The following is a 72,089-nucleotide window of genomic DNA, read 5'->3' as shown; positions in this document are numbered from 1 at the left end:
TAAAACCAGTTTGAAATGCATTAATTTGACTTGAAATAAAATGGAATAATTAATTTTAAAGAGTTAGAAATTATAAAGTGATATTTGTAAACCAAAAGGAAAAATAAAAACATGGGATAATATGCGTGTATGAAATACTATGACGGATGAATGAAGATAATATAATTCATTTAATCAACTAACAAAATAAACAACTAAATCCAACCAATCTAAGAAAAGTATTATCAATTTCCTAAGCATGAATGAAGAATAATCAATATAATAATAATACAAAACGAAAATAATATACAACAATAATATACATGGCCTAATGCAACACAATCAAATGCAAAATATGCAAAACAAAATGAAAAATTAAAAATAACAATAATGTGTATAAGACAAATTTAAAAGGATGAACACATAATATATTATAAATGAATTATTGAATTTGAAACCATTTGTAAAAACAAACTAAAGATATATGTGCATTCATTAAAATATGCGTTATAGAATGAAAGCTTTTAAATCAAATAATATATAAATGTTAAAAATATTTATTAAAATACACTCAATAAAGAAAAATTTGAATAATAAGAATGGCAAGAAGGCATAATAAAATATAATCTTAGGAAATACACACAATAGGTTTAAAAAAACATATACATATATATATATATATAAATGAATTTAGACGCAATCATATAATAACTTCGAATAATAATACATATAAGATTAATTAATTTTATTATAAATTATATATATAATAGATTTAAGAGCATACTTATATATACAAAGAAAATTATATGTATAAAATACATGGATTTAGTAATGTATATAGATTAAATATATGTATACCAATGTTTGTGTATAGCTATAATAATAATTTAAATAATGTATAAAACATGTGGTTTCGTTTTAAACAACAAACATAAATATTAAAATATGTAAATGAATTCAAAAATAATTACATGTATGAAATGATATAACGTTAATAATATACATAGAATAAAGTTAACTTTATTATAAAGTATATATATATATGATAATGTATAAAAACATTTATGTAACATATTATACGAAAGGTCACAATGATATGCTACAAAAATTTACAATAATAAAGAAACAATTACCAAGGTGGTTTAAAATGTACAAATAAGTAATCAAGAATAAAAAGGCTATAAAATAGAAAGACTTAATTGGAATTAAACTAAAACAAAATGGATAATGTAAAAATAAAATAGTAATAATAAAAAGGGGACCAATATGCAACGCGCGCAAATGCATAGGGACTAGAATTGGAAATAATCCAAGTCCTAAAACATAGTGTTGAGGCAGGATCCATTTGCAAACATGCACAAATTACAGACATAGATTTAAAAATAAAGAAAATACGAATAAGGCCCAAATGAATGACAACGCAAAAGGAAGGGATCAACTGCGCAAATATCCCCCCAAAGACCAAAAGCGTGAATCCCAGCCGAGCACAGGTCGGGTCATCGGGTTATGGCTCCTAAATGATGCCGTTTTGAAGCCATTGAATTTGACTTAAAACGACGCTGTTTCTTACACTTAAAAAAAACAAAACCCTAAAATGAAAACCCATAATCATTTCTTCTTCCCCTTTTTTAAAAATCAGAGTAAAAAGGAAACCAAGTATATCATCCTACTATTCTGCCGAACCAGAAGACACCCCTCAACTTCCTTCGTTGGCCGATCATGGGTTTCATCGGAGTCCACGCCTCCACCTCCTCCATGGTTCATAGCTCAAGTCACGGAAAGATGAGATGAGGCCCATTCATCTCTTTTGGTCCGATGCCCAAGCCGGAGAACGGCCTCCGACAATCGAAACTGTAGGTAAGGGCCTCCAAAATCTCTTCTTTTTCTTATAGTAGTAAAAAAGAAAAATGAAAGCTTGAAAGCAAAACCAGTAGTCAAATATTGAAACGAAAAATCACCTCTTTCGATTTCTTTTCCCTTTTTTTGTGTTATGTGCGCGTAAAAAATACATTGTTTTGGTTTCGGTTTTTTTATAGTCAAAATAGTATACATTGTTTATTACTAGCCTGCTATTCTATCTGCTATTGTTGTTTCTGTTTTGTCTTCGTTTTTGCTTTTTTGATGGCTTTCTTTCTTCGTTCTCTTTGCATATTTAGGCGAGGTCAACGGAGGCGGGGTTTTGCCATTTTGGTGCAAAACGACTAAAGGTGCCAGGCCTCGAGACGAGGCGTAGGTGGGGCGACCGAGGTGGCGAGATGGGCGCGGTGCACTAGGGCGGACCTAGAGTTTTCGTTTTCCTAAACATGAGTTTGGGTTTTGGGCCAACGAGCCTATTCTGTAGTGGATTAGTTTGGGTGTTAATTGTGATTTGGGTTTGATTTGGGCTGGACAAATTTAAGCCCGTACAGAAGCAATAAAAATCCTAATTCTTCCTTCTCATGGGATAACTTTAATATAATGTAATAGATTTTATTCATAGATTTTGATAAATAGAATTAGTATCTAAATCTAAGCATTGGTGGTTACCAACTCAGTTATAACATTACATCCATTTTTAAGTTATAATTAATATTAATATGATGATATTTTTGTCTTTTCGTACTTTTATATTATCTTTAAATAAAAGAATTAAAAATTACAAATCCAATAATCAAACACGTGTTCAATACCAGTAAAATACAAGCTTGCAACCATATTGTAGGTGTGGCCTAGACCTGTCCACGGGCCAGATAGCTTGCCCGGCCTAATTTAGGCCAAGCTTGGACTAAGATTTTTGCACCTCAAGTTGGTCAAACCTAAATTCAATTTAAATAAAAAAAATTTAGATTTAATTTTAATTAAAAATATTTCTTTTATATATTTTATTAATTTTTAAATTGTAAAATGGGCTTTTGGACAGGATTGGGTACCAAACCTCCGTCCGGCCCAGGCCAAAATATAAGTCTAAAATTTCAACCAAGCTAGCCCATGTTTGTAATGGCTAACTCAAAACTATCTTAGGTCTGCACATATTTTTTAAAAAATGTATATATATTATATTCTTTTTTAATTTAAAATTTAATAATTATATATATTTCATTTATTACATTTTTTTGAAAATGAAATTCATTAATTCATTCAATGAACGAGACTATATAATTGGAGGAAAAAAAAACACCTGTTGTAGGCGGTGAAGGACAAGCTCCATCAACACAAAAAAGGCTTCAGCCTCAACATTTGGCTGTCACAACTCAAGCACGATAAATTTGGAGTGATTGTAAACACTTAATATGATAAGAAAATCAACCCTAGATGGTCCAAAGCAGTGGACAAAAATCGACAAAAGAATCAAGCATCCACCAAATTGCAGAAGACAATGATAAAACCATCCTAAAAATCAATTGCAAAAGCAATACTATATGCATAAGTAAGACTAAAGAAACGTTGTAATGGCCTAAATTAAAGGATATCGGAACAGTGATTTCGTAACCACAAATCCGATTTAAAGAGAAATTTATTTCAATATTTTTGCATGAAAATTGATATGATAGGAAAATCGTATGAAAATATTGATAGAAAAAATTTACCGATTTAGTGGTTAGTTAGAAAAAAATTATTGAAGAAATTGGGTAAAAACAAAGTATCGAGACCTCGATCTCATAAAACCGAATAGGAAATATTTTTATAAATATTTATGAAAAGTTAGTAATGTGGTATTAAAATTTTGTTAGGAAATTTTAATGTTTGGGTAGTCAATTATATGAAAAGAACTAAATTGTAATAGGTGTAAAAGTTGCTAGAATGATTAAATAGCTTAAGAGTCTAATGAGAACTGATTTAAAAGGAAATTAGACCCAAATTTATTTGGGCTGGACGGCAAGGGCATGAAATCAGAAGGAAAATTGATGATTTAAAGGCAAAATTGGAATATTGCACAATTAACTAAATAAAAATAGGACTAAATAGGAAATATCTAGATTTCTCTTCATTTTTCTTCATTCTCATCAGCCAAAACACCATAGGAGGGGTTCTCTAAGCTGGTATTTCATGATTTTTGCACCAAGTGAGTTAATCCTTGCCTATTTCTTGTAATTTTTGTGTTTCTAAGACTTTTACAACTAGCTCCTACTATTAAATTCATTAGTTTTTGATTTCATGGATGAAATTGAAAGTCACCATGGTTGAGTGCTGTAAGTTTATGATGAAATAAAATGAAATTTAAGCTTTAATTTTTTTATAAGATGATTTTATTAGGTAATTTCAATAGAAATTGATTTTTAGGACCTAATTGTGAAAATATTTGGAATTAAAGTCTATTGCTGAGATTCTGATTCCTAAAGGTTTTAAACTAGTTTAAGGTGATAGAATAAAGTGTTAATTGAGAAAAATCAGCTCAATTGAGAGGCTAATTGAGTAGGGACGAAATTATTATTTATTAAAAGCTTAGGGGAAAAATGGTAATAAACAGCTTGCACTAAAACAGTTTGGACAGCAGCAGTAGACTAACTTTGAAAAATCACCAAAAATTTTAGAAATCTAATTAGAAGATGAAAAAAATATGGAATTAAAGCTTATTGAGTCTAGTTTCTCATAGAAGAAACAGTATAAGCAATGGATTTGTAAATTTTGAGATATAATAAATTTTGTGAGACAAGGAAGGTCAGGATGAATTCGAGTTCCCCTATTCTGACTTTGAAAAATCATAAAAAATTTAATAAAAATAATTAGGGGCATAAATTTATATGTATAGAATCTTGAATGAGTCTATTTTTAAGAGAAACAAATTAGAACATCATTTGAATTCTGTATGAAGAGATAATTAATTTTTAGTGAAGAAGGGTTAGAACTGCCAGACAGCAGAACTGGGGTGACTTTAAAGAATAAACTGTACTTATTGGCTAAACCAAAAATTCTGAAAATTTTATGGTGAGAAGATATGTAAGTCTGGTTTCAGGGAAAATTTTGGAATAATTTAGTGATTATAACTCAAGTAGACAGCTTTGAATGAGCTATAAATAATAATGAAATTATAGAGAATGTTGCATATGAACATGAAATGTATTAAATTGATAATTAAATTTATTTATTTAGATCCAGAAGATTCAAATACGAAGCTAGATCAAGGAAGGGAAAAAGTTCGGGATTAATAGATTTTTGTACAGGAACAAGTATCAAGGTAAGTTCATGTAACTTGAATTATATTCTTAAATGCTTGAAATGTATGTTATTGATGTGAATATGATTTGAATGATCATTGTGTGAAAATTGATAAAACATTGATATATTTGATAAAAAGGGGAAGAAATCTCGGTTGAATGAAAGGAAAATTCGATGGATCTCTGAGAAGGAATTGACGGTAAAAAGGATCTAGCACGGACGGGTAATCTTATCCTAATATAGCCCTCCCGAAAAATATGTGGAAAATGGATTTAGCCTGGACGGGTAATCCGAATTAGGGTCTGAATTTAGCCTGGACTAGTAATTCAGATCCAAACTCATTAGAGTAATTATTGTTGCAGGGGATTTAGCCTGGACTGGTAATCCTGACAATACTCTATGAGTTTATATTGCAAGGGATTTAGTCTGGACTGGTAATCCCATTGCAAGGTTGAGGTTCGCGGGAGTGTGCTCTCTGAAATGAAAATGTGCGCACATGTATATGAATTGATGGACCCGAAAATTGTACACTAAAAGTGTACCTTTAAAAAATCCATCGAAATTCCGAGAACTTCAACGGGATAAATATGGAAAAATAACAAGGGAATGGAAATTATGGTATTGTATATATTATTGGTACATGGAAATTATTGTACTAACTTGAATATTGAGTTTATGCATGTTAGGGTAATAATGCATTGAATGGATATATGAATATTTATTGCATTGTATTGAAAACATTAGGTAAGTATAAGTCTTGTTACATGAGCTTACTAAGCACAAAGTGCTTACCCTGTTTCATTTTCCCCTGTTTTGTAGTGTTAAGAGCTCGGAGGTCGGATTTGGTCGGAGACACATCACACTATCAACCTCAAGATTGCGATATATAAAGAAACTTTATTTTGGAAATCAATGGCATGTATAAGCTAATAAAGTAAATGATTCTGTGAAATGAATGTAAGGTCAGCCAATGGTATGGCTAACAAATCTTGGTTTTGATGTGTGATGAGGTTATCTTCTAAATATGCATGAATCTATCTTGAAAATATGTTGAATTGGATTTGTTGATTTGGATGAGTCTCAGTTTAAAATTGCAGAGAATGTTAGATATCTATAAAGAGGTTATACTGAGTTTAAAAAAAAAGTTTAAATTAATTCGTAAACTCCGACAATGCCTCGTACCCTATTCCGGTAATGAATACAGGTAGGGGGTGTTACATTTTTGGTATCAAAGCTACGATTTAACCTGTTCTAGGACCGATGTAGCAAATACGGGATTAGTTATACATGTCATTTAAATTATTATTGATAGTGTGATATCTCTTGACCGTTTAAAATGTGTTTTTCTTATAGTAACGTCATCCGACCAAGCTCAATCTGAGGAAGCTGAGAGTCATGCTCCGACTTCAGTACAAAGAGAAGAAACTAGCAGTAGAAGGCCCGGGACAGAGGGTCGAGGGGAGGAGGCAAAAACAGCCTTCTTTCAAATGACGAATGAATGGTTTAATCAATACTTAAGAACTAACCCTGTAGTGCAGCAAGTTCAAGGTCCCCTCCTGCTCCTTCACTGGTTCCCGAGATCCCACAGGGTACAGGTACTGAATCTGCTAGAAAAGGAAAAGCTCCAGTAGATAAAATTCGAAAATATAGGGCCGAAGAATTTCGAGCAACAGTTGATGATGATTCCGAACGGGCTGAATTCTGGTTAGAGAATACTACTCGGGTTTTAGAGGAACTATCTTGCACACCAGAAGAATGTCTGAAATGTGCCGTCTCACTGCTAAAAGACACAGCTTATCATTGGTGGAATACTAAAGCTTCAGTTGTTCCGAAAGAAGAAATTATATGGGAGTTCTTTCAGAATGAATTTAAAAAGAAATATATCAGCCAGAGGTTCCTTAACCAGAAAAGAAAAATAATTTCTTGAGCTGAAACAGGGCAATAGATTGGTATCTGAGTATGAAAGAGAATTTGTTTGATTGAGTAAATATGCTCGAGAATGGGTACAGTCAGAAGCTGAAATGTGCAAATGATTCGAAGAAGGGTTGAATGAAGATATTAAGCTACTGATCGGAATTCTTGAAATTCGAGAGTTTGCTAAATTGGCAGAGAAAGCTTATAAAGCAGAAGAATTTAGCAAAGAAAAGAAACAGGATGAGAGGGAAGCTCGAATTTTTAGTAAAAGACCGATGGGAAAATCCCAGTTTTCTGCTTCAAAGAAATTGAAGAAATACCAGGATCGTTCTACCTCAACCACTGGGTATTCGGGTAGATAACGAGGTTCTCAACACACTAATCCAGGACCTTCCACTCTATTAGTTACCAGTGTTTGCAGTGTTGGTACCTCTAAGCCGATATGCCAGTATTGTAATAAAATCCATTTTGGTGAATGCCGATTTAAGAGTGGGGCTTGTTACCGATGCGGTTTTCCTTAGAGATTTTCCAAAAAGGGGTGAAAAATAAGCTGAACAGATATCAAAGCTAAGTAATCCAATTTCGAGGGGCAGACCACCTCGACCATCCAGTAATGTCAGTGGTAGCCGAAGAGCTACGAAAGATATTGCAGGTAGGTCTGAAGCACGAGCACCTGATAGGACATATGCCATCCGTGCTAGAGAAGATGCCTCAGCACCTGATGTTATTGCTGGTACATTTTCTTTACTTGATACTGATATTACTACATTGATTGATCTTGGTTCTACACATTCATATATATGTGTTAAACTTGCAATTGTTAAAAATTTATCTGTTGAACCTACTGAATTTGTAGTTAAAGTCTCGAACCCCCTGGGCTAGTCTGTGTTAGTGGATAAAATTTGTAAAAATTGTCCACTGATGGTAAGAGGTTATTGTTTCCTGACTGATTTGATGTTACTGCCATTTGATGAATTTGACGTGATATTGGACATGGATTGGCTAACCCAGCATGATGCAGTAGTAAATTGTAGACAGAAATATATTATGTTAAAATGTTAGAATGGTGAGTTGCTTCGGGTTAAATCTGATCAGACAGAGGGGTTATCTGATGTGATTTCAGTAATGGCAGCACAGAGACATGTTAAAAAAAGGTATGATGCTTACTTGGCTTATGTACTCGACACCAAGATATTTGAGTCAGAGATACAGGCAGTTCTAGTGGTATGTGAATTTTTCGATGTGTTTCTAGAGGAATTACCAGGATTACCACCAGAAAGAGAAGTGAAATTTTCTATAGATTTGATTCAGGCAAATTTGGATAACCAGTCCATGTAGATTCGACCCTTCTGCTCTATACTGCTATTTAGAGTTATTTTGTCATAGAAATTTATATTTGGTGGTTTTAAGGCCTCTCAATTTTTAGCATCATTGTCGGGGATTGGAAAAAATATTCTAATTTTTGTTTGTTTTCTTTACGACCAAGTTAGAACTGGGGATTATTGAATTTGAATTGGAAATAGAGAAGTTGGCTCAAACATTGCGAAAAGAAGCTATTCGACGCATTAAACGACCACATCTCGACTTCGAAGTAGGGAATATTCGACGCAGTAAACGACTCTACTAAAGAATGACTATTTTATTTAACAAATCATGTATTAACAGATCCTAGAGGTAAATAAAATAGTCATTATTTAGCAGAGTCGACTAATAAAAAAGGAAAAGCTCAGAGTTTAATTTGATTCTCGGTTAGTCGGCTTTTTTATTTAAATAACCCAAATAATTTAATTAAGTACCAAAATAATCCACTTTTTTTAATTAAATACAAAAATGACCTGAAATCTACAATAAAAGTTGGTGGAGCCAAATTATATGGCGCCACCAACTTGTCACGTTAGCAGGGAGCACAAAAAAAATTAATTTTTTGGTGGAGCCATGTAAAATGGCACCACTTGTATAAATACCATGGAAATACTGCAAGTTCTGGAAAAATAGAGGACTTCAAAACAATTTTCTATTTTCTGGTGGAGCAAATTTAAATGGCGCCACCAGACTTGACGCCCTTATGATTTTTTTTTTACTTTTTTTTAACTTTTGTCTTTTTTTTAATTTTTCTTATTTTTTTGTTTATTTATTTTATTTATTTTTGTTATTAATTTTAAAAATTTGAAATGTATATTTGAAATGTTTTATAATATATATTTTTAAAATTTTAAATTTGTTATTAATTTTTTCTTTTTAAGTTTTTCTTTTTTTCTTATTTTATTTTATTTATTTTTGTTATTAATTTTAAAAATTTGAAATGTTTTATAATAAATTTGAAAGGTCATATCTTTAAAATCTTTAAATATTTTATATTATTAAAATATATTTAATATTTAAAAATAATATTTAAATTTTTAAACAATAATTTAAAAATAATATTTAAATTTTAGAAAATAATTTCAAAAATATATATTTAAAATTTAAAAATATATATATTATAAAACATTTCAAATATACATTTTAAGTTTTTTAAAATTAATCATAAAAATAAAATAAATAAATAAAGATAAAGACAAAAATAAAAAAATGTCAGAGAAATGACAAAAGTTAAAAAAGTAAAAAAACAAATTAAAAAAAATAAAAGCAGGGTGTCAGCATGGATTTTTGGTGGCGACATTTAAATTAGTTCCACTAGAAATTGGAAAATTGTTTATAAAGTCCCTCATTTTTTATAATTTTTAAATTATGATTTTTAATTATTTTTAAAGATATTTAAACCTTTTAAAAGATTTTCTATAAAAAATTATAAAATTTTAAATGTTTAAATATTATTAAAATATATTTAATATTTAAAATAATATTTAAAATTTTAAAAATAATTTCAAAAATATATTTTTAAAATTTATAAGAAATAATTTCAAATATATATATTTAAAATTATTTTTAAATATATATTTTGAAATTATTTTATTTTGTTTAAAAATATATTTTTAAAATACATTTAAAATTTAAAATTTAGAAAAATTAATTTCAAAAATATATTTTTAAAATTTATAAGACATAATTTCAAAAAATAATATTCAAAATTTAAAAATAATTTAAAAATAATATTTAAAATTTAAAAAATATATTATAAAACATTTCAAATATACATTTCAAATATACATTTCAATTTTTCTAAAATTAATAACAAAAATAAATAAAATAAATAAGCAAAATAAAATAAAAATATAAAACTTAAAAAAATAAAAATATAAAAAAAAAGGCAAAAGTAAAAAAAAAGTAAAAAAAAAGGGTAAAACAAATCAGAAGGGTGTCAGGCCTCGTGGCGCCATTTAAATTAGCTTCACCAGAAAATGGAAAATTGTTTTGAAGTCCCCTATTTTTTCAGAACTTGTAGTATTTTCATGGTATTTATACAGGTGGCGCCATTTTACATGGATCCACCAAGAAATTAATTTTTTTATGCTCCCTGCTGACGTGGCAAGTTGGTGGCGCCATATAATTTGGCTCCACCAACTTTTACTGTTGATGTAACACCCTTAACTCGTATTCGTCGTTGGAATAAGGATTCGGAGTATTACCAAAATTTACAGATCATTTAACAAAAATTTCGCTTCACATAACATTCATACCTGAAATCAATCAAATTTAATCATAGTGTCCCTTATGTGAGCCATCGAGGCCCAGAATATAGATATCGAGACTTAACCGAGAACTCAGAAAATTTTTCGAAAATATTTAAAATTTTTCAACACTGTAAGGGGTCACAGGCTGTGTGGTCAGATCGTGTGGTTCACACAATATTCACGAAGTTATAATCAATTCATATGAAATAACACATCATGAAATTCATAAAATTAACAAATGGCCACTAAAATTTAGTTATACAAACTCACAAGTACGATTTTTGTATTATAACGATAATCATAATTTCATAATAAATATTCCAAATAAAATATTATATCATTTCTAATTCAACATTTATCAATTATAATCAGGCATGTGATCAATTTATACACAAGTCATTCATATATATATGTATATTTTCCTCCTCCTCGTTTCCATCCACATCCTTAGTATAAACAACACACTTGTAAGTAACATTATCCATAATTTTCACTATCTACTTATGTGAATATTCAAGCTGTCTATCTATGTCATAGTCACTAAATTATTTTTATCTTGATCTACAGAACTCCAAATTAAGATCCATAAATTTTCCCAAAAACTAGACTCATATGTCTTCTTACTATAAAAATTTCATAATTTTTGGTTGGGCCAATTAATACAGTTTATTCATTGAAGTCTCTCCTGTTCTGCTGTCTGACAGTTCCAACCCTTCTTCACTAAAAATTAATTATCTTCTCGTAAAGGATTCGAATGATGTCCTCGTTTGTTTCTCTTGAAAATAGACTCATTCAGGATTCTAAACATATAAATTTAAGCCCCTAATTATTTTTATCCAATTTTTGATGATTTTCCAAATTCAGAACAGGGAAACCCAAAATCATTCTGACATTGTCTCACAAAAGTTATCGTATCTCATGATTTACAATTTCATTTCTTACATAATTTATTTTATAAGAAACTAGGCTCAATAAGCTTTAATTTCATATTTTATTCATCCTCTAATTCGATTTCTAAAATTTTTGGTGATTTTTCAAATTTAAACTACTGCTGCTGCCCAAAACAATTTTATTGCAAAATGTTGATTTCCATTTTGCCCCAAATTTCACAATTCATACAATTCAGTCCTTGCTCAATTAACCCCTAAATTAAGATAATTTTCTCAATTAATACTTTTTCTAGACATTATAAGTTATTTCATTACTATTGAAATTCAAAATTTCCACATAAAACTCTAACTTCAAACTCTTTTACAATTAGGTCCCAAACATTCACTTTCTATTCAATTCTTTCAATAAAATCAGAATATAAACAATTTAAAGCTCTAATCCCATGCCAAATCATCATATAATTCCAGCACTCATCCATAACAACTTCAAAAATTAGCCATGGAATAAAAAACTAATGAAATAGTAAGTTGGACCCAATTGTAAAGGTCCAAAACCATAAGAATTTTAAAGGAGAAAGTAAGAATTAAACTTACATGAAGCTATAGTATGAAAACCAGCTTGAACCCTCCTCCATGACTATTTTTCAGCTGATGAATATGAAGAGAAATGAAGAGAATTCTAGATATTCCAATTTAGTCCCATTTTTATTTAGTCCATTTTGGAATTTTCCAATTTTTCTCTTATTTCACCCATTTCCTGATTTTTCCCAGCTACTGCAGCCCAAAATATCTCCTTTGGGCTTATTTGCAGTTTAGGTCCTTCCTCATTTGAAAATTGAGCTATTTAATCCTTTTAGCAACTTTTACACATTTTTCAATTTAGTCCTTTTTATTTAATTAACCACCCAAACGTCAAAATTTTCTGACTAAATTTTATTACTACCTCACCAACACTCCATAAATATTTCTAAAGATATTTATGGCTCGATTTATGAAGTCGAGGTCACGATACCTCATTTTCGACCCAATTTACCTAATTAATTCTTTTAAATCACCAAATTCACTAATTCAAAAATGCTTTTATACTCACATTTGACTCATAGGTATTAATTTATTAAATTTTCAACTCACTTGTCGGATTTAGTGATCTCAAATCTCTATTCCCGATACCACTGAAAATTAGGCTGTTACAGTTGATTTCAAGTCATTTTGGTGTTTAATTAAAAAAGTGGGTCATTTTGGTACTTAATTAAATTATTTGGGTTATTTAAATAAAACAGCCCGATTATTCCCTCTGGTTTCATGCTTAAGCAAACTATGTTCCTTCAAATGAGTTATGCATAGTGGCTGTTGTTCATCTGGTGCTGTTGCGACTTGACGTATTGTTTGATCTGTCATTTTGTCTGGTTCGTCGAATGAGAAAATATCTTCGGTATAAGATCCTAATTCGAAGTTGGGATATGGTCGTTTACTGCGTCGAATAGCTTCTCTTCGTAATGTTCGAGTCAACTTCTTTATTTCCGGTTCAAATTCTAGAATTTTCACTTGGTCATAAAGAAAACAAACAAAAATTAAATTTTTTTTCCAATCCCTGACAACGACGCCAATTTGAGAGGCCTCAAAACCACAAAATAGAAAATCCTATGACAAAATAACAGTAAATAGCAGTATAGACCAGTAGGGTCGAATCCACAGGGACTGATTATCCAATTTCGCCTTTTTCTCTGACCAAAATTATTGTCGCAGTACAGTCGTGCAAACGACCTGTGCATTGCAAGCTGAAAAATAAAAGGGGGGTTTAAGTTGATAGAGAAAATAAAATAAAAATAAAAATGTAATAAAATAAAATAAAATATTTTAAAGCTTAGACTTAGCCTCGGTACACCCGAACTTGAACTGATACTTGAAAGAAGGTTTTTCATTCCAACCGATAAGTTGGAAATTTGATGGGCGTCGAATTTGACGAAAGTTTGTGGATTTAATTTGATATTGTTTAGTCATTGTACTTTTCAAATTTTAAAATTTCAGCCCTCACCAAATGATAACAGTTAAAATCATTAAGTTTTTTTTTTCAAAGGTTAAAATCATTAAGTTAAGTTATGCTATTTCTAAAATCTGATGCGGCAAACATATTATCGTATATGTAATGTTGTGTTAACTGGTTATTTCCACATATTGCTCACTAAAAATTCAGTTGCTGGATTAACTATTGTTATTTGTGTTAGGACTGAAATTTCAGAATTTAAAAAATATAGGGATTTAGAATAATCCAATAGGAGAATATAAACTAAATTTACAACTATATGCATAGCCAGGGGCGGATGTAAGGGGGCTTGGCAAAGGCCCCAACCCCCCTAAAATGGAAAATTTCCCATTTAGCTCATTTATAATTATAAAATTTTAAATTAGTAATGGTAAAATTGCACTTTACCCCCACAAAATGATAAAAATTTAATTTAATCCTCTAAAAATTACAAAGATATATGCTATTAAAATGAAAAAATTGCATTTTTACTATTATAAAATATATAATTTAATTCCGCCCTCTAATTTTCCTAAGTAGTATTTCTAGATCTGCCACTATGCATAGCACAAGACTAGTAATTGAATTTAACCAAATGAATTTAACTGCTACTATTTGGGTTAAGACTAAAATTTCAAAATTCGAAAAGTACAGAGACTAAAGGGACCAATTCAAAAAGTATATGGACTAAAATTGATCAAATTAAAATACAAGGACTAATTCACAAGTTTCTCAAAGTACAGGGACTAATTGCAAATTTAACCAATTATTAATTAATTTGTGAGGGCAAGACGGCGGAATTATTGACTGCCAAAGGAATGTTCGTTGACGTATTAATATTATGTTTATTTAACCCAAAAGCACAAACAGAGAACCCGATTTCCCGCTGGTGAGTCTAATTTTGATTTTAGTCCCTATGGTAGGTTGATATTTAGGATTTAATCCTAAATTATAATTTGGTATAATTTCGTCTTCTAAGTTATTAGTAGGTTGAAACCGATAACCCTATTCATTTTTGCAGTTAAAGTGACAATTAAAATTTTTAAAATAATTTTAAATGTGTAAATTTATTATTAATTGAATATAATTAATTAAAATTTCACACTTTGACAAAATGCTTGAACAATAGCAAAAAATTCTATGCAATCTATTTAATGACAGTGAGTAAAGGTGTTATCAATTTAAATCTACTATTAACATTATTATAAAAAGTAGAGGTTTAAAACTGTTAAATTAAAATAAAAGGGGCAAAGCTCATTTTTCAACATAATAGAGGGACTAAAAATAAAATTAGACCCCGTTGGTGACTCCATTATGAGTTTTGACCCAAGTCTTCCCCTCTTCGTTCTCTTTCCTTGTCGGTTCCTGTTTTGACGAAAAGTCATGGAAATTATTAAGTAACCTAAAATACTGTTTTTTTTTTTTAATTTCCCTCCATTTTCCAATCATATGAATGAAGCAGTAATCGCTTGTAATTTGCTGCTGTGGAGCTTGACGAGTTTTCGTGTTATATTCTTTTGTATACTGTTTGCTAACTCGTGGCGATTTTGTTTGGCTTAATGGTAAGTGGAAGTTTATCGACTGATGATTTCTTAAATTCATATATATATTTAGAGTTTTACAAGAATTCTTTGATATTATTTTGAACCTATTGGAGTCTAGGGTTAGGCAAAGTCTTATAATTTTTGCATATTTTTTCATTAATTGCTGTATTAGTACACTTACTTTAAGTTGAATTGTGGATTCTGATGATCAATTATTTTTAGTTGCAAAATTTGGAAATGGAAAAAGAAAGGGTTTTAAGGCATTCCGAGAATTGAACTTAGGACCTCTCGCACACGAAGAGTGAATCATACAACTGGACCAAATCTTCAATTATAGATGTTTGACTTGAATTTGTATCCCCTAACTTGTTTGAAATCTGAATGCTGGTAGTATTATATAATTATTCTAGTAGATGGAATGCCCAATCTTTGATGTTTATCAGAAATTCCTTTTTGCCTTCAGGTATTTTCTTCAAGAATCTGATAAATTTGGATGTCTGCCTGCTTAGTTGTTGTAGAAGAATGGTTTAAAGATGAGCTTATTGAATGATTAGGCTGTTAGTGACTGTTCCATTAAAGCTGTATCCTTAATCCTTTGGTTTCTGGGGCTCTGCAAACTAAATGGCAAAGTCTTTTATTGAGGCAGTAGGTGGAGGTGCCATCTACTTTAGCTGTGAAAGCATTTAGTAGGTCTACATTTCTACTAATGAGTGAATACTACCTTGACCAAGTTTTGCACCTTTGCAGTGCTTTGCCTCTCTTTTTACTACAGTCGTTGCACCCCGCTTTGCCATCTACTTTAGATCTGGCTTTCTAGTTCACTAGTTTTTCTTGTCATAAACATTGGTCAAGAAGTATTTAAGCCTGCTCCTCAAATGTCCGTTCATTTACAACCAAAGCAAGTTGATTCATTTTTGACTGGGATGGGCGGTATCTTTTATCTGAAGACTTTGAGAGCTATTAATAAAATTACATAAAGATTTGCTCCTTATTTTATTTAGTTTTGCAACTAGTTTTTGAATTGTCTTGTCAGAAAACAATTAATTCTTTGAAAGATGGCTTCGGGCCACAATCATCTTGTGTGCAGTTTTAAATGGATAGAAGATAGTGAAAAAAACAGTTGGGCATTCTGAGAATTGAATGGGGAACCTCTCGCACCAAAAGTTTGAATCACATCACAAGACCAAACACTTGTTTGTTCTCTATAATTTATGGTTATTACATTCAAAGGTAGTAGTTTTCTATAAGTGGTGTGAGCCTTTATTTATTGATGAAATCTTTGACCCTCTGATCAGAACTAGATTGATTGTGATCTTTTTAGCTATTGGAATGAACAGTTATGAAGTTATGCAGAGATGCTTAAAAGTCTTCTATTTGCACAAGAATGCTAACTACTTTAGCTAAAGTCATTCTGTAATTCTGTTGACCTGGGTTTGAATCCTATTTTAACCTTTGGTTGAAGGCGTGTTGGTGCAATAGGAGAAGCTGATGGAGGAGACCCATAGCATGGAGTGTAGCATGGAGTGTAGCATGGAGTGTAGCATGGTTCTTGGTCAGAATGACAGATGGACTTCTTTTCTGTTGGCCTTTCCTTTCTCTATCTTTGGCTAAACTGGATATTATTGATTAACTTCTCTATTCCTTTATTTTCACAGGTATAAGACAGAATTCTGTTTTCTAATGACTGTTACTTCAGGTATGAGGCCAGCTTGCCCACATGCAAAGATGATTCATACAACATAATTTATTCATTTTTCTATTTATTTCTGAGACTCATTAGAAAGCAGATCAATCTAAGTCAATGAAGTTCAATATTATGCTCTGGAAGTTGACTTTACTAAAGATTCCTTTAATAAAATATTTTAGGATATAAAACAGGGAACTGAAAAGAAAAAGGCAAGAAATTGGGGCATTCCGAGAATCGAACTCGGGACCTCTCGCACCCAAAGCGAGAATCATACCACTAGACCAAATGCCCAATTTTGGATATCCATCATGTCTGGTATATAGTTAGTAGATCTTTTCTCTTAGAAATTCTATTACTTTCCAATGGACTCATTCTAGGAAGACTAAAGTTTCTCAATCTCTCACTTTTGATGTGGTTCAATACTTCAATGTATCATTGGCCTGCTACAATTGAATGCTAAGGGCTTTTGAAATTGCATTAGTACCAGATTATAGCGTTTATCTATATTTTAATCCCAGCATATAGTTATTAATTCGAAATATGGATCCCCTAGAGGCCATAACATCTATAGGTTATGAATCTCCCAAATTTTATAAATATCTTTTAACCACGAAGTGTCTGACTTTTTAATCAATAGTTTCATAGTTATTGTACTGAGAAATTAGATTTTTTGATTCGCACGAAAGTAATTTAAAAAAATGAAATTACAGAACAACTAGTCAGCTAGTAGATACCTAATCACTACTTAATGTCCTAATAAACTTTTCAACCTGGGTCTTTGGACTTAATTTAAATGGCAATGTTGTTTAGTTATGCATAAGGTTGTAGGTCTGAATCACGCCTTTCAGCAAAGGTTGAGGGGTTGGGGCAAGGTGGGAGCTAGCTGCGTAGACCATCTAGTATAGCCTAGTAGTTGATTCAGGAAAATGAAATAAAGCAGTCTTTGCGGACAGAGACGATGGGAACTCACTCAGAAAAGTGGAAAACTACTTTGCCTTTCAGTTCTATGTTTTTTGCTGAAATTTAAATAGGCACTCCAGTAAATGATTTGAACCTGCTCTTCAACGTGCATGGTTATTCTGTTTATTTGTGCCCTTTGTTAGTCAAATTACCCTTTTGTGGATGCCTATAATAAGATTGAAGGTACAAACACTAAACTTCCGGAAATGGCAACAATCTATTTTTTTTTTACTCACTGCAAAAGAATCTTGTCAGGAAACAAATATATCTGTTGTTTGACTTTTAGAGTTGACTTTCCGGTTGATTCTCTGATTATATATTTGAAATTAGGGGGAAAAAGGAAAAATGGGCTGGGGCATTCCGAGAATCGAACTCGGGACCTCTCGCACCCAAAGCGAGAATCATACCACTAGACCAAATGCCCTATCTTGTATGTTTAGCTGAATCTGTTTTAGTTATTAGCTCTTTTCTTCAAGATTGGGTTAAGTTTTGATGTTTGTCTGCTGACTTGTTAGCAAATTGTTCTGCTATGTGACTTTTACCTCGGTACTCTAACAAATGGTTGAAGGATGAGCTTATTGGACGATTGGGCAGCTATCAACTAATTATTAAATTTTGCATCTTGATAACCTTTTTCGTTGTTGGACTTTGTAAACTGAACAGCAAACTCTTTTACTGATAGAATACGTGGAGGTGCTATCTACTTTGGCTGCTACTGTCATTTGGTAATTTTACTAAGAATCCTGGAATGGTTCTTCAATCCCACGTGCACCTGGTTTTGCACCTTTTGCAGTGCTTTGCCACTCTGCTTAGTATATTAATTGCGTGCGCACATAAAAAAAAAAAAAAGAAAGAGAAATTCAGGTCCTTTTTTTTTTTTTTGGTCTAAGATGTTATTACATTCTGAGAATTGAATCCAGACACCTTGCACCCAATGTTAGAAACATACCACTACACCCAATTTAGAAACATACCTTTATTTATTGATGAAATCTATGAATTTGTGATCAAAACTAGGTTGTTTGTGATGTTATTTGCTATTTAATTAACAGGTTAGGCAAGATTACTGAAGCCTTTCTGTTTGGATGAGGATGATGACTACTATAGCTCTAAAATCAATCTGTAATTTTGTTGACCTTGGTGGGAATCCTGTTTTAACCTTTGGTTAAAGGCATAATGGTGTCAAAGGAGAGGCTAATGGATGAGGCCCATAGCACGGACTATAGCTTGGTTCCTGTTAATGACGGATGGACTTGCTTCTTACTCAGAGCAATGAAGAGGCATATTTTTTTTCTGTTGGCCTTTCCACTTTCCATCCTTTTTGATGCTAAACTGGTTATTGTTGATTAATTGCTTTATTCCATTATTTTCACAGGGCTATGCAGAACTTGATTTTCTTGCAACCATTATTCTAGGTATGAGGCTAGGTTTTCGACATGCTAAGATAATTTATAGAGCCTAATATATTTATTTTTACATTTACTTCTTGGGACTTATTAGAAAAAGTATCAATTTGTTATGCGCCTTGGCGTAAGATCTAGTCACAGGTCTAGACGAGAAAGTATCTTTGCTTCGACCTATGGTTACTCAAAGGTAGATTCGTCTTTGACTGAACCCCCTTCCCAAACTAATGTTTGTGATAAAAAATAAACTCCCCTTTTATTTCATATTGGCAGCCTTTTTATAGACTGTTAATTACAAAGGAAAATCCTAATCTAATTCCTAATTTAAAGTCCTAATAGAATTCCTAATTTAAAGTTTATAAGGAAATAAAAAACCTAGTAAAACTAAAACTCCTAAAGAAATTAAATAAATGTAGAATTCTAATTCCTATTCTCCGTTGATATTGTTTTCCAATGAAAACATCTATATCATTACTCCCCCTCTCGGAGTTAAATTCAGGATAAGCTGCTCGAAAATTATCAATTGGTTCCCAAGTGGCATCTTCTTGAGGACATCCTGCCCATTGCACTAATAGTTCCCGCCAACCCCGATTAAGCCTGGTATTAATAATAGCTTGTGGAGTAGGCAAGGCCTTGCCATCATATACTAAGGGCAAGTCTCCTACCGCATCTGGTTGAGGTCCCTTGTATTCTTTGAGGAAAGAAACATGAAATACATCATGTATTCTGCTGCCTGTAGGTAATTCAAGCTGATAGGCCACTGATCCTATTTTGTTCAAGACTTTAAAAGGACCAAAATATTTTGCAATAACTTGTGATGCTTCTGTTTAGTTATCGTCAATTGTCGATACTGTTGAAGCCATAACCAAACCCAATCCCCGACTTTAAAATTCAACTCTCTGTGCCCCAAATCATAAGTGGCTTTCATTCGTTGCTGAGCTTGCAAGAGTCTATCTCGAGCATTGTGTAAAAGTGCATCCCTATCTTGTAGAGCCTTATCCATAGCTTCAATCCTTGTAGAACCAGCTGGATAGGAGAGAAGTCGAGGTGGATCCCTACCGTATACTAATTGGAAGGGAGTGGCCTTTAGGGCAGTGTGATATGAGGTGTTGTAGCAATACTCAGCCCATGGAACCCAATCGACCCACTGTCGTGGACGATCACTAGAGAGGCATTGTAGGTACATTTCTATTGTTCGGTTAACTACCTCATCGACCATCGATTGGGGATGGTATCTTTGAGGAAAAGCGAGCTTAGAACCACTTTGACGAAATAATTCCTTCCAAAACAGGCTGAGGAAAACTTTATCACGGTCTGAAACTATGGATTCCGGCAAGCCATGAAGTCGGAATACCTTTGCAAAGAAGACGGTAGCAACAGATATAGCAGTAAATGGATGGGACAAAGGTAAAAAATGAGCGTACTTCGACAGTCTGTCCACAACCACCATAAGTACCGATTTCCCTTTTACTTTGGGTAGACCCTCCACGAAATCCATAGAAATATCAGCCCAAACATGTTGTGGTATTGGAAGAGGTTGAAGTAAACCTGTGGGCTGTAAATTTTGCCATTTGTGGCGATGGCATACTAAACAATGTTGCACAAATTCTGAGGTTGCAAGCTTCATTCCTTTCCAAAAAAAATCTTGGCGAAGACGATGCAATGTTTTCAATTCCCCTTCATGTGCCATAGCATGTATAGAGGAAATAAGAGTGGGAATAATTGGTGAGGTAGGTAAAAGGTACAACCTCCCTTTGAAGAAAATCAACCCATCTTGTGCAACCCAATCAGGCCCCAACTCTCCTTGTAGAATTCTTTGCTGGAGTTGTGATAATTCTGGGGAAGCTTCTATTTCTCGTCTGATGGCTTTAAGAATTTCAACTTGAGGGAATGAAACAGTCATGAGGTGTGGTAAGTCTTCGTCTTTTCTAGATAAAGCATTTGCAGCCCTGTTCAACTTCCCTGCTTTATATTCCACTCGAAAATCAAAACCCATTAGCTTGCTGATCCAATGTTGTTGTGGGGATGTCGTAAGTCGTTGGTCTAACAAATACTTAAGACTGAAGTGATCAGTACGGATGAGGAAATGCCTTCCCCAAAGATAGGGTCGCCAATGAGTCACTGCCTTTACCAAACCAATTAATTCACGTTCGTAGGTAGCCAACTTAAGGTGTCGATCTGCAATCTTGCAACTGAAAAAGGCAATGGGTGGTCATTTTTCCTATAGTACAGCTCCAAACCAGCTGTCCGAAGCATCACATTCAACCACAAATTCCTCCGCAAAGTTGGGTAATTGCAAAACTGGGGCTGTTGAAAGAGAAGTTTTTAATTGGGTGAAAGCAACATCAGCTTCCTTAGTCCAGTTGAAGGCATTTTTCTTTAGAAGAGATGTTAAGGCTGCAGCCACTTGTCCATAATTCTTGATGAATTTTCTGTAATATCCTGCCAACCCAAGAAAGCCTCGTAGAGCCTTGGTAGTTTTAGGAGTTGGCCAATCGGTGACATCTTTAATTTTAGTGTGATCAACCTCGACCCCTTCACCATGGATGACATGACCGAGGTAGGTTACCTGAGACTCTCCAAAGAAACACTTGGATTTCTTTAAGAACAACATATTATCCCGCAAGAGTTCAAAAACTAATCTTACATGATGCATATGTTCAGTCCATGTTTTGCTATAAATTAATATGTCATCAAAGAAGACTAAAACAAACTTATGCAAGTAAGGGCAAAAAATGTCATTCATCAAACTCTGAAATGTGGAAGGGGCATTGGTAAGCCCGAATGGCATGACAAGAAACTCAAAGTGTCCATGGTGGGTTCGGAAGGTCATCTTTTCCACATCGAGAGTTGCCATTCTAATTTGAAAATATCCCGATCGTAAATCCAATTTTGTAAAATATTTTGCCCCATGAAGTTAGTCCAACAATTCATCCACGACAGAATCGATATTTGTCTTTAACGAAGGCAAGCATTAAGCTCTCGATAATCTATGCAAAACGCCATGACCGTCATGCTTCTTTACTAATAATCTTGGAGAAGAGAATGATGATCTCTTGGGTCGAATGATTCCTTGTTGTAACATTTGGTCACACTGCTTCTCAATCTCATCCTTTTGAAAATGTGGATATCGATAAGGCCTGACTACAATTGGTCCCGTTCCTGGTTTGAGAGTTATACGATGGTTACATTTGCGGTTAGGAGGTAACCCAGACGGTTCTTGGAATAAATGCGCAAATTCTACCAGTAGCTTATCTAATACTATATTTGTTAAATCCTGTCCCTATATCAAGCTGAGTCGTGGAACTTCCTCTGGGTGCTGCCCTTGCCAGAGTATCTTCTTCTTGTTTACTACAAATTGCATAGTTAAGGAGCTGAAATCCCATAAAATTGGACCAAGGGTACACAACCATTTAACCCCCCAAATCATATCAAACCCTTCTAATGGTATTGTATAAAAATCAGCTTGAAAGTTGTCATTGGCCACAACGAACTGTACTGATTTACAAATGCCAATGCTAGGAACCCGTTCTCCGTTTGCCACACATACTTGCAACCCCCTTTTCTTTTGTATTTTCAGTCCCAATCTTGGCACTAGACCTTCACGTAGAAAGTTATGTGTACTGCCTGAATCAATGAGAACTAACACTGTTTTTCCTGACACCTTTGCTGGTAGTTGCATAGTAGATGAATTGCAAGTTCCTCTAATGGCATGTAAGGAAATTTCAAGATCATCTACCTCATCATCTTGCTCATCTTCAATATCTGGTACTTCTATCCAAAATAGCCTTTTACATTTATGCCCCATGGAGTAAGACTCGTCACAATTATAACACAATCCATTAGCCCTTCTCTCCGCCATCTCTGCTCGTGTCAATCTTTTGATAAATGGTGCGGAAGAACCTATTTTGTTGTTATTCCCCATTGGTTTCGTTGTTTGTCCTCCTCCCTTTGCAAAGCTCTTAGTTGTTGGAATAATGGAATTCTTGCCGGTGTTTTGGGAAGTGACCAGTTTAGATTGGTTTGAGATAACATCTTGGAAGAGACTTTTGTTTCGTTCCAAAGCTCGAGCCATATTCATTGCAACTCCAAGGTTTCCCGGTTGTTGCATCTCGATATCAATTCTAAGTTCCTCTACTAATCCGGCAATAAAAAGGTTTATTTGTTGTCGAGGTTTAAGATCGATAGTCCTAGCCATGAGTGATTGAAATTGATGTTGATATTCTTCTACCGTCCCGGTTTGTCTCAAGTTTGCAAGTTCCCCAAGGGTTATTACTCATAGGTGGCCCAAACCGACATGACAACACTCTTTAAAGCGCTCCCAATCCAGTTGCCTCCTCTTCCTCGATTTGATCAAACCACAATTGTGCTTCTCCTAAGAGATGGAATGAAGCTAAGCCGACTTTGTCTTCTTCGTTGGTCCGCTGATTGCCAAAAATTTTTCGCATCTTTTAACCATCCTAAAGGATCACCAACACCATCATAAGTGGGAAATTCCATCTTGGAGTATCTTGGCACCATGCCCCACCGTGTTGTGAATCAATTTCTTTTCTTCCTCCACTTCTTGCCTTGTTCTTCATTATTTTTTCTAAATTCTCTTCCGTTGTCTTTTGGACCGAAAGAGATAAAATCGCCATCTGCTCCTCTAATGCTTGTTGCCTTGTAGCCATTTGTTCCATAAATGCCTCCACTTGGTCATCAAAGTTTTTTCGTCACCCATGACAATTGACTCGATACCAAGTTGTTATGCGCCTTGGCGTAAGATCTAGTCACAGTGTCTAGACGAGAAAGTATCCTTGCTTCGACCTATGGTTACTCAAAGGCAGATTCGTCTTTGACTGAACCCCCTTCCCAAACTAATGTTTGTGATAAAAAATAATCTTCCCTTTTATTTCATATTGGTAGCCTTTTTATAGGCTGTTAATTACAAAGGAAAATCCTAATCTAATTCCTAATTTAAAGTCCTAATAGAATTCCTAATTTAAAGTTTATAAGGAAATAAAAAACCTAGTAAAACTAGAACTCCTAAAGAAATTAAATAAATGTAGAATTCTAATTCCTATTCCTCCGTTGATATTGTTTTCCAATGAAAACATCTATATCACAACCTAAGTCTGTAAAGTTCTATATTTGTTCTTAAAAGTTGACTTTGGTACAGATTCCTCTTAGAAAATATTTTTGTATATAATATAAATAACCAAAAGGAAAAAAGTGCTGGGGCATTCTGAGAATCGAACTTGGGACCTCTCGCACCCAAAGCGAGAATCATACCACTAGACCAAATGCCCAATGTCTAATATTCTTCACGTCTAGCTTGTAGCTATTAGATTTTTTATCCTATAACTCCTATTAACTCTCAATGGGCTCATTCTTGGAATACCAAAATTTTCAAATCTCTCACTTTTGATGTGGTTCAATGACCATCGTCTGCTACAATTGGATGCTAGGGGCTTTTTGCATTAGCTCCAGGTTACATCTTATATTGATCCCTTGGAGGCTGAAACTTCTATTGCTTACAAATCTTGTAAATTTTATAAATTTCTTTTAACTATGATGAGTCTGACAGCTAATTCAATACTTTTCTAGTTATTATAGTTAGACTTAGTATATTTTGATTTATGCTTCAAAATAATTTAAAAAATGAAATTGCTGAACAACAGAGCAGCTAGTAGAAATCTAGTGTCCTAATAAATATTTCAAGCCGGTTATCACAGTTTCTAGACTTAATTTATCTGGTAAAATTGTTTGGTTATGGATAAGGATGTACGTCTGAATCACATCTTTCCACAAAGGGTGAGGGAGTGAGGGTTGAGGTAAGTTGCGGTCTAGCCCACATAGTATATCCTGGTAGTTGATTCAGGAAAATGAAATGAAAGCAGTGTTAGCAGATAGAGAAGATGGGAACTCTCAGAAAGGTGGAAAAGTACTTTGCCTTTTAAGTTTGCTCGAATATAGATAGTCATATCCAGTAAAATAGTTGAACCTGCTCTTCAACGTGCATAGTAGTTCTGTTTATTTGTGCGTTCAACAATAAACTTTTGAAAATGGCAACAATCTATTTATTTTTGCTCACTGCAAAAGAATCTTGTCAGGAAACAAATAGATCTGATGTGTGACTTTTAGAGTTGACTTTCCAGTTGGTACTCTGATCATATATTTGAAATTAGGGAAAAAAAGGAAAAATGGCTGGGGCATTCCGAGAATTGAACTCGGGACCTCTCGCACCCTAAGCGAGGATCATACCACTAGACCAAATGCCCAATTTGATGTTTATATTCTCAAATTATTTTTTTAATTTCTGGGATCCTATTAACTATCATTGGGTAATTTCTTCTCTTGCTTTTGATATGCTTCTATTGTAATTTCCTTTTGAATTGCGATAGTGATTTTAGTCTCTTGCATTTGTTGTAATTCTGTTACAGTTCCCCTGTTAGAGTGTGATGCCACCATTGCCTCTTAAAACTTGGACCTTGGATTGGGGTGGGATCTTTTTGTAGCATAGAAATGATGTTTGTTTATGCTTTATACTTCTTACTTTCAGATTTGGGTCGACCACAAGACGAGATTTATGGACCAGAAGTTTTGATAATTTATTTGTACACTATTTCTTTATTAGGTAAATGCTTGGTTAATGGCTAGATGGCTAGCCAGATCTATCACAAACTTATGATACATAGAATGATACGATAAAGTGATATAAAGATGAGCTGACCAGACAATTAGGCTGGGTATGCTTAAAGTTCTGCAGAAAGTTTATCATGGTTTGCTGTTTTATTCGTGTTCGCTGCATGCCAAATTCAGGAGAGGCTTCCTTGAATTTTAAGCTGCTTCTCAATTGTGTCTTCATTCCATGTGTATATCTTCATTCCATGTATATGAGATGGCCTTTTATTTGGGAGGTTGTGGCAAATCTAATGTTCCGTGATGTAGGGCAGACCAACATTGTGGCTCTTGCTTTATGTTTTAGCGACAAATTACTTATTGATGTCAGCAAAAAATCTAGAATAAGTTGATAAATTTTTTTATTGTGCTTTCGAATTTGATTTCTGGTTAGATTCTTTTGATCAATATTTCAAGTAGTAAGATCAAATTGAAAATACCTCTCGCACCCAAAGCGAGAATCATACCACTAGACCAAATGCCCTATCTTGGATGTTTAGCTGAATCTGTTTTAGTTATTAGCTCTTTTCTTCAAGATTGGGCTAAGTTTTGATGTTTGTCTGTTGACTTGTTAGCAAATTGTTCTGCTATGTGACTTTTACCTCGGTACTCTTAACAAATGATTGAAGGATGAGCTTATTGGACGATTGGGCAGCTATCAACTAATTATTAAATTTTGCATCTTGATAACCTTTTTCGTTGTTGGACTTTGTAAACTTAACAGCAAACTCTTTTACTGATGGAATACATGGAGGTGCTATATACTTTGGCTGCTACTGTCATTTGGTAATTTTACTAAGAATCCTGGAATGGTTCTTCAATCCCACGTGCACCTGGTTTTGCGCCTTTTGCAGTGCTGTGCCACTCAGCTTAGTATATTAATTGTGCGCGCACACAAAAAAAATAGATAGAGAAAATGAGGTCGTTTTTTTTTGGTCTAAGATGTTATTTCATTCTGAGAATTGAATCCAGACCCCTTGCACCCAATGTTAGAAACATAGCACTAGACCAGATGCACATTTATTGCTCTAATATGTTATTATTACATTTATAGGCATCACTTTTCAAGAAATGGTGCATACCTTTATTTACCGATGAGATCTTTGAATCTGTAATCAAAACTAGGTTGTTTGTGATGTTTTTTGCTATTGGAATTAACAGGTTAGGCAAGATTACTGAAGCCTTTCTCTTTGGACGAGGATGATGACTACTATAGCTCTAAAGTCAATCTGTAATTTTGTTGACCTTGGTGGGAATCCTGTATTAACCTTTGGTTAAAGGCATAATGTTGTCAAAGGACAAGCTAATGGACAAGGCCCATAGCACGGACTACTCGATTTTCTTGCAACCATTATTCTAGGTATGAGGCTAGCTTGTCAACATGCTAAGATAATTGATAGAGCCTATTTTATTTCTTGGAACGTATTAGAAAAAGTATCAATATATGTCTATAAAGTTCTATATTTGTTCTTAAAAGTTGACTTTGGTACAGATTCCTCTAATAAAATATTTTAGTGTATAATATAGACAACCAAAAGGAAAAAAGTGCTGGGGCATTCCAAGAATCAAACTCGGGACCTCTCGCACCCAAAGTGAGAATCATACCACTAGACCAAATGCCCAATGTCTGATATTCTTCACGTCTAGTTTGTAGCTATTAGATTTTTTCTCGTAGAACTCCTATTAACATTCAATGGGCTCATTCTTGGAATACCCAAAATTTTCAAATCTCTCACTTTTGATGTGGTTCAATGATCAGTGTCTGCTACAATTGGATGCTAAGGGCTTTTTGCATTAGCTCCAGGATACATCTTATATCGATCCCTTAGAGGCTGAAATTTCTTTAGCTTACAAATCTCATAAATTTTATAAATTTCTTTTAACTATGATGAGTCTGACAGCTAAATCAGTACTTTTCTAGTTATTGTAGTTAGACATTAGTGTATTTTGATTGATGCTTCAAAATAATTTAAAAAATGAAATTGCTGAACAAGTAAGCAGCTAGTAGAAATCTAATGCCCTAATAAACATTTCAAGCTTGTTATCAGAGTCTCTGGACTCAATTAGCTGGTAAAATTGTTTGGTTATGCATAAGGATGTAGGTCTGAATCACATCTTTCAGCAAAGGGTGAGGGAGTGGGGGTTGAGGTAGTTGTGATCTAGCCCACATAGTATAGCCTGGTAGTTGATTCAGGAAAAAGAAATGCAAGCAGTGTTAGCAGATAGAGAAGATGGGAACTTTGAGAAAGGTGGAAAAGTACTTTTGCTTTTATGTTCGCTGGAATATAAATAGGCATCTCCAGTAAAATAGTTGAACCTCCTCTTCAACGTGCATTGTAATTCTGTTTATTTGTGCTGTTCAACAATAATGGCAACAATCTATTTATTTTTTACTCACTGCAAAAGAATCTTTTCTGGATACAAATAGATCTGATGTGACTTAAAGAGTTGACTTTCCCGTTGGTCCTATGATCATATATTTGAAATTAGGGAAAAAAAGGAAAAATGGCTGGGGCATTCCGAGAATTGAACTCAGGACCTCTCGCACCCTAAGCGAGAATCATACCACTAGACCAAATGCCCAATTTTGATGTTTATACTTTCAAATATTTTTTTTTTAGTTTCTAGGATCCTATTATTTCTCATTGGTTAACATGATATGAGTAGTCCTTGTTTCTTCTCTAGCTTTTGATGTACTTCTATTGTAATTTCCTTTCGAATTGCGATAGTGATTTTCGTCTCTTGAATTTGTTGTAATTCTGTTATAATTCCCCTGTTAGAGTCTGATGCCACCATTGCCTTTTAAACTTGGACCTTGGATTGGGGTGGGATCTTTTTGTAGCATGGAAATGATGTTTGTTTATGCTTTATATTTCTTACTTTCAGATTTGGGTCGACATCGAGATTTATGGACCACGAGTTTTGATAATTTATTTGTACATTATTTCTTTATTAGGTAAATGCTTGGTTAATAGCTAGATGGCTAGCCAGATCTATCACAAACTTATAATACATAGAATGATACGATAAAGTGATATAAAGATGAGCTGACCAGACAATTAGGATGGCTATGCTTAAAGTTCTTCAGAAAGTTCTGTTTGCTGTTTTATTTGTGTGGGCTGGCATGCCAAATTAAGGAGAGGTCTCTTTTTATTTTAAGCTGCTTCTCAATTGTGTGTTCATCCATGGGAGGTTGTGGCAAATCTAATGTTCCCTGATGTTTGGATAGACCAACAATGTGGTTCTTCCTTTATGTTTTAGCAACAAATTACTGAATGATGCTAGCAAACAAATCAAGATGAAGTTGATAAATTTTTTTATTGTGCTTTCGAATTTGATTTCTGGTTAGATTCTTTTGATCAATATTTCAAGTAGTAAGATCAAATTGAAAAAAAACAAGGAGTTGGGGCATTCCGAGAATCGAACTCGGGACCTCTCGCACCCAAAGCGAGAATCATACCACTAGACCAAATGCCCTATCTTGGATGTTTAGCTGAATCTGTTTTAGTTATTAGCTCTTTTCTTCAAGATTGGGCTAAGTTTTGATGTTTGTCTGCTGACTTGTTAGCAAATTGTTCTGCTATGTGACTTTTAACTCGGTACTCTAACAAATGGTTGAAGGATGAGCTTATTGGACGATTGGGCAGCTATCAACTAATTATTAAATTTTGCATCTTGATAACCTTTTTCGTTGTTGGACTTTGTAAACTTAACAGCAAACTCTTTTGCTGATAGAATACATGGAGGTGCTATCTACTTTGGCTGCTACTGTCATTTGGTAATTTTACTAAGAATCCTGGAATGGTTCTTCAATCCCACATGCACCTGGTTTTGCACCTTTTGCAGTGCTGTGCCACTCTGCTTAGTATATTAATTGTGCGCGCACACAAAAAAAACAGAAAGAGAAAATGAGGTCGTTTTTTTTTTGGTCTAAGATGTTATTTCATTCTGAGAATTGAATCCAGACCCCTTGCACCCAATGTTAGAAGCATACCACTAGACCAAATGCTCATTTATTGCTCTAATATGTTGTTACTACATTTATAGGCATCGCTTTTCAAGAAATGGTGCATACCGTTATTTATTGATGAAATCTTTGAATCTGTGATTGAAACTTGGTTGTTTGTGATGCTTTTTGCTATTGGAATAAACAGGTTAGGCAAGATTACTGATGCCTTTCTCTTTGGACGAGGATGATGACTACTATAGCTCTAAAGTCAATCCGTAATTTTGTTGACCTTGGTGGGAATCCTGTATTAACCTTTGGTTAAAGGCATAATGTTGTCAAAGGAGAAGCTAATGGACGAGGCCCATAGCACGGACTATAGCTTGGTTCTTGTGAATGACAGATGAGCTTGCTCCTTACTCAGAGCAAGGAAGAGGCATATTTTTTTGTCTGTTGGCCTTTCCTCTTTCCATCCTTTTTGTGGCTAAACTGGCTTTTGTTGATTAATTGCTTTATTCCATTATTTTCACAGGGTTCTGCAGAACTGGATTTTCTTGCAACCATTATTCCAGGTATGAGGCTAGCTTGTTGACATGCTAAGATAATTTATATAGCCTAATTTATTTCTTGGAACTTATTAGAAAAAGCATCAATCTAAGTTTATAAAGTTCTATATTTGTTCTTAAAAGTTGACTTTGGTACAGATTCCTCTAATAAAATATTTTAGTATATAATATAGATAACCAAAAGGAAAAAAGTGCTGGGGCATTCCGAGAATTGAACTCGGGACCTCTCGCACCCAAAGCGAGAATCATACCACTAGACCAAATGCCCAATGTCTGATATTCTTCACGTCTAGTTTGTAGCTATTAGATTGTTTCTCGTAGAACTCCTATTAACTCTCAATGGGCTCATTCTTGTAATACCAAAATTTTCAAATCTCTCACTTTTGATGTGGTTCAATGATCATTTTCTGCTACAATTGGATGCTAAGGGCTTTTTGCATTAGCTCCAGGTTACATCTTATATCGATCCCTTAGAGGCTGAAACTTCTCTAGCTTACAAATCTTGTAAATTTTATAAATTTCTTTTAACAATGACAAGTCTGACAGCTAAATCAATACTTTTCTAGTTATTGAAGTTAGACATTAGTGTATTTTGATTTATGCTTCAGAATAATTTAAAAAATGAAATTGCTGAACAACTAAGCAGCTAGTAAGAAATCTAATGCCCTAATAAACATTTCAAGCCGGTTATCAGAGCCTCTAGACTTAATTTAGCTGGTAAATTTGTTGGTTATGCATAAGGATGTAGGTCTGAATCACATCTTTCAGCAAAGGGTGAGGGAGTGGGGGTTGAGGTAAGTTGCGATCTAGCCCACATAGTATAGCCTGGTAGTTGATTCAGGAAAAAGAAATGAAAGCAGTGTTAGCAGATAGGGAAGATGGGAACTCTCAGAAAGGTGGAGAAGTACTTCTGCTTTTAGGTTTGCTGGAATATAAATAGGCATCTCCAGTAAAATAGTTGAACCTGCTCTTCAACGTGCATAGTAATTCTATTTATTTGTGCTGTTCAACAATAAACTGTTGAAAATGGCAACAATCTATTTATTTGTACTAACTTCAAAGGAATCTTGTCAGGAAACAAATAGATCTGATGTGTGACTTTTAGAGTTGACTTTCCAGTTGGTCCTCTGATAATATATTTGAAATTAGGGAAAAAAGGAAAAATGGGTTGGGGGCATTCTGAGAATCGAACTCGGGACCTCTCACACCCAAAGCAAGAATCATACCACTAGACCAAATGCCCAATGTTTAATATACTACTCGTGTTGTTTATAGCTACTAGATCTTTTCTCCTAGAACTCCTAACTTTCAATGGGCTCATTCTTGGAATACCAAAATTTTCAAATCTCACTTTTGATGCGGTTCATTGATCATTTTCTGCTACAATTGGATGCTAAGGGCTTGATTTAAGTTAAGTTTTATATAAAAAGGAAATTACTTATAAAGGAGTTATTTTCGGGAAAAGGACTTACACTTTTTAAAAGGGCCAGTCAATTTATAGGAAAAAGAGCTTATTTTCTGTTGACATGTAAGCTTTTGTCCATTGACCAAGTTGTTTTCAATGAAACAAACACGAGTTAATGAAGAAAACTTTTTTCGTAAGTCATTTTGAGCGAAACAAACGTTCCCTAAATTTCTTTTAAGTTTGAAGAGTCTGACATCTAAAGCCAGTACTTGGCTAGTTATTGTAATTAGACATTTGAATATTTTGATTTATGCTTCAAAATAATTCAAACAATGAAATTGCTGAACAAGTAGGCAGCTAGTAGAAATCTAATCATTAAATAATGTCCTAATAAACATTTCAAGCTGGTTGGGGCTGAGTTAAGTTGCGATCTAGCCCACAGTATAGCCTTGTAGTTGATTCAGGAAAAAGAAATGAAAGCAGTGTTTGCAGATAGAGAATATGGGAACTCACTCAAAAAGGTGGAAAAGTACTTTGCCTTTTAGGTTCTTTGTTTTTTGGTGGAATATAAATAGGCGTCTCCAGTAAAAGATTTGAACCTGCTCTTCAACGTGCATATTTATTCTGCTTATTTGTGCCCTTTTTTAGTTAAATTTCCTTTTTGTGGTTGACTGTAAAATTAAAGGTTCAACAATAAACTTTTGAAAATGGCAACAGTCTATTTATTTTTTACTCACTGCAAACGAATCTTGTCAGGAAATGGAGAGATATGATATTTGACTTTTAGACTTGAATCTAAATGATCATATATTTGAAATTAAGGGGGAAAAAAGGATAAACTAGGCTGGGGCATTCTGAGAATTGAACTCGGGACCTCTCGCACCCTAAGCGAGAATCATACCACTAGACCAAATGCCCAACTTTGATGCTTGCAATGTCAACTGTATTTTTTTTTCAGTTTCTGGGGTCCTATTACCTCTAAATGGGTAATTCCATATCAGCTGCCCCTTGTTTCTTTTCTTGCTTTTGATGTTCTCCTAGTGTAATTTCCTTTCCATAGTGATTTTAGTGCCTTGCTTTTGTTGTAATTCTGTCATAGTTCCCCTGTTAGAGTCTGATGCCACCATTGCTTCTTAAAACTTGGACCTTGGATTTGGGTGGGATCTTTTTGTAGCATAGAAATGATGTTTGTTTATGCTTTATACTTTTACTTTCAGATTTGGGTCGACTAGAAGACAAGATTTATGGACCTCGAGTTTTGATAATTTATGATGCATGGAATAATATTATGAAGTGATATAAAGATGTGCCTACCAGACTTATGCTGAAAGTTTTGCATAAAGTTTATCACGATTTGTTGTTTTATTCATGGGCCCTGCAAAGCCAAATTCAAGAGAGGCTTCCTTGTGTTTTAACCTGGCTCCTCAAATGTGTCTTCTTTCCATGTGTATGAGATGCCTTTTCTCTGAGTGGTTATGAGATCTAATGTTTCCTGATGTTAGTGCAGACCAACAATGTGGCTGTTCCTTGTATTCATGGCCCCTCATTACCGACTGATGTTAGCAGAAAGTTCAAGATGAAGTCAAGATAAAAAGAAACTAGGAATTGGGGCATTCCGAGAATCGAACTCGGGACCTCTCGCACCCAAAGCGAGAATCATACCACTAGACCAAATGCCCAATCTTCAATGTTTAACTGAATTTGGTTTAGCTATTAGCTCTTTTTTTCAAGTTGTGCTAAGTTTTGATGTTTATCTGCTGACTTCTGAGCAAATTGTTCTGCTATTTGAACACTACCTTGGTACTCACACCAATGGTTGAAAGATGAACTTCTTGGGCAATCAGGCAGCTAGGAACTGGTTATTAAACTCCTATTAACTGTTGGTAGACCCATTCATAGAAGACCAAAATTTTCAGATCTCTCACTTTTGATGTGGTTCAATGTATCATTGGCCTGCTATAATTGGATGCTAAGGGCTTTTGAAATTGCATTAGTACCAGGTTACAACTTTCATATATATATATATATATATATATATATAATAGCTGTTTATAGTTATTAATTCAGAATATGGATCCCTCGAGAGGCCAGAACATCTATAGGTAATGAATCGCCTAAATTTTATAAATTTCTTTTAACCATGAATCAGTGCTTTGCTAATTACTGTACTTAGACATTAGAATATTTTGATTTATATTTCAAAATAGTATAAAAATTGAAATTATGAAACCACTAGGCAGCTAGTAAAAACCTAATTACTGTTTAATGTCCTAGTAAACTTTTCAAGCTGTTTATGAAAGTCATTAGATCTTAATTTAGCTGCTAAAATTGTTTGGTTATTAAATAAGTATGCAGGTCTGAATCCCACCTCCAAAGGGTAAGGCAGTGGGTGTTTAGGGAAGGGGTATAGCTAGCTCACATAGTATATAGTCTAGTGGTAGTTGGATCAGGAAAAAAGAAATAAAAGTAGTTTTAGCAGATACAGAAGATAGGAATTCACTCAGAAAAGAGGAAAAAAATACTTTGCCTCTTTAGCTCTATGTTTTTGGCTGCACTATAGATAGGCATCTTCAGTAAAATATTTTAATCTGCCCTGCTGCATATTTATTCTGTTGATTTTAACCTGTCCTTTTTGTGGAATAGCTTTAAGACCAACAAAATATTTTAAACTTTTGAAAATGGTTCAATCTAATTATTTTACTCATTACAAAGGAATCTTGTCAGAAAACAAATAGATCTGATGTTTTTCTTAAAGTTGACTTTGTGGATAGCTTTAAGGTCAACAGTTTACTTTTGAAAAGGGCACAATCTATTTATTTATTTTTATTCATTACAAAGGAACTTGTCAGGAAACAAATAGATCTGATGTTTACAAGCTGATTCTCTGATCATATATTTAAAATTAAGGAAAGTTCAAGGAAAGGGGGTGGGTAGAACTGAACTAAGGACCTCTCGCACCCTAAGTGAAAATCATACCACTAGACCAAATGCCAAATTTTGTGTTTAAAATGTTTAGTATTTTCTGTGAGTTTCTGAGATTCTTATTAACTCTCAATAGGCAAATACCACGAGCCGCCCATTGCTTCTCTTCTCTTGCTTTTGGTATTCTCCTATTATGATCTCCTTGCTATAATGATTAATGTCTCTTGCTTTTATTGTACTAAAGTTATAGTTCCCTGTTAGAATTTGATGCCACCTTTGCCTCTTAAACCTTGGACCATCGATTCCTCTTGTATCATAGAAATGATATTAGTTTATAATACTTGTCAGACTTGGGTCAACTAAAAGGCTAAACTTACAGGACAATCAGACCATCATGAAGAGAGTTGACCACGAAATACCATTTTGTTTGTGGGCCTTGTAGACGAAATGCAATAGAGACGTGTTTTAACCTTCTACCCAAATATGTTTCCATTCCATGTGTGAGTTGGAGAGGTTATGGCAGATCAACAAGTTGTAAGATAAAAAAGCAGAAAAGGTATTTTGGGGCATTCCGAGAATCGAACTCGGGACCTCTCGCACCCAAAGCGAGAATCATACCACTAGACCAAATGCCCAATTTTGTTTTCTGTGATGTTGGCATTTATATAGCCAAAGTAAGAACTGGATTGTTTGTGAGCTTTTCTGCTAGTGGAATTAGGGTGAAGTGCTTCCGAGTTGTTTAGAGGAGCATCCAGTAACACTTCCATAGCTGTTTGGCAGGAATTGCTAATAAAGTTACATGTCCTAAAAGCATTTTCTCTGCAAGGCTCTGAAGGATGAATGCTATTAGGCCAATGTTGGTCGGACTCTTTGTTTTTCTTGATGTACCAGTGTCCCAACACTCCGATATGGCAATGTGATATTCGAAGATCTTCCAAATACATGGAAAAACTTAGAAAACACTAATCATACCCCTGTCGGATATATACCCAAGCTGAAGAACATAACTATAAACTTTTATAGGTGCAAGGGATGTTAACTACTGTAAACTGTGAAGTCTTTCTTGTAATTTAGGTGAAGTTAGGGTTGAAATTTGTTTTGACCTTTGGTGAATGGCTTATTAGTGCAAGAGATAGTTTGCAAGTTTTGGGTCTTAGGAATTAAATCTTTTGATTTGAACTTCAAAAAGGGCTCTAAAACAAAACAGCTAGCCTGAAGTTCTGTTTATTTGTTGCAGATCTTAGATTTTTCTGACTATAAGATTAAAGGCGCAAAAAAAATGAACTTTAGAAAATGGCATAGTTTATTTCTTATTCACTGCAAAAGTCTTCATCTTCTCAGATAAGCTTCTATTTTATTCTACCTTTAGAAACTGGTTCTGTGGTAAGATAAAAAAAGGAAACAGTGTAATTGGGGCATTCCGAGAATTGAACTCAGGACCTCTCGCACCCTAAGCGAGAATCATACCACTAGACCAAATGCCCATGTTGCTCTCTATTACTTTCAGTTTCCAATTTCACTTTATCTTCCAACCTCACCCCCAAAAAAAAAAAAGCGCTTTGTATTTAATTTTTTTATCTCTTTTGATCAATGAACTTGTATTTTTTGTCAAATCATCTCAAAATTGATGAAAAAGTGAACATTTTAAAATTTTGATGATGTGGCATACATGTGAATTACGAAGTAGGTGGCATATAAGCATTTAATTAATTTTTTAAATAAAATATTTTTAATATTTTTAATTTTAATTATTTTTAAAAAATAATGTATATATATTTTAAATTTTAAAAATTAACTAAATGTTAATTTATATAATAATTCACTTGTATGCCATGTTAGTAAAGTTTATTTTATTTTGGGTGATTTGATAAAATACATGTGAATAGAAAAATATAATAAGTAATTAAATAATAATTTTTACTTATAATAATAATAATAATTAATGAACGAAAAACAAAAAGATAATGTTCCATAAAGTATAATATAATAGACAAACGATGAATAGTAAAATATAGTTAAAATTTTATTCGAAAAAGCATATAAAAGAATTGGAGGGTTTAATTAATTAGTATTTATTATAATTTTCATTTTAGTTGTAGTGAAAATGGATTGAAATCATTAAAATAAAGTAAAATTGTCACATTAATAAGAAAAATTAAGTCCGAAAATGATTTTTAAATTACCGAAGCTTGACATTCTTGGTAATATCATATTATTGGCTTGACGTAATGTTGAATTATGTGATTAGGGAATGGAAGATTTTCATCAATACTGTAGGAATTTAACATTTAATTCCATTCAAAGTTGATTGCAACGTGTGATAGAACAAAAACTTTTAAGTTCATAAAAGTAAAAGGCAATATGGAGAAGAAAACAATAGAAACAACTATAGTATAGTAGTTCAAACACAATCGTTTTATGTTTAAAAAGTCTAATTTAGGATATAATATTATCCAATCAACACGTCTCTATTAGTTAAGTTTAATATTGCGTAAGAAAATTTATTAGTACTAGACAAAAATACGAAAATCTCAAAACAAAAGAATAAATAAAAACAGATAATAAGTAACTTGAACAAGATTATCAGATTTCCTAGCATCCAAAGTCGCATACTCACAAAGAAAATGTGCCTCCTACAGAATAAAATCAACTTGATAAGCCTTGTCAATCAATTGACAAGTCCCTTGAATCAAGGCTTCAACTAATAGTGATAAAGCATCAATCTTTATTCGATAACTTACTTATGATCACCAATTTATTCTGTTAGAGAAATGACGACAGAGATGAAGTTTTCACGCCCAAGAGCACCGAGAAAACATTTGTTCGCGCAATCCTATTTAGCAAATGATCTTTCAAGACAATTTCACTTTGGGTTGGAACCCTATTTAGCATTTTTGGTATTGTTTTGGGCCAAAATTTCATGCCTATATGCTTCCAATCTATAACAAATGACTAATTAATAAATAACAACAATTTGCAGATTGAGTGAAGATGGTAATTAAAAGAAAAAAAACAACGATAAAATAACTTTGCTTTTTATATATATCTATTTAGAGGTTTAATTTTATCTAGCTCCGATTTCAAATTAATTAGATTAAATTTAAGTTTGAAGTTAAAATTAATATGTTTAAATTCTCGTAGAATATTGAATAACCCAATTTGATTCTAAAGAAACAATAACTCAAATTTATCTGACTTAAAAAAAAAAAAAAAGGATTCAAACAAGAATGACCCGAGCTCATAATTTACCAATTCATAATAAAAACTAATACAATGCTGATTGAGAATTCCTCCATGTAGCTGAAAATCTTGTTTTTCTTCTCTCAATAGCCTCCTACTTTACCCATTTTCTATAGAGACAAATTCTGTGTTATGTTGTTGAGGCTTTTTGTTTTTCTTAAAGCATTCGCATCCAACATTCATATCAAAGAATTTAACCAAGTATCAATTTGGTCATTGCCGAAATCTTTAAACATATCACCAGTCTCACTGTCTGTACTTTCTCCGATTGTCTTCTTCAGCTAATTCACTATGTAATTTAGTCATTATTATTAAGCCAAGGCTTAGGTTGGCTTGTAGAGAAGATGATTGTGGTTTTTGGGGCACGTAACTTAATTGTGGACCCGCTGGGTCAAATTGGTATAACAAAAACAAATCTGGGTCGGTTCACAATAATAAATAATGTTTGGTCTAAGCCTTAATAGTTTATTAATAAATTGATATGCCACTTTCAACCGTCATGCCTGTTTGATCATTAAAAGCCACCACCTAAAAGCCACGTACTGAAAGAATTGTTTCATATTTATACCAACAAGAAATCTCTCGATTTGTGGGGATTTTTTAATTTTAAATTGAATTTTTTTTTTTGAAAAAGAGAGATTATAGGTGAGTTTGAATAGGCGATTGAGTGTGGTGTGGTACGCTATGGTACGGTGTGTCCACACTATAATATCGTTATAATATCTAATCTCACCGCTACCGTTATTTTTACACTAACTGTAAATAAGCGTACCGCTCATCCAAACTCACCTTACGATTTATTTATTTATAAAATGACTTCTATATTGAACCTAAATGCATTTAATGATTATGATTTGCAAATTGGAGATTTATTACTTTCTTTTTTTAATAATCTCATTATAGGTTTTGCTTATATTTATTCTTTTTGATGTCTAGAACTATTTAATAAATTATCCTCAATTTATAAATAAAAAGATAAAACTAGAGGTCAAACAAGTTAAATTTTCGATTTTTAATAAAATTGAACGGTTTTGACCACTTAGAAAATTAAAAGAAATTGATAGTAATTAAAAATTGTAAAAATTCTAAAATTTTGTTAAAATAATAAAAATAATTATCCAGACTGATTTTATTAACTATCAATTTATTTACCAACATTAAGGCCAAATATTTTATTTTTCGTAATTTAGAAAAAGGTTCATGGGTTTAATGGAGGGTCATTCTTAGTCAAGACTGAAGACCCCATTTGTCTGGTTTTCTGGTTGGGCTTCAACCCCACTTGTCGTTTCAGAGGGAAAATATTGGTTATGTTTTGGCCATTAAAAGTTGGGTGAAAATACCTACCAAGTCTCTCTATTATACAACTTTAATCAAATTAGTCTTTCTATTATGAAATTAATCGATTTAATCATTTTACTATAAAAAGAATTAAATATAACCAAATTGTAATAAAATTAACTTTTATTGTTTAAAAATTACATGAATTTTTTTCATTTGCAACTCAATTCTAAACAAAATATTTCAGTTGCAAAATAAAAATGTTTCAAAATATTAATTATGTCTAATCTTTAAACCTTAAACCTTGACAGTAAATGATAACTTTGTTGAAATTTAATTTTATTTATTTATTTATTTTTCTTAGTTGGACGTGATTCAAAAATTGAATGAATTTATTTGGGTTCATAAAAATATTTGATATATTTATTTTTTTAATATTTTAGGAAAGAGGATGGATATTACTAAATTCATCGTCATTTTATTTTGGGTTTATTTTGCAGGAATAAATGGTAATAGGAGCCGAAGGCTTGGCCCTTAAAACTTTTTCTTCAAAATTTCATTCATTTCTTAAGCTTTTGAAAATTCTTAATTATGTTAATTTTATTTATGTTTTTAAAATCTCATTAAACTTCATAAAAATTTTAAAATTTTTAGAAACTAATATGGATCATGTTAAATGGAAAAGAAAAATCTTATTCTAATCCCTTTTAGGGTTTTAATTTTGATATTGAGAAATTTTATATTATTTCTCAACATACATTCTTACAAAACTTATTTCTTAGAATATGGTTATTTAGGAGTACCTTAACATCCAAGGGTGTCGAGTTTAGTATAAGAATTCTGATCACTGAATTTTTTTGGAATCAAGAAAGAAACAAAAAAAATTGAATTTCGAGTGATAAAGTCTGATACTCATAAGTGTTAAGTTCAACCTTATTTATTTAAATACGAACTTTGAGCTTGGTTCTTATTAATATCAAGTTTAGATTAACATTTTGACTATTTACTCCTATTTGTTTCATACTTACAAAAAGAAAACATGTTTAACAGTAAACAAATCAGACTTAGAACCTAGACATCTATGGGTGTTGAATTCAGCCTTACTCTATCAACTCCCATGGGATCAACTTCAAACAAGAAAGAGTAAATAACCAAAACGTTAAATTATACTCGACATCAATAAGAGTTGAGGTCTTAATTAAAATTTAAATAAATAATTCCGAACTCTGACACCCATAAATGTTGACTTATTAATTAAAATTCTTTTTCTTTATTCCTTTTCCTACCTTAAAAAAAATTCATCCTTAAATTTCTCAATATGAAAGTAAAAAAAAATATTTCTTTATATGGATACCTTGATTTTTTTCAACTGTAGACGATAGATGACGGCCGTCGCTAATGCCGAGTTTATCCATACTTTCCACGACAGAATCCATAGGGACGCCCATGGCTGCTGCAATACATTACAAGCCCCATGGCCAAAGGGCTCGACCGCTCACCCTATGACTCTATGTTTCGGTGACTTTATATATACATACACAGACAAATATGAGCTGAAGGCCACATATTTAAGTAAAAGACACTACTCATATAACCATGTGAGCTTTCATTTTAATCAAAAGTCTAATCAAACTTGACTATGCATTAATCCAAAAATCATGCCCTCCAGCTTCTTTCTTATCCTTTTATTTTATTTATTTTCATTATTGCATATAATGTTTAATATAAGTATAAATATATGTTGAAGTCATTATATAATATAATTAGATTACGATTTAAGATTTTCAAATAATATATATATATATATATATATATATGTTCATGAGACCTTAATTCTTTTGAGATCTCAAGTCCCACCTTATGCATATATATATATATATATATTTCTTTTAATTTAGGTGAATAAGTTTGTAATTGATTAAATAGACTTTATTTTGATGAATTATATGATGAGGGCAAAGTTCTAACATTAATGTGATTAGCGTAACTTGAACTCAAACTATACTTAACACAATAAATATACACGTATTCATTAAATAGAAATTTTAATTAAACTTCAACAAACATATTTTAAAAAGTCCCTTCAAATTAGGGTGCAAGAATGTTGAACATTGAATTAGACAAATATACTTACGTCTAGAATAAAAGAAGTCTATATTCATTGGACAAGAAAATGGACAGCAACTATTTATAGCTATAATTATATATGACATGGTAAGTTGAAGATTTTAATACTACATTCGATGCTTTAGAAGGCTTGTACTATTTTCTCCTATACTCACAGACAATGCAATTAATAAAGCTATGAAAGTTTTATGCTTTAATTGGAGAAAAATAGATATGGAAAGGGATAGAGGTAAATTAAAATTTAATATTACTGTTTATTTATAATATAGCCTAGGAAATCGTATATACTTTTTTAATATAATGCCTAAAATTATCTATAGTTCCTCCTTAACTCATAAATAGGAGGATAATACACTTTAGTGCACTTGAACTCATATCCATCTACATTGACAATAATACCCATATCAATCGAACTAAAACTAATGATAAAACGCGCATAAACAAATTTAAACTTTTGGAATTCATATTTTATATTAATGCAAATCCTAAAAATATTCATAAAATCTGTTTCCCGATATTATTCCATGATTTTAGTAAATTATATTAAACAACGTTTACAATTTTCCAATATAAACCAATTTGTTACCTTAAACCATGATTATATCATTTGATACTTTTAATGTAATGTTTAATTTTCACTAGACCATATCAATTTCAATCTAATTAACTCTAAAAAAATGTTCAGTATGTAACAAATGCAACAATTTCCTTTATATTTTAAGCATTAACCAAATAGATAAAATTATATTTTCTAAACAATTTCCTTTTTTTTCATTTATACTTAATTTGACTTTTTGCTTGAAAATTACCATGATAACATTTCACTAACAATTGAAAATTGAAAGGAAGCTCTAATTTGTCAACATATTACAGGTATCAAATGTTAAACTTATAACTGATTTAAAACTGAATGTTACCTGGGCAGCTTATGAAGTTGACGTTTCTCACGTCACTAATTAAAAATACGCCTAAGGTAAGTGCACCTATTGATAAATAATATAGTTATGGTGAGTAGAGATATCGTATTCATGAGGACTAAGAGTATTAGTAATTGCTGTTTTCTTATTATTTAGTCGACAAATTAGAGTGATCGGTTTTAAACTAAATTTACGAAATTAATTTAACTAAGAACTCAACAGAGAACGAATAAGGAAAATAATGGAAAGATAATCAATGAGAGAGACAATACTAGGAAAGAATCCACCTAGATTTCACCTATTATTATGAATCTGAATTAAATGATTTATTCACTTGGTGTCTTGATCCATAGAAATCCTTAAATTATGTTAATACCTATTTCGAGAATAAGAACAACTGACTCTAGGTTGATTAATTGAAATCTCTTTCTAATTAAAACCCCTCATCGTCGCATTAACTCAATCTATGGATTTTCTTATTAGATTTGACTCTAATCTGGTAGATTTATGTTGTCCTATTTCTAGGATTGCATGCAACTCTACTCAATTATGCTAGATTTACTCTTAAACAGGGACTTTTCCTCTATTGAATTAAACACATTAAACATGAATTAATATCCCGGAAATATTAAAACAAGAAATAAACACACATAATTAAGAACAAGAATCAAGTATTTATCACGTAAAATAAATATTAATTCCGCCTGTTTGGGAAGCAGGTTGCGAAATCGACACGGGTTGGCACTTGGACATGTGTCCAGCCCATGTGACTCACATGGCGTGTAACTAGCCCGTGTGGCTCTTGAAATCTGCTCTTTTTCTTCGATTTTCGCTTGCTTTTCTCTCCTTCTACTCCCAAATGCTCACCTAAGTATAAGAACATGAATTCAAAGGATTAGGAGGATCAAATTCACCAATTTGCATAAATAATCATCCAAAAACGCATTAATAATGGGATTAAGATATTTACCAGAAATTGTCAAAGCTTCTCTCAACTGGGCACATCAATTTGATCTCTATCACAATGGATCCAAGGTCAACCTCCTAAAAGTGGGTGACCAAACTCATTTTGAAGGAACGTGAGTTCATTTATTCACTAATGGTGCAGTGGCTAGAAACTTCGGGAATGCTTATATTGGCAGTGTGGTACGTGATCCGGTTGACAATTGAGTATTGGGATTTAATCGCTATCTGGGCAGATGTACACCTTTTGAAGAGGAACTCTGAGGTATTCTAGACAGGCTTCTCATCTTGTTAAATAAGGTTACAAAATGGCCATAATTCAGACAGATAATCTTGAGGTGATTAGATCCTTAACAGTGATAGGGTCGAAAGATTCAAGTATTACCTTGATTAGAAGGATCCAACGGGTTATAAACTCTGAAGGACAGTGGGAGATCAGATATATACCCAGAGAGTGCAACATAAGTGTGGATAGATTAACTAAGTTCAGTTTAGCATGGTATTCAAGTTTACAAATATTTAACATACTTCCTAATAATGTGTTAGAGGCTCTTAAACAAGACACATTATTGTGGCGCTTTTGAACATTTGATTTAATGAAACTTAATTTTTTGTAAAAAAAAACTGAATGTTACCATATTTATGTAAAAATTTTGTTACATAATATATATGATATGAAATATGTATTTAAGATATATACAATTAGCACGTGGTTGTGTTATTTCAATAACATGAAAATAAGATTGCACACATCCTATTTTTAATAATTTTACGCTAATCAAATGTAATATTTAACCGTTTTACAATTTTTTAAATTGCATAAAACCATCACTACACCTTGGGGCTCAATTAATAAATTAAAACATGTTGTAAGGAATACAATTGCACAATTTAAAACAGGCTTAAAGGATTAAATCAATTAATTTGAAACTTAAAATTAGATATTAAATTGTAAAGAATTAAAATTTTGAGGGACTTAAAACAAAATTATCTTCTCTTTTTTTTCACTGTCGCATTCATTTCACGCTGCCCCCCTTCTTTCCGTCAAAACAATAACAAATAAACAGTTAAAATATAATAATCAACCAAAATAAAGATCGTCTAAAAAAACATACTTTATCATTTAAATTAAAAATTTTAAAATTAAATTTGGTGACTGAATTACCATTGGGTATGCATGTATATTTGAACCCTTCATATTCAATTTAGCGTGTTTTGCTTGAGAACAGGGTTGAGTAAAATTCTTTAAAAAATTGAAAAAAATTGTATTTCGAGTTAATCGAATTAAGTTATTCGAGTCAACTCGAATATTTCAAATTCTAGTCGAGTTAAATTTTACAATTTGAATAACTCAAGTAATTTGAATAACAAATTAGTATAAATACCCCTTTGGTCCTTTTCAATTTTGAAAACAAGCAAATTTGTCTCTCTCAACAAAATTACTAAAAAATTCAAAATAATTTTAAATAATTTTTAAATTTAAAATATTTATAAAATTTATTTTAATAAAATCATAAAATCTGTAAAAATATATATAAAGAAAGTAAAATTTTAAAATGTTCTAAAATAATAATTTTGGGACCTAAATAAGTTAATTAATGATTCAAGTTTATAATACTAAAGTATCTTCTTCTTTTTTTTTTTGCTTTGAAAAGTTTTTTCAATATATATGGTTTCAAATTTATGTTCTAGAACATGGAATTAATAATATTGTAACAAGATTTTAACTTAACTTGAATAATTTCACTCGATTTGACTCAACTTGAATTTCATTTCACTTGACTCGATTTAAATAAAATTTAAATCGAGTTATAGGATGATAAAATATGACTCGTTAACTCGGTTAACTCAAAATATTTTCACTCGATTCGACCAAACAGTCACCCCCCACTAGATTTGGTGAATGATTTTGCAGCATAGCAATTTTTTTTTTATTTCAGACTAAGTTGTTTATATTGTGTAGTTTGAGATTTATAATTAAGGTAAGTGATATAAATTTGCAATAAATATTGAAAATAAAATTACGGGTAAGTAATGAAAATATAAAACTAATCCTAACCACTTCCCCAATAATTAAAACTAATTAAACTACCTAAATTATTCTAATTAATCACTAATTAATGATCTACCATTAAACCGACAATAATTCATGGAAACCTTTCGGTTTAACTTCCCAGATTAACTTGGTTTACAATACCAACCCGAAATCGACACTTTTCGATACTAACAAAAATCGATTCATTACAACCAAGAATACTGGATACGAACATGCTTGGGAACTTTATCGAGTGTCAGGATTCGATAATATTGAAGAATTTTGGCCTAGATTGCATACTCTTAACTTTCTTGAATTTTGGGTGTTTATTAATGTAACTAGGTTATTTTAAGACAATTTATATTTTTTAGACAATTTTTGGAACATTTGGACAAGGTATTCTTTTTCCTAAGAGGCAGTTAAATTATCATGTGCTTAACTAGTTGGCAATGAATTGTAATACTTTGTAATACTTATCATGTGTCATCATTGAATTGGTTAATGTGGAGAGTTAGATAATTCTAAGCCTTATAAAGGAAGCAAATCTTTAGATAATTCTAAGCCTTAGAAAGGAAACAAATCTCATGCTATTCTCATTTCCTTTCATTTGAAGAGAGTTGCTTTAAGAAAAGTCTAAGTCATTTTTAAAGAGTTTCCCAAGTAAGTTTTCTAGTTTTCATTATTTGGTTTGCTTTTGTCTTCTTTTTCTCTTTAGTCGAATATGGTTCTTTCTTCTAGTCTATTTTGCATGCATCTTGTTTTTCTTTCTTGTCTAAATTGTTCTTTTATTCTCTCGTGACCATTGTTTTGAATTACTTATCCTTTGTCTCCATGTTCAAAGTTATCATCTTTCTCTTGTTTACACTTTATTTTCTATACCTAACCATATTTCAGTCTTGATCTCTCTCTTTGGGACCGAATTCTAGTTATTTTTGAAGTTTTGATCTTCATTCGATTTTGTTAAGGATTATTAGGTCGAAATGTTAAATGAATCCTTAGGTTTTCCTTGTCTGACACTTAGGTCTGATCTTGTCATTTATTTTGGGTTTATTTGTTACGATCCTTTTAAGACTTTACTCGGCCAAATTATAATATGTTATTGTGGGCTAACTGTTAGCTAATTCTTTCCATGATAATCCATCAATTGAGTTACTTTATGTGCAAGTAAGTTAAGTTTTACTTAATTTCTTTCTTTCCAAGTTATTTAGACTTCTACTTGACTTAGTATTTTTTTAACTTTGTAGCCTATGTAAAGGCATCTTTATATTCATTGGACATCATGCTTTTCTTGATATTAATAATGTAACACCCTCACCCAACCCAATCTTCAGGTCTGAGCTACGAGATGCTACAGTTGTTGTCAAAGTAACTACTAACCATTTCACAGTAAAATCATCATTTTACATCAACATTTACACAATCAACAACAATACAATATTGAATATTATGAACATTCTTTCCCGGGTCTTATACGAGCATACAAATGCTTTAGAGTCTACTTGAGATCGAATAGGGACCTTTTTGCAACATTTTTAAAATTTTAGATCAATTATATCATAAAAAATCATTCCAATATTCAATCATGTCATATGCACCTAGATATTATGATACACAATTAAATTTGAGCCTTAATCGAGCTTATGAAAGCTCTTTTATAAACTTAAGCATGAAAAATAACCAAATTGCAACGTTTTTAAAATTTTCAAAATAGGTATTGAAACCCCCATAAAGGTACCAATACCATTTTGGCCTTCGATATTTCAAAATAATTTGAATTAAAATGAATATATCAATACTAGACACAAAGTATCGATACCTTATCTTTGTATCGATACCATTTTTAAGTTTTATGTTTGAAAATTTAAGAAAAATCACCAATGTATTGATGCCTCTGAGCCAAAATGTCAAAAATCTACATTTTAGTACCTTCTTTATGCCAACTTAACATTTATTGCCTTTGATTTCTACAACACACAATTATACCAGAACAAAACCATTTAAAATATATATCAACACATGCGTTTAACCATCTTCAATCAACCAAACCATTCTGCCTCAAATTGGCACCAAATCAAATAAAAAATAACTTAATCCAATTCAACCTATATCATATAATTTTAAACCATTCAAACAATCATTTAACCATGACATTTCAATTTCAAATATAACATTTGAGATCATTACAAATTCACTTCCCAAAATACCATTTCAATAGCCATATTCATCATTAAAACTATTTACCACAAATATACCATTTCAACCAGCAATGTCCCTATCCAAAATTACCAATTCATATACTGCACACACCTCCAAATTCAATTACCAAAACATTCAATTGAAACCAATTGCCAATAACTTTGCCAGTTCGTACTTCACATATAGTTATACCATTCCAAATATCGTACACATATATCCAACACATATATCACGACATACCAATTCAACCAACTATTATCATTACTCAAAACTATGCATAACATATATTGCAAATAATATATTAATGGAATTTGACTCTATTCACAACAACTATATACATGTCACAAATATCAGACTTTAAAACAATGAAAAAGCTACCAAATCAACAACGAGATAGTATGAGCTTCTGGTTGATCTGCTGGACATGTTCCGCAAGTGACAAATGCAATGACAAAGGAAAAAATGGTATAAGCATATTAAATGCTTGGTGAGTTCATAAAAATTTCACTCCACTTACCTTGACATTACATTAATTTAAGTAATTAAAACACATTGGCATAAACATGGTGTTCCTTTGGCATCTTTGTACTGTCATATGCAATTCAACAATACAACTTATAGATTAATTCTTTAACACAACAAGCTCATAGTGCTCATTCCATGTACATGTACAATCATACCATTTATATCATATACTATTCAAATTATGTTCATCTAGCGAACCTAATGTTTAAATTCATATTCAATATTTTTAACTATTTCATTTTCGTTTAATTACCATTTTCACCCGGTGAATCTTTGTAAATTGAATTTGGATACACAGGAGTGATTTGTTCACATAAATTGACATATTTGGGTTGCTCACACAAGCTTCAGATCATGGTTACTATACAAGCTTTATTTGATGCTGTTTACACAAGCTTCAAAGAATCCACAACACGTGTTGGATCTCAAGCCATCAGTAAAGGATAATTAGATGCTACTTACACAATTTTTAGAGAATCCACAACACATGTTAGATTTCAAGCCATCGATAAAAAATGATTCAATGCTGTTCATACAAACTTCAGAGAATCGGTAACACATGCTGGAACTCACGCCATCAATCATTAAAACCCTAATAAAATGCCCTAATGACATACCATTCATATCATAAACATTTACTAGTTCATACGACATCATCACTGTATTTGTACCATTTCGAACCCTATAGTCGTCGGATGCACACTTTTCATATTTCAAATAACAATCCATATACATTTTAAACCTTGTAACAACATCATATACATATCATCTAATCATATAACAATTTCACCTCTATTTGATACCATGTATCTATTCATTTTAATCATATATTTCATATTTTACAATTTAGTCCATTTGATGCAAAAAATATTATATGCATTACAATTCAAACTAAAAATCAAAACAATAAAATACAAACATATCATAATTTAATAAAGTAAGTCACATATGAACTTACCTGACAAAACAACAAACAAATAAGACGTTGAGGACTAATATGAAATTTTGTTTTTCCTCAATTATCCTTCGATTAATTCAATTCTTGATCTATGTGATATTCCATTTATCATTCTATTATAAGTATAAGTAAGTTCAAATTTACTTTTTTGAATGTTTCCTAAAATTTTGCATTTTATTCAATTTAGTCCCTAAAATCAAAATTGTCTTGACTTTCAAATTTGAGCCTTGATTTCAAAATCAATCTCAATATTATCCTTATACAGCCTCCTATTATCCATAATTACAGAAATTCAACATCAATTTCAAAATTTATGCACTTTAGTCCATATGTTCAAAAGCTAGCAATTAAACTTTACAAACTAGTCATTTTTCACTTCTAATCTTAAAATCTAACAATTTAGTACCAAAAAATTCAAGCAATTATCAATGAAACTTTTTGAAAACTTTAACAGTTTTATAAATAGGTACATGAGTTAGCTAAATCAAGCTTTGAGGACCTCAAAAACATAAAAATTATAAGAAAATGACTTAAATATATACCAAATTCAAATATCAATAGCTTAAAATTGAAAAAGCCTATTTTTTTTTCTTTCTCACCCACAACAAGTTGAAGAAGATGAAGCAAAGTTGTCATCTTTTCTTTTATTTTGTTTTATATACTTGGTTTAATAACTAACTAATTATAATTTATTTAATTAAACTTTAATTAATATACTTAATGATGATTAACTAAATTGGTGGATAAAGTTGTCATCTACAACCGTTTGGTGATTTAATAAAGGTCCACTTTTTCAATTGGTTCTTCAATTAATTAAAAATCCACAGCAATTAACTTTTACCACTTTTACAATTTAGTAATTGTACCTTAATTTACTCTCTAGATGATAAAATTAGTGGATCAATTAAACTTTATACTAAAATCATAAATATTAAATAATGGGGTTCTGAAATCCTCATTTTCGACACCACCGAAAAATGGGCTATTATAAATAAAGTACTATTTGGATTTTTTTTTTTGCAGATTCATCTCTTGTTTATTTTCAGAAGTTCTTTTTACTTAATCTTATTCAAGATTTCGGAAGAAGTTGTTTAAACTTCAATTTGCTAAGAAATATTTTTTAGAGGATTGATTAGAGCCAATATTTGAGTTTGTTGGGATAATTCTATCTTTGAGGGTTCAATTGGACATTTTATCCATCTATCCATATCCATTGATTTACTCTTTCATAGTTCACATTCAATTTTGGTTTCCTTTTAATTTATTTATTGTTGAATTTGATTTCCTAATATTTTTTTTTTGTTTGATTCAATTCTTTAGGTGCAAGAAGCTTCATAACCTATGTAATACCTCGAATTTTGGGGTTGAAAGTTTTGAACTTTGGGGTTAGGGTTAGTGAATAGGTTGTGCTATTGTGTTTAGTTGCGTGCTTAGATAGCAGAATGAGCCTGCTGGTCTGGTGGTTTGTTGTATGTTAGTGTACCTCTGGGTTTTGAGTTTGAGTTGTCATGAGTGTGGTTTGGGGAGATAATCTTAATTTAGTTTTGTTTTAAAGTCCAAAGTACCAATTAGTTTTGATTTTAATTATATTTTTGGATAAAACTTCCCAAAGTGATTTTCACGTTCCCTTGTTTTTCTCCCCACACTCTCTTGTCAGATTTTATTTTTCTTCTCTTCTTATTATTTTCCTTGGGGATTTAAAAAAAAATATATGTTTCTCTGCCATTAAGTTCTTCTCTTTTTTAATTTTCATTGATGGTTTTTGGCTAGTTCAAGGTTTCGAGCAAAGATTTCAAAATTGTGTTGGGGAGGCGTTTTAATCTTCTTTGGTGTTGGAATCGTGAATTCAGGTGTGGGTTCAGAAACTTTCCTTTCATTATTAAAATTTTGTTTTGGGATCCGTGAAATTTGACATAGTTTGTGTGTTTTTGGAATTGACCAATCGAAGTGTTGATTCTGGTGGAATTGCTTGAAATTCTAAGTGTTTTTGGGTGTATTTTTGTATTATTGAGGGTTGGGGATCATTTTGACATCAAAGGCATGTTTTCCAGCCTATTTCGGTGTGGTTTCGTGACCACACTGGTGGCCACAGAGGCGTGTGCCCCAATATGAATGGTTCATACGATCGTGTAAATTTGGAAATTAGAGTTTCCGAGTAGGATTAGGTGCCACACGGCCTGGTCACACAGCCGTGTGGCTAGTTTGGGAAAATTAGTCGATTTTCACACGGCCATGTCCCTTGGGCACTCAAGCATGTGCGTTTGGGAATTTAGGGTTTTTGATGAATTTTTATGCCATACGGGCATGTGTACCACATGGGCGTAAGAGATCTCCACACGGTCGTGTCTTATCTGTTATTAATTTTTAGCACTTTTGGACAGTGAGTTACATAGGCTGTTCACATGGGCGTGTGCCCCCTCTACATAGACGTGTGGGGCCTTCATATGGGCATGTGTGGCCTCTGCATGGGCATGTGGACCCCCACACGGCCTGGGCAATTCCACACAGCCGGGGCACATGGCCTTGTGGTTCTGCCTTACCAAATTTTTGTATAATGTTGATTTATGACCTGTTGTAGTTCTGTGTGTTTCGACCCTTGGCTAGGTCTTAGTAAGGGTAGTCAGGACTCGATTTTGACTCAGACTTATCTATTTTATGCAATCGTTACAATAGTTAAGTGGTTAAGTGATGTGAGTGTGTGTGTGATTGTTTGGAAATTGTATACATCGATTCTGTAACTGACTGACTATTTATGAGCTTATGCGTTTGTGTAATTGACAGTGTTTGGTGTGCATTATTGCATTTACATTATGACTTCAGGTTTGGGATATAGAGATAAGGAAGTCTGATCTGATTTGGCAGTTTTAATTGCAATACATTTGTATAGCGGTTTACCACATATCTGATACTTCAGCATTTCATTTGATCTTCAGTATTACATGGCTTTGTTCCACATGCATGGTGTGTAGGGTTGGATGGGCCTTTTGAGGTCCTATGTGGTGTGCAGGGATGGTTGAGCTTCTTATAGCTCATTTGTGGTGTGAATGGGGGACAAAGAGGTGTTTGGCTGGATAGGTAGGTTTCATGTTGATGCATTTGTTCCGTATTCTGTCTGTATGTCTAATTGCAAGATTAACAGTATATAGATCGTTGAATTCAATATTGATGTGTCTATTCTGGTTGTGATGATTATTTAGATATCAGATTGCCATTGTGATATATTTGATTGTGTCACTTAATTTTTGTTTTTCTGTCATTTCGGTCTCACATTGAGCTTGTCTAACTCACCCCCTCTCAGTTTATCCCTTTGCAGGTACTCTCATTTTTTGTTTCTATAGCTGGACTTGGTGTACGGAGGTCTCGAAAATGTCACATTTTTAAAACTGGTTAATAAAGTGTTTTCTGTAAATTTGAGTTTTATTTAAATAGTTTTGGATTGTAAGTTTTGTTTTAAATATTGTGGTATGAAATTTTGTGTTAAATGCAAATAGACGTTATTTGAATTGAACAACTGTATTTTGAGATGTCGGGATTTGATAACTGAAAATTTTTACGTAATCTAAATATTGTTTGTTTTCTCATTTGTTGATCCTAAATTTACCTACGATCACTTTGGTGATCAATGCACCTCCAGGATTCGGTCTAGACTTCTAAGCCTGGTTTTGCAACCTGGTCAATCATCTTCCATCAATTGAACCAAACTTCTTCTTTAAACCCATTTTTCCTTTAATTTTATTAGTTTTCTTACTTCGATTCTAGTTGATTTGCTAATCGTTTATTTTTTCTGTTCAAGCATAATTCAAACTCCTTAGGCTAGCAAGAACTATCCTCTCCTTTCTCCACAAGGATTACTGATGGTTACAAAACTAACTATAAATACAACAAAGGCAAGCGCACCTATCGAACAATAGTATAACTACGATGAGTAAAGATATCGTATCCACAAGTACTAAAAGTATTAGTAATTACTATTTTTCTATTATTCAGCCGACAATTAGAGTGAAGTGTTTTAATCTAAACTTACTAAAATAATTTAACTAAAAACACAATAGAGAATGAACCAACGAAATAATCGAATATTAACCAATGAGAGAAACAATACCCAGGAAAGAATCCACCTAGACTTCACCTATTATTATGAATCTGAATTAAACGATTTTTTCACTTGTGTCTTGATCCGTAGAAATCCCTAAATTATGTTAATATCTCTTTCGAGAGTAAGAACAACTGACTCTAGATTGATTAATTGAAATCTCTTTCTAATTAAAACCCCTATCATCGCATTAACTCGATCTACGTCGTCCTATTTCTAGGATTGCATGCAACTCCACTCAATTATGCTAGATCTACTTTTAAATAGGAACTTTTCCTCCACTGAATTAAGCACATTAAACATGAATTAATATACCAAAAATATTAAAACAAGAAATAAGCATACATAATTGAGAACAAGAATCAAATATTTATCGCGTAAAAATAGAAATTAAATAAAAGGATTCATCATAGGTTTCATCCTCCCTAGGTATCTAGGGAATTAGTTCATAATCCTATATAGAAACATCTCAAAGTTAGAAAAACCACAAGAAACAAAGAAACTCATAAAAACTTCGAAAGAAATTAAAAAGAGATCTTTAATCTTGATGGAGATCCACTTCCGAGTTGATTCCGATGGTGTTCTTCAAGTGTTTTCTTCGATCTTCTCTGATGGCTCTCTTATGTCTTTTTCTAATTGGTATTTATAGACTTTAGAATGCTCAAAAAGCCTAGAAATTGTATTTTTCCACGTATTTGTGAAGCAGGGTGCTAAATCGACACAGGCTGGCACATGGGGGTGTAACAAGCCCGTGTGGCACACATGGGCATGTGTCCAGCCCATGTGGAAAGGGGCAGGCCGTGTGGCTCTTGAAAACAGCTCTATTTGTCTGATTTTGGCTTGTTTTTCGCTCATTTCGCTCCCAAATGCTCTCCTAAGTATAGAAACATGAATTTAAAGGATCAGGACATCAGATTCACTAATTTGCATAATTAATCATCCAAAAACATATTAAGAATGGGATTAAAATATGTTACTTTTATAGCTTATCAATTACTCAATTGGCAGCTTACTTCTTCAAAGCCTAATCGAACAAGGCTTAGTCCTATTAGGCCAATTCCCTTTTCTTTGTTATATGAAGTTCTTGCTTGTTTATTTTGAGTTCCCTTTGCTTAGTCTTCAATCGTCTTTGTCGTTGTTTTTAGGTCCTAAATTGATAGCTTGCTGCCCAAGTCCTTCTAGGACTCAGTCTAAAGCTTCTTTAATCTAGTTTGTGTTTCCTGAAATCGAAGCAACTTGAATTAATACCTAGGCCATTGTGGACTTTCCCTCTATCATATAATTAAGTATCACACTTTAAACCAAATAAGTACTTTTATGAACTAATACTTATATATGTTTAATGCTTACTTAATAGTTTTTTTTATATAATGCTTACTTAACAGTTAATACCAAAATCAAATCATTAATGTTTAATTTACATGTCAACAACTTAAGGAAATAGTGATTAAAGTTCCTTGTTAACACTTCAATGACTAGGGTTCAAACCCTATTGATATAAATTTCTCTCCCTCAATTTGTACCAAAAAAATATTTAATTTACATTTTAATAAATAATCATTCAACATATTAAACTGATGCAATGAAAGGCTCACAAATTTGATTCCAATCTCGTTTTTATTCATTGATTTCTTTATTTTTATTTTTAATAAATAAATCTTTGGTTAAAATATACTCTAAGTTTTTATACTCTTTGTACGTTTGAAATTTAATCTCTATTTTTATTTTTAGGAATTTAATCCTCTACTTTTTAGATTTAAAATGCAAGTCTAATTGTTAACACCGTTAAAATTCTTTTATTAAATTTAGGTTTATTACAACATCATTTTTTTTATTTCAAAAGATCACACCAACAAATTGAACCAAAAAAATAGTACATATAATAAAATTCCAAAGTTATGAATAGTATGTAAAAATATATTCATTTAATTATCAAAGCATATTGAGTCAATTGGCAAAAAGCTCGACGCCATTTAAATAAGGTTATATATTTAAGTCTTGTGCATAGAAAAAATGCTGAGAGAACTTTATCTCTTGTTTAAGATTCGATCCAACAATTGATTTCAAATTCAGGATGTGTTTGATAAACCATTCATATGAAAACTTTTAACATTTAATTTTTTTAATTATGTTTGATAATTATATTAACTTTTATTTAATATATAATTTTCAACAAAAAAAGTGTTGAATATGATGATAAGTGAATAAAAGCTACTTATCATTTAATATTAAGAATATTAAGTTGATTATATTTTCTAAAATCTTACTTTTTATATAAATTATTTTTTTATTTTATTAAAATTAAAATATTCAAATTATTATATTTTATTTTTATTTAAAATTATTCAAAAATAAATAAATAAATTATAAAATAATAAATTTTCAATTAGTCAAGATTTACTTTTAACAATTTACTAATATATCAAATAATTTTATAATATAAATTCAATATTTATTTTTTAAACTTATCAAACTCACGTTTAGATAAATTTAATGTGATTAATTGAATTTAATTTAATTAATATAAATATTGTTATCAATGCGAAAAGCCGTTGATTAACTTTATTTATAGGTGTAACTGGGCCGGATCGTTAAAAAAAAAAATCTAATCTGATTGTCAAAGTAAAGTTGTAATACATACAAGCATTCAATTAAAACACTAGTAATTATATTTAAAAAAGAAAAGGAAAAGAAACTTGTGAAAGATGTAAAACACCATAAAAACCAAAGCCAAAGCCAATGATAATACAAATACCACCACCAATATCGACTCACTCCTCCACCTTGTCGTCGCCGTCATCAATGCCACCGCCGAAGCTGATACCCTTTCATTAAACGACGTTGCCTCTGCCCCCGCCGCATCTTTATCATTATATCAGCGAAATGTCCCTCTCTCACTCTCACCCAACTCCCTTAAACAACTCCCCTGCCTTATCCGGTAGTAGCACCACCACCGCCACCACGACCAGCAGCTTGTCTTCCGGCGACTCCGCTGCCGTTGAACTGGTAACTCGGGAACCCGGTACGTCGTCCCACAATTATGGACCGTCCGATGAGGATACCATTTCAACACTCATCGACATGGAATCCTATCACATGCCTTTCCCCGATTACCTCCATCGTTGCCAGCAACGTTCCATCGACGTCATAGCCCGTCAAGACTCCATCAATTGGATCCTAAAGGTACCCAAATTATATACACATTTATATTCAAATTTTATTGATTTTTATGAGATGACGCAATGCAGGTGCATGCATACTATAATTTCAGCCCAGTAACGGCGTTTCTCTCTGTCAACTACTTAGACCGTTTCCTCTCTTCATATTCACTTCCGGTAAACACCCATTTCACAATTCTCACTGTAATTTTGTAACGGAAATTTTAGTCTATAATTTTGCATAAGTCCTTTGAAATTTGGTGTTCGTAGCTACCAAATGGGTGGCCGTTTCAGCTTCTATCAGTGGCTTGTTTATCTTTGGCGGCGAAAATGGAGGAAGCCGAGGTGCCATTGTTGCTGGACCTTCAACTGTTTGAACCCAGATTCGTTTTCGAACCCGAAACCGTCCAAAGAATGGAGCTCCGTGTGATGGCCGCTCTCAATTGGAGACTACGCTCTGTAACTCCCTTTGAATATCTCCATCTCTTCCTTTGCAAGTTCCCTTCCTTACCCGATTCTTTTGCTTCTCTTCTCTCTGCTTCTTCGGATCTAATTCTCAGCACCACTCGTGGTATATAAAATTCTATTGATCTATAATTTGAATTGTAAAAAAGATTTTATTCTATTTTGCTTTTATATGATTCTTTTTTCTTTGGGGGTGGGGATGCAGTTATTGATTTCTTGCAGTTTGCACCGTCGGCAATGGCAGCAGCCGCCGTCTTTTGTGCTCTCGGAGAGGGTTTTCAGTTTCCGGCCTATGACGCCTTTTTCCCCGAGAGTGTAAACAAAGTAAGTACTCGTCGCTTGGTCAAATTCTACACAAGGTCCCTGTTCTATATGTTTTTTACGGTTTTAATCCCTTTATTCTATACGTGTTCAAACTCATTGTTATAATAATAAGGCCATCTGAGCTACTTTTTACAACGTGATAATATGATATATTCCCATTTCTTTTTTTGTACAATTTGAAAAATATTACTATCTTTTTGACTTTTATTAAATTTTTAATTAAATTAATGGAAAGTTAAACTTCAAAATTTGAAAATATAAAATGTGTTTCTTTAAGTGGATTGAAGTATAATTTCATTTTTGTTTAAGGACTGCTTTGAAAATATCGTATTTTTTTCGAGAATTTCGAAGATTAAAGAAGCATAGAAAGCTGTGTAAAAAAAAAACCTATAAAATCTCGTGGTGAATTTTTTTTTTTTTTGCATCCTTTTTGCTTGGTGATAGGAAATGGTGAGAAGCTGTCACCAACTCATGGAGAAATACTTGATCGACACGTGTCCATCTGCTCGGCTCAAGGAGCCAAGCGTCCAGCCGTCACTCGCTCCTCCAAGCCCAGTCGGCGTCCTCGACGCGGCTGCTTGTGGCAGCTGTGATACGCGTAGTTCCAGTAGCCAACTAGAGCCGCCAGCCAAGAGGTTACGCTCCTCTGCTCAGGATGTACAGCAACAGTAGATAGGCCCACCCACCCCAACTCCATCTGTCTCGCTTAAGAATATTTAATTTCTCCTCATTTTTTATGTCATTAATTAAATGAACGGCCAGGATTGGATCATATAAAGGGTAAATCGAATTTTGTTATTTAGTCAATGTTATTACTAAGGGATAAATATATATTAATTACAATATTTTTGTTCTTCTTCAATGGGCTTTTTGGTCAAACCCCCTAAGCTGTTTCCCATGATGTTTCAATTATTCTCATGCCATAGATCCAATCATGAGTGCATGTGGCAAAGTTTGTTGGTCCAATTATTTCATATAGACCAAAATATCCTTTCTTGCACCCTTTAACGAAAAAGGAAATTTTTTGTTTCTGTTATTAACGTACAAATAATATTATCTAGATCATATATTAACAATAAAAAATTTTAAGCCATTGTTTTTACGATTATTTTTTATAATTTAAACTATAGATTTAGCTTAAAATTGAATTATATAAATATGGTGAAAGTACAATTTAACATTAGTACAAAAACTAATTTTAATTTTAATAAAACATTATTAATATTTTTAACATTTCATATTATTTTTGTATAGTAATATAATAAATAAAATTATTTTTACCACTTCAAAAGTTCTCTAAATTTATCATTTATATATACTAAAATCATATTACATGCGTATATGTGTGAAGTCATAAATTTAGAATATAAATGTGTTTAAAAATAACATACAATAAATAATAAAACGTATAGTCTGAAAATAATTACCAATAACATTTTATGTTAAAAGTTAAAATTTTAAAGTTTATTCAAGAATTGTTATTAGTTTAGTGGTAAATAATTTGTTTATAAATTCATTAAATACATGTTCAATTCAGTAAATATATTAAATTTAGTTCTTTTATTTAGAAAAACTATATAAAAGTATGGAAAGATAAAAGACCAAGATAATAATAGTAGTGATTTAATAAAATGGTATTTTAGTAATTTCTTAATCGAGTTGGTATTCGATTAACTCGTGACCAACTCGGTTAAATGTTTTATTAATAGTATAGATATATCATAGATAATTACTATTATTATTTGGCATAATGATTTATTTGGCCTTCCAATTTTACAAAACAATCATTTTAACCTTTCAATTAATTTTTATTTTTTATTTTAATTTTTAAACTTGCATTGTTTGTCAAATCACTTAAAATGGATAAAATATGTAACGTTCATTAAATTTGCTAACATGCCATCCACGTGAAAGTCCACATGTACTTACATCAATAATTAATTAATATATTTTTTAAAAGTATATAATATTTATACTTTTTATACTTTTTTATAGTTTTCTAATATTTTTTTGAATTTCTTTATATTTAAAAATATTTAATTGCTAATATATCATCCACGTGTATACCACGTCAACAAAGTTAACACATACTTTTTTATCCATTTTGGGATGATTTGATACACAATTCAAGTTTAAGAGCTAAAAGTGGCAAAATTTTAAATAGAGGGCTAAAATGATTTTTTTTTGTAAAGTTAGAGGACCGAATAAATCATTATATCTTATTACTTTGATAAAGGAATAGAGTAGGGGTGAAGACAAAAAAAAATTTTGGGGGCCAAAATTAAATTTTAAATTTTAATAGCTTATATCTTTATAATTTTTAAAGAATTAAATCAAATTTTTATCATTTTTAGGTGAGCCAAAATACAATTTTACCTTTACTAATTTAATATTTTAAAATTTTTAAAGGGCCTAAATGATCAATTTTTCATCTTAAGGACGCCAGGCCCTTGCTAGCCCCTTAAATACACCATTGGAATAAAGGAGAAGGTTATCTAAATTTAAATTTGAGATTTGATGTTCAAATGAATTTTTTTTGTCCAATTTGGCACTTGAACTTGATAAATTTTTCTAATTTAGTACCTAAACTTTTTTTGGGGGTTCAATTGGCACCTGAACTTGGCACTTTTTCTTAATGTAGTATCTAAGCTTTTTTTAACGTATAATTTGGTACACAAACTTGTTAAATGATATACAAATTACCTAAAATACTAATGGTGTTAAAAAAATTGTGTTATGCTGCAAAAATATCGTCAATATTAGATGGAATTAGTGTTAAAATTATGCATTGAGCTCTTAACAAATTAATATTAAATAAGAAAACAAGAGTTCTAAAATCTTATAATAAAAGAAAGTCATTATTTTAAGTTAATAAACTGAAATAAATAAATTAAACTAAAAGTAAATGAACATTTATAATACAAAAATATCATGTCATTGGCCACATGATGATCATACATTCATTATTTTACCTCATAAAAAAATAACATTAAGTATATAATTAAAAAGTATCAAATTTAGGTACTAAACTAAAAATTGTAAAATTTAAGTATTAAATTGACAAAAAATCTCAAATACCAATTTTTAAAAAAAGTGATATCAAATTTATATCGAGCTATATTTAAACAATACAAATCACTTGAAATGTATGATTTAATTTTAAAAATATTCATCATTAAAAACTCATAAATATTATAATTAAAGATGATATGTTCCTATTTATTAAGGAAAATATTAACCAATGATTGGCGAAACCGTGCTTACATTTCAGAGACAGATGGTGTTACTCCACGTGTCCCTGTTTCAAAAACTGTACATGCACGAGGTTATTCATGTACATATCACATTGTAAGCTAGAAAAATAAAAAAAAAAGTTAAAAAGTCGACTATGATGATTTCAAGTGTGGTTGAATGAAGTTCTGATGGTTGCATACATTAGTTGAGCATGTAGATGAAGAAATTTTTGGACCAATTATAAAGCGTCATATTTTAAGTCAAAATTACTATAGATTAAGTCTGAATTACAATGGATTAAATTAGTGATATTGCGTCATTATTATTTTCTTTAATTAATTTAAATTAATTAAGAGATAAATGATAAAATTTTGTATTATCACTAATTAAATATAAATAATTAAATGAATATAAATAATAAAAAAAAATTTAATTCTTATACAACACTTAAATGAATAATTTAAATTCTACAAGAATACTTTCTTTTACTTAACTAGCTTGTACTATAAAAGAAGGTTACCTCCAAGCTATTAACACATTCACACTGCCACCCCAGAAAAAATTCCTATTTATTCGATCCAATTGGTTACTTACTAAAATAAGTAACAGAGCTGATTGCATCGTGTAAAGTGCAATTGCACATGTCGTTGATTTAATTAAAATACACCTCCCAACTGGATAAAGAGCTTTACTTTTCCAATCGCTTAATTTCTTAAGAATTTTATCAACAATATGCACATATGTCTATTTCCTTACCCAACCATGAATAATCGGTATGGTGAGATAAATTCCTAAATCATTATCAACAGGGATGCCACAAGCAACACTTAAGGTGAGAGCTTATATGTGCTGTACATTAGGAGAAACAAACAACTTAGACTTAGAAAAGTTAATAGATAGTCTAGACGTGGTACTAAATTCATGCAAGCAGTCTTGGATGATACTCAATTGATATGAAAATTCTAATTTGACCTATTTAAATTAGACTTGTCCATGGGTCGGATCATTTGGTCCAACCCGAATGTATGCTCGTAAAGTGAGGAGGTTTGGACAAAAAAATAAGGCCCGTTTAGAAAACGGTTCTAAACGGGCTGAGTCTTGTGTATGGCTTTTTTTGCCCGAGCCCGGCCTGGTTATACCCAAATTTGAAAAAAAAAATAGTTTTTCTTTTTTTCTTTTATACTTTTGTTGTTGTTTTCTTATTATTTTTCTACTATTTCACTATTATGTTATTATTATTTTATTGTTATTGTTTGGATATTGTATAACTCTTGTTTTATTATTAATTTTGTTACTATTTTAAAGGGATTTACTTTTTAAGTTGCACCTATTTTAATATTATTTAAGTATACATTTAAAAAAATATTTTCAATTTGTTGGGAAATATTTATTTTAATGTTTTAGTATTTTTATGTATTATATTTTTTTAAAAATTATATAAAATTTAAAACAGTCGGTAGGGATTGAGTTTAAGCATTTTTATCCGGGTTGGCCTTGAGCAAAATTTTAGGCCAAAATTTTGGGTCGAGTCGGACTCTGGCCTAACAAACGGCCTAAATTTGGATTGGGCCCGGACCGAATTCGGCTCGACCCATGAACACCTCTAATTTAGATTTACAAATAAATAAAATGTTCATTAGAAGTTGTTTCACTTTTTTCTTTTAAGGCTCTAAAGTATGAATTTCTAGGAATTGTTGAGATTGATTGAAAATGTTAACTAAGTAAGAAAATAAGGAAATGAATCATTTTATATGTGGAGAAAAATCTCACATTGTTAAGGAATGATAAGTGCAAAAAGTAACATGTTTTAATATCATTTTTAACTTATTTTTAGGTGATTATTCGATGTTAATTATGAATTTTATATTCCTAATCCTTTAATTTCTTGTTTTAATGTTTAATAGAGCACTTGAGAGCAAAATGAGTGAAAAATGAGTGAAAATCAGAGCGTCAAAGCAAGCTGCACGAGCCACACGGGCTGAACCATTTCACACGACCAAACCATCACACGACCGTGTGGTAGACCGTGTCAATTTCACAGGATTACGCATCGAACAAAAGAAAATCACGATTTTTTAGTTTTTTTGGGGCATTCTAAGATGTATATATGACGAAAATAATAAGAAATGAGTGAGTTGTCAAAGAATATTCAAGAAAACGACTCAAAAAAATCATTGAAGCTGACTTTGAAGCAAATTTCTATCAAGATTGAAGATTCTCAATTGATTTCTTAGAAAGTTATCATGAGTTTCTTTATTTCTTTTGGTATACTGTGTTTTAAATGTTTTTATTTTCAAGCATGAACTAATTTTTTAAATACCTAGAGGAAATGAACGCCAGGATGAATTTTGTTGTTTAATTTTTATTTTAAGGTTATACTGTGTCTTGGATGAACCCTAGGAGATGAACCCCAAAATACGCGTTAGAAATAAGTCAGGACTAATTTGGAAACTTAAACAAATTTTCGGAATACATTAAAAATTCTCAAGTTGCATGGCTCAAACGACCGTATGACTTACATAGCCAATAGACACGCCCGTGTCTTAGGCTGTGTGGGCATTCGAAATAGGGACACACAGCCATGTCCCAGCCCGTGTAACTCTCTGACTTGGGTCACACGGCCAAGCCACACGCCCGTGTGCCAGGCCGTGTACCCTTTCGAAATGGCCTCGCACGCCCGTGTGCTAGCCGTGTGTCTCACGCGGCCGAGTCATATGCCCGTGTGTCTGGCCGTATGGATCTAAAATGTGCCCTAAACAACAAATTTACCATTTCCTACATGCTTGGACATTAAACAACTCAAAAACCATTCATTTAACCATTACAAAACATAATCAAATACAATCAAATCCAAATTATAAACATACCAATTTCAATCCATTTTGCCTAGTTCATAAGTACTTAAACGCAAACTTAAATTCACATGCATATATCTAGATTTAGTTCAATTTACCATGCCATAATATGGCTTTAAAAACAAACACAATATTATATATATACCAAACCAATATTAAACTTATAACCTTATTTACAATCCATCCACAAAATAACTATTATTTAGACACCCAAGGTACATGCCGACATAAAAGATATACATCACCATATTTGAGTTCGGGATCGTTGTTGGATACTGAATCGGTGATCAAAAGTTAAATACCTAACCTGCGTATGGAAAACATACGCTGAATAAAACTCAGTGGTATTTTTATAATCTGAATATTTAAAGACAGAATAATATAATATACCCATATTATTTATAATCACAATTAAATATTTAAAACCACATTTAATTGAATATTTAAAACCACATTTATTCATATAATGGCATTAGCCATTTAATACTCAATTCATAAATACCATACTCAATTCTCATCACATGCTATATAATAGCTTTTCAAAATTTGATCCACAAATAATTTAAACAATGGCACTATCCATTCCATATTCAATTCATGAGTATATAACTCATGTATTCCATGTATTTACAACATATTTCACATTCTATTTTCAATTCACTATATCACTTCCATTTCTCATATTATGCCATATCAATATCAATTATAGAACTTTATTATTTATTTACCCCTATAAATACGACTTGGACTCGGACGGATACACGAATCCAACTAACACACCAGTTTAGCACCCAGTGCCTCATTGACTCGAAGTCGAAGAAATCCCTAAACTCTTTCTATCCTATGGTATGTCGTCTATATCCGGCTCAGCCCGATACAGTTAATAGGGTTACATTTTACTTTTCAAAAATAACCAATATCCAATATCAAATTTTTATATAATCACATATATACACGTGAATTCAATTCAATTTATATAAATTCAATAAATTCATCACATACCGAATCAATCCTTTCAATTGTAAAAAACAATTGTTCTCACCTCCAATACTCTTACCATATGCAAGAAATCAAAATGCAATAATTTTGCAACTTAGTTCGGATTATAGAAATACAAACCATGAATTCCGAGCAATTTGACATTGATTTTATCTTTCCCTTTTTTTAGTTGAGGATTCCGGTACGACGTTAGCTACGAAATTAAAACAATTAAAATTCATCAATATAACACAATTCAATTTCATATTGAATATTTCAATTTTGACTCAATATTTACCCAAATTTCAATTTAGTCCCTAAATTGAGACTAATTTTTTATTCTTTACAATTAATCTTATATTTTCATACAAATTCCACTTTAAACTAAATTTAACTTCCTATTTTCACTTAAACCCTAAATTTTAAAATTTTCACAATCTATAACTCAAAATTTAAAATTTATTCTACAATTTAATTCTTTTTCATTTCTAGCTTAAAATCTATCAATTTAATCCCTATTACTAAAATTATTCAACATTAACAACATTTAAAAACTCAATCAATACTAAAATTTTGACATGGGTCGAGTAATACTTAACACTTGGGATTTCAAAAACATACTATTTACAAGAAAATGGGACTAAATTGACTAACCAATTGAACTTGGAAACTTTAAAGTCCCTAAGGCTGTGTGTCTATTTCTTCTTCCTCCTTTTCTTTTTCTTTCTTTTTAATTTGTTTGGCTTTTTCTTTCTTTATTTCTTTTACTTGATATTTTATTACTTTTGTTTTATTATAATTATATAATATATATACTTAATACTTAAGATTTCATATTATAATATATATAAGATAAATTTACAAATATCTTACCTAATGTTGCCGCCCTACTAAAGAGAAAATGGTATAATTACTTCTTTAGTCCCTTTAATTATTCTTTAATCTATAATTCAACTTTCACCTTATATGCAATTTAGTCCTTATACCTAATTACTCTTAATCCAAGTAAATTCACTTAACCGAAACCTATTTAACTACACAACTAGCTTAAAAATATTTACGAGTCTAATTTACGGAAACTAGGTCTTAAAAATGCACTTTCCGACACCCCCTGACTATCGAGATGTTACAATTCTCCCCCTAATTAAATTTCATCCTCGAAATTTACCTGAAAAGAGGTGGGGGTACTGAGATCTCATTGTCTCTTCCAGTTTCCAAGTCGCTTCCTCAACACTATGACTATGCCATAATAGTTTTACTAACGGAACTCGCTTATTACGCAACTCTTTCACCTCATGCGGCAAAATCTCAACTGGTTCTTCTTCATATGATAAATCAGGTCGAATATCAATTTTTTCCGTCAAAATAATGTGAGATGGATCCGATCGATATCTTCTAAACATTGAAACATGAAAAACATCATGCATTTTCTGTAGTTCCGTAGGCAAAGTTAAACGATACGCAATTGGTCCCACTCTTTACATTATCTCATACGGTCCGATAAAACGAGGACTCAGCTTCCTTTTTTGACCAAATCTCAAATTTTTTCCAATGCGAAACTTTAATAAATACTTTATCGCCAACAGAGTATTCAATATCTTGACGCTTCAAATCTGCATATGAATTCTGTCTATCAAAAGTTGTCTTCAATCTATCTTGAATTTTCTTAACAATGTCTTCCCTTTCTTGAATTAATTTCGGCCCTATCATTCTTCTTTCACTCAATTCCTTCTAACAAACAGGTGTTCGACACCTACGACCGAATAAGGCTTCATACGGAGCCATTTGAATACTCGATTGAAAACTATTGTTGTATACATATTCGACCAAAGGTAAGTAACGTCTCATCCTGATTCAAAATCAATAACACAAGTACGAAGCATGTCTTCCAAAATCTGAATAACACGCTCTAATTGTCCATCAGTCTATGAGTGAAAAGCTGTGTTAAAATTTAGTCACGTACCTAGAGATTTGTGCAATTGTTTCCAAAATTTAGAAGTCAGCCGTGAATCTTGATCAGAGAATATCAACATAGGAACACCGTGTAATCTCATAATTTCTTGAATATAAACTTCTGTAAGCTTTTGAAGTGACCAATCAGTTGTAACACCCCTAACCCACATCCGTGAAGCATCACTATACACAACATATGGTATACCTGATTCTGGTTTAGTCAATACTGGAGCTTCTGTTAACATTTTCTTTAACTGATCAAAGCTCTGTTGACATTCATCAGGCCACACAAACTCAACATTCTTCTATAATAAATGAGTCATTGGTGAAGCAATCATGAAAAAATTCTTTACAAAACGGCGATAGTATCTTGCTAATCCCAGAAAACTTTGCACTTCAGTTACATTCTTCGGTGTTTTCCAATTCACCACTGCTGAAACTTTACTTGGATCTATACGAATTCCTTCAGCTGATAGAAATCCAACCTCATGAAGCCAAAACTCACATTTACTAAATTTTGCATATAACTGCTTTTCTCTCAAAGCCTGTAATACAATTATCAAGTGTTGTGCATGTTCGGATTTTGTCTTTGAATAGACCAATATGTCATCAATAAATACCACCACAAATCTATCCAAATAATGCTGAAAAATTCGGTTCATTAAATCCATAAATGCAGTAAGGACATTTATTAAACCAAAAGGCATTACCAAAAATTCGTAGTGACCATACCGAGTTCGAAAAGCAGTCTTTGGCACATCACACTCTTTAACCTTCAATTGATAATACCCAGATCTAAGGTCTATCTTTGAGAACACTGCAGCACCTTTCAGTTGATCAAACAAACCATCGATACGAGGTAATGGATATTTATTTTTAATTGTTACATTGTTCAACTGTCTATAATCAATATACAATCGCAATGAGCCATCTTTCTTTTTCACAAATAAGACAAGTGAGCCCTAAGGTGATGTACTCAGTCTGATGGACCCTTTATCCAATAACTCTTGCAACTGTGTCTTCAACTCTTTTAACTCAGCCGATGCCATTCTATACGGTGTTATTGATATCGGAGTTGTACCCAGAATTACATCAATTACGAATTCAACCTTACGATCTAGGGGTAAACCAGGTAATTCTTCAGAAAACACATCAATAAACTCATTAACAATTGGTAATTGTTCCATCTTCAATTCAGAACCCCAAGTATCAAGAATATAAGCTAAAAATGCTTCATTACCCTTCTGAATCAATTCTCGAGCTGTAAAGGCTAAAATAATTCTGACATCATTTTTTTTACCTTCAAACTCAGCTGAAACTATTTCCCCTGTCTGACATTTTAAATCAATCCATTTTTCTCTACAATTCACTATGGCATCTTGTTTAATCAACCAATCCATTCCAAGAATAACATTAAATTCTCGGAAAGGTAACAACATTAAATCAGCAGAGAATTCACAGCCTTGTATTTTCAGTGGACAATTTTGACATATTAAATTAACTAAAACACTTTGCCCTAGCAGATTAGTGACTTACATATCAAGGTCAGTGGACTCAACAGTCATTTTCTTTTCTGACACTAATACAGTGCGAATATATGAATGCGTAGATCCAGGATCAATTAAAGCATACACAGAATCATAAAAAAGATAGAAATTACCAGCTATCTGGAGCAGAAGCTTCTTCCCTTGCCCGGATAGCATATGTACGTGCAGGTGCCCTTATTTCTAATCGGGTTACAGTATCTCTTGTTCCCAAATGAGCAGTCCCAGCAGCACTACTTTGACCCGAACGTTTACTTTTTTTAGGAGTATTTGCTTGCTTCTCACCTTGTTCTCTATCTTCTTTTAACAATTGAGAACAGTCCTGAATAAAATGATCAGCTCCACCACATCTATAACAAGCTCCGATTTTTCCCTAACATTCACCAATATGAAATTTACCACAATTTTTGCATATAGGTCTCAGAATATTTTGCACATACTAGCACTAGCTGCTGGTTTATTAGTTACTTTGACATCTCGTTAAGTTGTTTTAATTTTATTCGATCGTTCCGAAATTGTAACAGGTCGATTAGAATCGTCTCTGAACTTTTTAGCCAAAAAAGCCGAAATTGGTCTAGAGAAACTTCTTTTGTATACCCCTTTACCTCTTCTTTCTCTTTGCATCTTTCTGTTATACAGTTCTTCCATCTTTTGAACTCAATCAGACAGAACCACAAATTTTCGAATCTCTGTGCCTCTAATCATCATTCTGATTTCATCATTTAGCTCTTCTTTGAATCTAATGCACATTTCTTCCTCTGTCGGTACAACATCCCGAGCATATCTACTAAGATATACAAATTCTCTTTCATATTCAACCACTGTTTTATTCCCTTATCGAAGATCAAGAATGTAACGCCCCCTTTACTCGAGACCGTCGCCGGAGTCGAGCACGAGGCATTACTAAACTTATTTGAGCACTTAAACAAATTCAAACAATTTATATCACACTTTCCAGACAAGCTGTCCAACTGTGTCATAGTTGCTAAATAATTCATATCTCGAGTTATAAAACTCGAAATCCAAATCCGTAAATTTTATCTGAATTTATACTCATATATCTACTTACCAATTTTTTTCTAGAGTTTTTGGTCAAGCCAATTAGTACAGTTTATTATTTAAAATCTCCCCTGTTTCAGGGTTTGACTACTCTGACCTTTGTGTATTACGAATCAGATATCTCTCTGTACAGAGCTTCAATGACTATGCCGTTTGTCTCTAATAAAACTAGACTCAATAAGGAATCTGTACATATAAATTATGACTTCTAATTATCTTTGTAAAATTTATGGTGAATTTCCAAAGTCAGAACAGGGGATCCAGAAATCGCTCTGGCCCTGTTTTACAAAAATTTAAACATCTCATAAAATATAGCTCATATACCTGTTTTGCTTCTTCCATATGAAAATAGACTCATCGATATTCGATTCCATAATTTATTCATTATTTAATTCCATTTCTACTATTTTTAGTGATTTTTCAAAGTCAAACTACTGCTACTTACTGAAAACTGTTTTAGTACAAATATTGTTAACTAGTTTATAACATCTTTACTTCAATTCATTCAAACTCTATACATGCCATATAAATCTTCAAACTTAAAACAAAAGCTACCGGAATTAATCTGGATAGTGTGCTTTGTTGTGTTGATCCGATCTACCCACTTCACTTCAAGTCAATCTACATAAAAATATTAAACACACACAAGTAAGCTTATTGAAGCTTAGTAAGTTCATAGGTTAAAAGTAATGCTTACCAAACATAATATTTCCAAACAATACCAAAACATTTACTAAAGTTTCCTGCGATTCACAACCATTGTTATAATAATTCACATAGTTGAGCTCAACAAGAATAACTACTCAATCTCTTTCATTTGGATCACTTCTCTTTTATTTCTTATAATCAAATTAGGAAGCGGCTTACGAAATTGAGTACGTGCGTTGCTCAATGCCACGATTCACAACTCAGTATGGTTTTCCTCATTGAAATACCATACCTACATTTTTTAACTCGGTATGGGAAATGCAGGACCTACATTTCTTAACTCAAGATATGGATTTGATAATACCATACCTACATTTCACATTTCAAGATGGATAATACCATACCTACATTTCACAACTCAGTATGGATGATACCATACCTACATTTCACACTTTGCCATGGAACAACCATGGTCTTATCCAATCAATTCATCACACGTCCACGATACTTAACGTACTCAATCCTGCGTTTTCCTAATTTTGCATTTCCACATTTATTCTTTCATTAACAAAATCTACACAATCCCACAACAAATTCAGTATATAATAACACATTATATATTTCAATCATTCACAAATAAACATCTAATTTCAACCATATGAACTTACCGGCTAATTTGTAGAAGATATTGAAATTTTGGGACTATTCCGCAACTTTTTCTTTTCCTCGTTCTTCTTTGGATTCTTGATCTATAATATAAAATATTTCTACTCATTAGCATTTATTTGATTTCTATTTCACTTCACAATTTATGCTGTTCAAATTTCGAAATTGCACTTTTACCCCAAAATTTACAGTTTTCACAATTTAGTCCCTACTCAATTCACCCATCAATTGAACTAATTTTTCTCAATTAACACTTTATTTTATCATTATAAACTATTTCAAAACCTTTTATATTCTGAATTTCAACAGCAACCTTCAATTCACAACTTTTTCACAATTAGGTCCTAAATATCATTTCCTATCAAAATCACTTAATAAAACCACCTTAATATGAAATTAGAACTTAAATTTCATAATAATTCATCATAAAATTCCTTATCCATCCAGGGTAACTTCCAATTTCACCCATAAAATCAAAACTAATGAATTCTACAAGTGGACCTAATTGTAAAAGTCATAAAAACATAAAATTATCAAGAAAAAGCAAGAATTAGACTCACATGATGTAAAAATATGAAAACCAGCTTTCTCCAGACCTTCTATGGCTTTTTGGCTGAGAAATTATGAAGAAAATGTCTAGATTTTTCAATTACATCATTATTTAACTATTAACTTTTATCTATTTCCAATTTTGCCCTTGTTCACATTGTTTTCTTGCTTATTTCATACCCAAACCGTCCAGCCATTAACCTTTGGGTCTAATTGCTCTTTAAATCCATCTTTTAAATACTTAAGCTATTTACTCACAATTTAACAAATTTTGTGCTATTTTCAATTTAATCCTTTTCAATTAATTAGCCATCCAAACGTTAAAATTTTCTAACGAAACTTTAATACTAACTCAATGACACTCCATAAATATTTATAAAAATATTTATAGCTCGATTTTCAACTTTGAGGTCTCGATACCTCATTTTTGACCCGTTTGACCTAATAAATTCTTTTAATTCACTAATTTCACCATTTCACAAATTCTTCTAAATTCTTACTTGACTTATAAATATTAAATTACTATCTTGTTCAATCTTATTTGTCGAATTTAGTGATCTCAAATCACCATTTCCGACACCATTGAAAATTAGGCCGTTACAAAGAAATTCTCTATTCTTCTTATCTAAATATCTCTTTTCCATGTACTTCTTTTTAAACTTGTTTTGAAAGAATTCCCAAGTAAGTTTATCTGCAGGTACCACTGCTTCAATGGTTTCCCACCAACTATACGCTTCTTCTTTCAATAGTGAAACTGCACACCTCAGATAGTCCTCCGGAGAACACATCATCTGTTTAAAAACTCTCTCCAAACTCTTTAACCAATACTCTGCTTTAACTGGATCATCATTCGATCTCCCTCGAAATTCTTCAGCTCCGAACTTTGTGAGTTTCTCAATCGGTGTACTTTTGCTATATTCATCTATTAAAGGAGGAGTAACCCGGTTGTAACTGGTGGTACAGTAGGGGGAGGAGGAGGTTGTTATGCTTGACTTCTTCCTTGTATTGTTTCATGATACCACTGATTCATTAACCCGAAATCATATTTTTAAGTTCTTCCTTTCTCATCAAAGAAATCAGAACATTACTACTTGTTCCCTGCTCAGAAATCTGTATTCTACTATTAACTTCCTCTTCTTGACCAGCACCCTCGGGTCTATCAGACATCTTTACAATCTATAACAAAAATTAGTAGTTAGATCGGATCTTTCACATCACACTATCACAGATTTATATAGCATGTATTTCTAAACACTTTACACATCACATTCGTTCCGAGAATTGACTAAACCAAAGCTCTGATACTAATAAATGTAACACTCCTAATCCACATCCGTCATTAGAATAGGGTTACAAGATGTTACCGAAAGTTACGGAATAATTACACAAAAATTCCAATATTTACTTATATTCACATCAAAGCTGTCCACTCGAGTTATAGTCACTAAATTATTAATATCTTGAGCTACGGAACACCAAATTAAGATCCACTAATTTTTCTTAAACCTAGACTCACATATATTCCTACCATAAAATTTTTAGAATTTTTGGTCCAGCCAATAAGTACAGTTTATTCTTTAAAGTCTCCCCTGTTTTGCTATCCAACAGTTCTGACCCCTCTTCACTAAAAATTAATTATCTACTTATATGAGATTTGGATGATGTTCCCATTTGT

General features: G+C 32.1%; 1 protein-coding gene, 1 long non-coding RNA gene and 10 other non-coding genes across 13 annotated transcripts; 2 read left to right on the top strand and 10 right to left on the bottom strand.

Annotated features, from left to right (window-relative positions):
• The first annotated feature begins 14,878 nt into the window (after positions 1-14,878).
• On the top strand, positions 14,879-19,134 carry LOC128286704 (uncharacterized). Of its 2 annotated transcripts, none has more exons than XR_008277327.1 (4): positions 14,879-15,118; positions 16,563-16,652; positions 16,756-16,796; positions 18,800-19,134. It is a non-coding gene; the product is annotated as an uncharacterized LOC128286704 (long non-coding RNA). The 2 variants fall into 2 exon arrangements; XR_008277326.1 differs by having other exon boundaries at positions 16,756-18,472.
• Positions 17,007-17,078, bottom strand: TRNAP-UGG (transfer RNA proline (anticodon UGG)). The gene has a single exon. It is a non-coding gene; the product is annotated as a tRNA-Pro (tRNA).
• TRNAP-UGG (transfer RNA proline (anticodon UGG)) lies at positions 18,100-18,171 on the bottom strand. Its single transcript has one exon. It is a non-coding gene; the product is annotated as a tRNA-Pro (tRNA).
• A 6,204-nt stretch (positions 19,135-25,338) lies between the features above and the next one.
• TRNAP-AGG (transfer RNA proline (anticodon AGG)) lies at positions 25,339-25,410 on the bottom strand. Its single transcript has one exon. It is a non-coding gene; the product is annotated as a tRNA-Pro (tRNA).
• A 2,911-nt stretch (positions 25,411-28,321) lies between these two features.
• On the bottom strand, positions 28,322-28,393 carry TRNAP-AGG (transfer RNA proline (anticodon AGG)). Its single transcript has one exon. It is a non-coding gene; the product is annotated as a tRNA-Pro (tRNA).
• Positions 28,394-29,215: 822 nt separating this feature from the next.
• Positions 29,216-29,287, bottom strand: TRNAP-UGG (transfer RNA proline (anticodon UGG)). Its single transcript has one exon. It is a non-coding gene; the product is annotated as a tRNA-Pro (tRNA).
• A 1,231-nt stretch (positions 29,288-30,518) lies between these two features.
• TRNAP-UGG (transfer RNA proline (anticodon UGG)) lies at positions 30,519-30,590 on the bottom strand. Its single transcript has one exon. It is a non-coding gene; the product is annotated as a tRNA-Pro (tRNA).
• Positions 30,591-32,573: 1,983 nt separating this feature from the next.
• Positions 32,574-32,645, bottom strand: TRNAP-AGG (transfer RNA proline (anticodon AGG)). Its single transcript has one exon. It is a non-coding gene; the product is annotated as a tRNA-Pro (tRNA).
• Positions 32,646-33,334: 689 nt separating this feature from the next.
• On the bottom strand, positions 33,335-33,406 carry TRNAP-UGG (transfer RNA proline (anticodon UGG)). The gene has a single exon. It is a non-coding gene; the product is annotated as a tRNA-Pro (tRNA).
• A 1,806-nt stretch (positions 33,407-35,212) lies between these two features.
• TRNAP-UGG (transfer RNA proline (anticodon UGG)) lies at positions 35,213-35,284 on the bottom strand. The gene has a single exon. It is a non-coding gene; the product is annotated as a tRNA-Pro (tRNA).
• A 777-nt stretch (positions 35,285-36,061) lies between these two features.
• Positions 36,062-36,133, bottom strand: TRNAP-AGG (transfer RNA proline (anticodon AGG)). The gene has a single exon. It is a non-coding gene; the product is annotated as a tRNA-Pro (tRNA).
• Positions 36,134-55,502: 19,369 nt separating this feature from the next.
• LOC108463176 (cyclin-D2-1-like) lies at positions 55,503-57,790 on the top strand. Its single transcript, XM_017763120.2, has 5 exons — positions 55,503-56,164; positions 56,230-56,316; positions 56,410-56,710; positions 56,810-56,928; positions 57,373-57,790. The coding sequence occupies exons 1-5, from the start codon at positions 55,865-55,867 to the stop codon at positions 57,598-57,600; spliced, it is 1,035 nt and encodes a 344-aa protein (XP_017618609.1). The 5' UTR covers positions 55,503-55,864; the 3' UTR covers positions 57,601-57,790.
• Positions 57,791-72,089: the final 14,299 nt, after the last annotated feature.

Source organism: Gossypium arboreum, chromosome 13 (assembly GCF_025698485.1).
Source record: "Gossypium arboreum isolate Shixiya-1 chromosome 13, ASM2569848v2, whole genome shotgun sequence".
In the NCBI taxonomy this organism is placed as follows: domain Eukaryota; kingdom Viridiplantae; phylum Streptophyta; class Magnoliopsida; order Malvales; family Malvaceae; genus Gossypium; species Gossypium arboreum.
The sequence above is the reverse complement of the archived record's forward strand: the minus strand, read 5'-3'. Positions and strand labels throughout refer to the sequence as shown.

What these genes read in the sequence shown, in the direction of transcription:
- LOC108463176 (XM_017763120.2), top strand. Translation starts at nt 55,865, where the DNA reads ATGTCCCTCTCTCACTCTCACCCAACTCCCTTAAACAACTCCCCTGCC. An exon ending in TCTCTTCATATTCACTTCCG is followed by an intron (nt 56,317 to 56,409) that starts GTAAACACCCAT and finishes TGGTGTTCGTAG; the next exon opens with CTACCAAATGGGTGGCCGTT. An exon ending in TCCCCGAGAGTGTAAACAAA is followed by an intron (nt 56,929 to 57,372) that starts GTAAGTACTCGT and finishes GCTTGGTGATAG; the next exon opens with GAAATGGTGAGAAGCTGTCA.